The sequence below is a fragment of the Amphiura filiformis genome, chromosome 1 (assembly GCF_039555335.1).
Source record: "Amphiura filiformis chromosome 1, Afil_fr2py, whole genome shotgun sequence".
Taxonomy (NCBI): Eukaryota; Metazoa; Echinodermata; class Ophiuroidea; order Amphilepidida; family Amphiuridae; genus Amphiura; species Amphiura filiformis.
The window spans coordinates 5,444,126-5,516,214 of record NC_092628.1 but is presented as its reverse complement, the minus strand read 5'-3'; the positions used below and the strand labels follow the sequence as shown (position 1 = coordinate 5,516,214).

Sequence of the window (72,089 nt, the reverse complement as noted above, 5' to 3'; positions counted from 1 at the left end):
TTAGAATAACAATGATATACGAAAATGGAAACGAATACGGAAACAGAAACTGGAAAGATAAAAAAAAAAGACTCATAGCCTATATATTATACAAATATATACTGCCATGAGAGGTTCTGGTTAAAACTATGGGCCCGAGGTGAGATCAATAGTACTAATAGTATTAATTGATCTCAATGAGGGACCATAGTTTTAACCAGAACTTCGAATAAAGGCAGTATATATTTGTTTTATATACTTCATTAATATGTTCTTTGTTCATTGATTGGTTAAAAGAAAATTATTTAACGTTTTGACTCTCCAGCTTCTATCCTGAGTGAACAGCACGACCAATTTAAGTACAACCTATATTTTGCCCTTCAAAACAATCGAATAGGCTAAAATCAGGCTAACCAATTACAGCAGCGCGGAATCACGCTATGGTAGTTTCGCGTGCGTGAACTGTTCCGTCGCATCGAAAGCGCGCACGCGGAGGCATGGTCAAAAGTACTATTTACGGCTTGGAGGTACTATTTACGGCTCATCCGGGACATTGCAAATACTATTTACGGCTTAGAGGTACTATTTACGGATAGGAGTCCCGGATAGGAGTACTGGTGGTAGAACTATTTTTGGTCATGTGATCCACTTTTAACCAATCAATGAACAAGAATATATTAATGAAGTATATAAATATATATATGAAGTGTAGGTGACGGCGTATATCAATTAAAACGCCATCACATCAATCGCAAAGCAGTGCTATCTATATATTTGCAAAGATATTATATATACGTATGTATGTATCACAGAAATATATGTGGTGTAGAGAGTGGCATGATAGTATAACCTTCATGAGTAGTGCATTCCGGACCAGGGCGTTGACATTACTGTGATTGAATAAACCGTTTCAAGGTAAGAGTTATCAATTTCATTCGTTTTTCTTAGGGGGAACAAGTTGGTGTTGACGATTTGACCGGGATCGCATATATTGTTTTTACTGGAGAAAAAACGTTTTGAATGTTGCTTTAAATTTTTTTGTTACGAGGTAGAATTTCGTTACGAGGGGCCTCCTCTGATGTAGGGGTAGGGCATTTTAAGGAGTCAATATCAAGAATGTATAAACTTTACAAACAAAACAAAACAAGCAACGCACAAACAATTTATAACGGCTATCGTGCCTATTTGGACTCTGTAAACATGTACCGCAACCTTGTCTCCAAATTCATCTCATCTTATCTGGTGACGTTGCTTCTTTTTCTTCTACTGCGACTAGCTATACACGTGATGCATGATAATCTGAGAGTAATCTATGACAACAAGTATAAAGTGACCACATTTTTTTTTCAAAATCGTTAATGGTATAAATTTATGTTTGACGTCAAAACGAAATTTTCTGATATAAATACAAAAGCTCGCAAAATGTGCAATTTGACACTATACCAAAATCAAAGTGTGTTTCGCTTTTTTGCATATACAGTATAGTCTACTGGCAACAAGGAATATATCTTTTTCTTTATTCTTTGAGGAAATTACCCCCTGTCCCGGAGGCGTAATTTTTTTCTGCAACCATAACGAGACGCAAATTTTTTTTAAAATCCTAACCCTAAACCTAACCCTAACGGCCTAACACTTACCCTAACCCTAACCCTAACCCTAACCTAACCCTAACCCTTTCCTATGTGTTCCTATGAGTTGTAAAATTGTTGCGTCTCGTTATGGTTGCAGAACAAAATTAAGCGTCCCGGGGTCATGCACGCCACTGCGTCGGACCTCTAAATTATTCTCTCTTTTACCATCTCCTCGTTTCCCTTTATCTCATTTTAAATTAATTTCAAGTGTTGTTTGGAACAAAAGGTTTGATTAATTAAAATGTGTAGGGCCCCTTCTGCATCTGCATATGAGCACCTGCTTCATTAACCATGTGTTGACTTGCACAGGCAATCCTGTAGCCTTATGCATGGGTTGTAAGTAAATTGCATTAGGTATCGTTTTACATGAAGTCATTCAATTGTATGTATACAAAATATCAAATGTATGGAAACAATTTCAACATTTCCATGATGTCTTATCTTAGATTTACTCAGACTGACCCCCTCCCCCAGTTACCTTGGTAACGCAGGAAGTAGGCATAATTATAATCAGCTCAAACATGACTTCCATGACTCAAATGAACGTTAAACCAAGTGATGACATGACATGATATTTGTTATAATCTACTAAATCGGAAACCTAAACACGGAATTCATTGTACAGCATTTCACTTGTTATCCGGGCCCGGAGGTCTTACGCACCCTCTTCCCACTTTCTCCTTGTACATTTTTCTTTATTATTATTTCATGGCTTGTTACGCTACTGGATGTATTGCTAATCTGCCCCACCTGGTCAACATTCTAGTAAATAAATAGTTCATAGAAAAGCAAAGACGTAGTGCTTACAAGAGCTGGACTGATTTGATGTTCACACACTGAGAAATCTTGTTGTTAATTGCTGTTGTGGGATATATAAATGCATGCATTTATATTATAATACATTGAATCCGCATAACAACTTATAGCATAGGATCTACTAGCAAGGTCTTAAAGTTTTTGAAGGTTTAAAATTCTTGAAAAAGTTGTAAATAATGACAGTTCTTTCCGGGAGTTCTTTTTGACACTCAAAACATTTACACATATAAACACGAATCTAACTTAAAGGGGGTCTCCGGCAATCATAATAATTATTATGCCTTATATGTTAGAAAAATCATTATCAAGCACGAAACACATGGTTTTATTTAAAACAAACTGATATTGACCATAAAAATTAATAAAACAGTCGGCTCTCAACACGCGATATTCAAAATTCCCGCGACGAAATAGTCTAAGTGCAATGACGTAATGGCTGTTTGTGCTCAATTGTCGTCAGCCTTCATTGTATTACTGGGACGTCATTGCACTCGACAATTCCTTTTTATGGTCATTTTGAGTTTGTGATTCAATAAAACCACGGGATTTGTGCTTGATAATTATTTTGCTTACATATATAAGTAGGCATGTCCACTAAAAATTGAAGTACTTTTAAATTTATTCAGACCTAACTTATTGGCTGGCACTTGATGAAAGAAACATTTTGGCATTTAAATAATCTTAATCGGACTTTCTATTCCAGAGATATGGCTTTTCGAGTGTCACGGTTTTATATGGCTGCTACAACATGTTAAAAAGTTAAAGTCCAACAAGGAATAATAACAGAAAGTGCAACTTTAAGATATTTTTTCTTTTAAGAAAATGTATTTATTAACTAGAGTTATCTGGAACATTATATTTGCTTGTAACAGCATGAAATAAGATCATTCTGAAACTTTAAGCGATTTTGTTGACATATACAACTAAAAATGCAACACCTCAAAACCTATGGTTTGTTTGGTGGAACCTCATACATGATCCTAGATGGCTGCAATGGAAAATATCTCCATAGAAGAGCTGAACAATAAGTGCATTTATTTTATATCAGCACATTTTATCTTCAAAAATGATTATATTTCATCATGACATAAGTTTGGTAACATTAATCACTACCCATTTTTAGAAATTTGCTAAAACTTAAAGGTTATGTTTACTACACTGAGCAATAGACTGTGTGTGCATGGAAGCCAGGATGGGTAGCATATCTGAAATGCACATGGTGGTCAGAAGTGCATAATTTGAGATGGGTTTTGGTTTAAACAGTCTTCAATTTTTTAACATCTGCACATTTTGCCTTCAAAAATAGTTCTCCATGAAGGCGCTAAATCTGACAATAGCAACAATAGCGCAAAGGAGCACAAGTGCCATAAGAGCACAGAATAGCCAGAATAGCATAATATAACGCGAATATGATAAGTAGTAGGTAAATAGCAATAGTAGCACAAAGGAGCATAAGTTAATGTGAAAGTGTGATTCTTCTGACAATAGCAACAATAGCACAAAGTAGCAAAAGTTAATGTGAAAGCGTGATTCTTACAATAAGAGCACCAAATAGCCAGAATAGCAAATAATGTAACGCGAATATGATGAGTAGTAGGCAAATAGCAATATTAGCACAAAGGAGCATAACTTAATGTGAAAGAGTGATTCTTCTGATAGCAATAATAGCACAAAGTAGCACAAGTTTATGTGAAAGCATGATTCTTACCATAAAGAGCACAGAATAACCAGAACAGCATAATGTAACGCGAATATGATCTACCTCAAGCCTGCTATGCGCGATTTTGCGTTTTTGTACATCACCTACCGTACCTCAAGCTTGTGCTATTACCGCGATTTTGCGTTTTTTTGTACATCACCTACCGTAGCTCAAGCCTGTGCTATTCACGCGATTTTGCATTTTTTCTAAAACCTCCCCAAACCAGATTTAGTTTTAAACCCCACAATTTAATTATATGAAACAGGAAATGAGTATCTATTGGCTCCTTCTTATCCACGAACACCTCTCCTAAACATTATCGTCTTTTTTTTCTGCAAACCGCCCACCCCAAAACCGTCCACACCAGATTTTAAATTTCTCTTTGCCGAGAACCGCTGTGTCTAAAGTCGCCATCCTCTGAAAGAGTTGTCAGGACGAGGATGTTTAGATATGTACATGTAGTACTCGCCACAAAATAAAAAAATTGTAAAGAGAAGTGTGAAAGCTGGGATAATTTCATTTCAACAACTGATACACAGAATGTTGTCCCTTCAACCTGTTGTAGTTCTTATCTCATTGATTTTGTCTTTGAAAAAGTTGATCCCTTGATAAAGGAAGGTTAGCTCTATTTACTGAACAATCAGGAAAGAGTTTCGCTAGTGTTTTCTGGTGGAATAAGGAATTTCTTGAAACACCCTGTTTTAGGCATAAATTTGACAACAACCTGTAACTGTGCGCCATTTATCAGCTATGGGAGGGGGGGTGCACGTGGGTGTGTTTGCATTAACAATTGCTCACACAAAATAAGTGGAAAACTGCAGACTTGTACCCGAGTCCAGCTTGTCCGAGTCCGAGCCGAGCCGAGTCCATTTGTATCCGAGTCCGAGCCAAGTCCGAGTCCAAAAAAAATAAGATTCGAGTCTGGACTCGACTCGAATCCGGCTCGAGTCCGGACTCGGTCAAAGTCCATGGCCATGCCTGTGTGTGTGTATGGGGGGGGTCATTCAACTTATGATGTGACAGGTATCTGCCTATAGTAGGTGCCTATTTGTATAAAAATGGGTCATTTGGGAACAAAATGAAAAAGGGATAATTGGGTAAGGGGTCATTTGGTATAACATTTTGAAAAAATGGGTCATTATTTCCCAAAAATTTGAAAATTTACAATACAAATTTGCTGAAATAAGAAAATTGCAAAGTTTTTGATGCTAAAATGGTAGAAAAAGAAGCTCATTGGCCACAAGTCACTCACTATACTACACACCGGTCTCCCTACACCCACCCTACTACACAGTTAACATCTAAAAGACTCAACCCAACTCAACCAACCAACTGTACACACACCCCTTCAAAGTCCCATACCCATGAACAGGTAACTCCTGATGGTAAAAACTACTACATGTATCAGACCACCTGTACTAAACAGCACTCGCAGCAGTCATGTGGGGCTATCTGTGTGTGTGTGGCACACTACATGTAAACGCACAGTGAACTTGCACCCAGGGACTAGAGTAGTGTCACTAGGCTGCATGCATCATACATGTAAATGAATTGCAATGTATTCAAATATATTATAGAAAAATAACATCATCATCATCATCGTTATCATTCTCTTTATCATCATCATTATCATCATCGTCATAATAATAATAATAACAGAAATTCACCTTTAATTCTAAATATCTTTTCAAAATCGTCCCACACAAATGGCACCCTTCAGCCATAATACAATTTACTGAGCTGAGATGTATGGTCCAGTGTGCATGTTTATCTCTTTCAAGGTTGGATTGGAAAGTTCCATGAAAGAACTCTTAGATATTTTTATGTAGTCCAAATATTTAATAAAGTTTGCATTTATTTAATTATCAATTATTTCATTAATGATAACAATAATATGATTATACTAAGTGACAGATAAATCTAAATAATTTGGTGGATATGTAGGATATATGACAGATCACAGATTTGACAGCCCCAATTAATTTGTAAAATGGCCAAATAAGTAAAGTCAACAAATTTGAGATCTACTTTGACATTTTAGATAATCATTTCACATTTTACATGGATTTAATTGGACTGGACTCGGACCGGACTCGGCTTCGAGTCCGAGTCCTTTGTGTCCGAGTCCGAGCCGAGCCGAGTCTTTTGGTGTCCGAGTCCGAGCCAAGTCCGAGTCCAACAAAAGTGGACTCGAGTCGGACTCGAGTCCGAGTCCGGACTCGAACGATACATCACTGGAAAACTGTTCTAGCAGCAAATGTGTTGACAGTGGACATCCCTGATATAAGGCATAATGTTGTAATTGCCGGATACTCCCTTTAATACACGTCACATCCATGGCTGTCTGTACAAATCCGCATTATCTCCATTTTTCATTTAGTAGAAAATTTAGAAAATCATCTACTTGCATGAGCTTACATCATCTTTACTTCACTTCCAATGATTTTACCAATAACCAATTTTCTATTCACGGTAGACAAAAATATAATGAATTTATTAAGAAAAAATGAAATATTAATAAGATTTTACGAGAATAAAACCTTTATTTTCGAGCATGTTATTCAAGACCTTCAACGGTTTATCAGTTATATTCTATTGTTAAGGTTATAATAGCAACTATTTTCAATTGTTGCGATTTGATCGTTCACAGCATCCTGCGAGTGCTAGTGAGCTTTAGCAAAAATAGCATTAATCATTTCACAGCGAGTGTGTGTAGAAGGATTCAAATATCACAGATATACTATTGTAGACCATGTGTTTCTTGAGTTATATTGTAAAGAGGACTAAAACCACACCACCTTCGTAAAACGTACATAAATCATTAACAACAATAAATCAAGTTTTCAAAGTAAATGATTTGTAGACTGAACTTCTGCATAACATCAGGGTGCTATTTTTCAATAATATTCACTGTAGAAGTTACGTAATAATCGAATTAACTACTATATCAATAGATGAATACAATCCCCTGGGTATGGACATTAAATCCTGATATGTACAGGACTATGATTTTTGTATTAAAGTATATCCCAAAAGTTATTTAAACTGTGTTTGGTCCCAAATACCATAAATTTAGTTTTCTTAGTATTTAAAGTTAATTGATTTGATTCAAACCAGTGAGCTTTATAGTTTTAACATGTTACAGTGCATTTGAGATGTTAGGTCATTTGGATCTGTAGAACTGAAAAGAAGTCATCAACATACATTACACATTTACAATTTACAATACAATAAAGTATAAGTATTTACGTAGATAATAAACAATGGGGGTCTTAAGATTTATCCTTGTGGAACCCCGATGAACCCCGATGTAAATAGCATTGCAGTATGCAGACTTTTTATTATACGTAAAATATTATATGTAACATATCTACGTTATTTAATCTATTGCCATTCTATTTCCAGTAAAAGTTCTAACGAAAGTTTGATGACGTAAAATCGATAATATATTTCTGCTAGATATTATACAGGCAACTTCTAAGTTCCCCCCTAATACTTTTTAAAATGAGCCGAAAAATATTTTACGAAATATAAAAGTTTAAACTGATATATATAGCCCTATTTGTTTTACCCCTGTGGACCAATTTATAGCGTCACACATCATTGCGTTTAGTCACAATGGTTAATTATGTAAGAAAACAGGCCATTTTAAAAGTTGCACCTGAGCACAAGTTCTAAGTTCCCCCTAAATACTTTTTAAAATAAATCGAAAAATATTTTACGAAATGCACACTTGTAAAAAGATATGTGTAGCCTTATTTGTTTTACACCTATTGAACAAATTATAGCGTCACACGACATTGCGTTCAGTCACAATGGTTAATTATGTAAAAAGAGACCGTTTTAAACTGTGTTAAAAGTTGCATCTGAGTCCATAGGAGTCAACTCTCAAACAATTCAGCAGACCAGGCCTATTCATGTGTTTGTTCAACAACTTATCCTGTACCTTTGTACAGACGCCAATCGTTCTTAATCCGTGATGAATCTACAATTTGTTCGTATACGCGAACGCAAGTTAATGGAAAGTTAATGGAAGCGCGTATACGCGATACGCGTCAGAAGTTTGCCATACCTCGAACTTGTGTGCGCTACATGTTGTTTTCATTATTTTGGAGGAAGCGGCTAAATATTGCTCTTTTACTCTGTAGTTCTTTTGCTGCTATCAACAGGAAAGCATCGATCTTCTTGTGTTTAGTGGCAATGACTAAACTGGTCATTCCTCATGAAATAATCGTGTCAATTAGACGATCTTGCTTTCGTTGTTGAAAGGGATTCGATCATGTTTCGCCGTTGTTCATCATCGATTAACAACGATGCGTCTGCGTCGTCTGCGTGATTTACTTCGAGGGCAGCTAAACCTAAAGCCAAAGCTGCCCATGCGAAGTTAACCACGCAGACGACGCAGACGCATCGTTGTTAATCAGTGATGAATAACGGTGAAACATGATTGAATCCCTAATTACAGAAAACCTGACTGCTATGGGCTCAGGTGCAACTTTTAAAACGGCCTCTTTCCTTACATAATTAACCATTGTGACTGAACGCACTGATGTGTGACGCTATAAATTGGCCCACAGGGGTAAAACAAACAAGGCTATACATACCTTTTTACATTTTTACATTTCGTAAAATATTTGTCGACTTATTTAAAAAAGTATTAGGGGGAACTTAGAAGTTGTGTTACCTGTATGTAACATATTATCGATTTTTCGTCATCAAACATTCGTTAGAACTTAAACATTACTGGAAATAGAATGGCAATAGATTAAATAACGTAGATATGTTACATACAATATTATACGTCTGATACTCGGAGTCTGCATACGACTTTACAGTTTGAATTCTATATACCATTACTAGTAATGCCATACCTTTTAAGTTTTGTAGAAGAGACGTAAAAATCGGATTAACTAATACCATAGCAATAACTTCGCATAGTCGTGCTGAAAGTCGATCAATATACTTAGTATGCTAAAAAAAACCACAATTATGAGATATGGAAAGGTTTCTATACAAAAACGATTCTCTTATAAACCATCATGCGCAGTTTCCACCTCGATACACCTGGGCACACATCACACATTTTCGTCCCAAGAGCTTCCAAGCAGAGAACAACAAGCAGTGAATGTCTCCACCACAGTCTATGATTACACTACACGGTTGAGTGCATAGCAATGTAGGAGCTGTGAAGCTTCTAGCTAAAAAATGGGCCTCTTTGATTGGTTTTTGTCGAAACCTCAAGTGTTCCCTTCATCCAATCAGATTTTTGTTTTATATCCAACAAAAGCTAACACTTCCCCCTAAAAACACTTTTCGTCACTAGGTCAACAGATAACACAATTCAATGTTTATTTATTTATTTTAATCATATTTATTCAGGGGTAGACCAATTCAGCCAAATAGCTGGTTTAACATGGGGGCACTGCTACACATAATACAATATTTAAAAAGCAACAAATATCAACATAAAATTTATATAGTATAAACAACTATTAGATAAATACAAAAATACGTGTAAACATTAACAGAGATTTGAAATACATTGCACGATTCGGAAGTGATTCCCATCCTAATATAGGAAACATTATATCAGAAGACGTAAGGTAATTGGTACGTAATATTATTCTTGCACATCGCTTCTGTAAAACATTTAATTACGCATATTATATCTTCATTGAAGCGACCAAATCACACTACACTACAATAGTCGAACTGTGGTTGAATAAGAGCTTTGTATAAAACATTAAGAGTGCGTACGTCAAGAAATGTTTATAAGAGTCCTTTTTTGCACAAATGCTTCTGTATAACAGGGTTGACATGATTGTCCCAGAGTAATTTAGAATCAATCTTTACACCTAGACCAAGGCATTATGAACTCTTTCAATGGTAACTGAAAAAGCAGAACATTTATCATTACGTATTACTTAGGCTCACTACCAATGAACATAACCTTTGACTTTTCAGTATTAAAAAACAACTTGTTAACATTTAACCATGCCTTAATTGCAGAAAGATCTTCAGTGAGCTTTTTAGAAATAATATCAGTATCAGTACCATATCATTGATAAAAATGAGAAATAATAATGGGCCCAATATACTGCCTTGGGGAACACCAATTTTTATTTCTAGTGAATCAGAGACAATACCCTTAAAAGTAACTCTTTGCTTTCTACATGACAAAATACGAAGCAAACCATTTAAATATTATAGCAAGGCGAATGTGAAAAATATGTTGAAAACTACCTATCCAAGCACATTTTTTGACCAAAATGTAGGTTTAAAAGTCAAAACCCCAAGTGTTCCTTACAATATTTTTCAAATTTATGTCATTAAGTGGAATGAAAAAGCACACTTATATTGTCCATATACTAGAGTCATTAGAATGAGCAAAATGGTCAATTCTCTTTACATTGCAAATCTTGTGCAAAAAGTTACCATTTTCGCCCGTTTTGTCATACGGCTTTAAATTCAATGAATATGACTTTTAAAAAAGAGCGCTTACAAATTGATATGGATTGTGCTATGAAATTAATTTTCTCAGTCAAATAAAAACAATATTTTTTTCAGCAATGGTCGGATAAAGCCATCGTGCTTGGATATATTTTTAATAAAAAATAGGCAAAACATTGTCTTTTAGCCCTAGAACTACGAAAAGTCTGAATCTGGTTTTATCCGTCATAAAAAAAACCGCACGCGTTTACGCCCAAACGACCCAAGCTAATCGTAGATCCATCCTGGCGTTCATTTTAGTGATAAAATGTTTACTCCAGCACCTTACCCAGAGGTAGGACCGGCCGTAAAAGAAGACCATCGAGGGAGGGGGGTGCCCACAATTGGTTTGTACAGTAAGATCAATTATTTTATTTCGCTCTTGCAAAATGATTCCAAGAGCTACTGACTTTTTACTTGTTAGTTCGGTTGAAAATTCATTTTGTTTTATACTGAGGAGAAAATTCGGTGTAGTTGAATTTTTAGCGGAAAATAAATTTGCCTATACTTTGGTAAATAGCCAGAATTTACCAAATCTACATAGGGGGCCCCTCACATTATGACGACATAGCGACATTTTAGTTTCACTGGATAGAGGAGACCCATAGTAATTCAGTTCTAAGCTTACTGTAAGAATCTTGACTTTTACAAAAATGAACTTCGCCGGTGAGCTTTTTTTTTTTTTTTTGGCGTTTCAAATTCATAAAAGGTTGGTCCCAAAAAAAAGCTCACGGGCGAAGTTTAGGCTTGTCAACATTGGAAGACTAAATTTCACACCTTAGTTAAACACCAGGATTTAAAATAAAAATACTGTATCAAGCATTATAGTTTTCGTCTGATATTTATGAAAATTATTGCTTTTTATTTGGCCGAGAAACTTTATTTTAAAGTAAAAAAGTGTAGCTCACAATTTGGCTCATTTCAACGCCGAATTCAATCGGTACAGTGCCTAATTATATGACTGAGTGAGCCTGGTATAACAATAAGCCAGCGAGCGGGTAACGTTCTGAGTGATATGATCCCGGGATATGATCCGACCGTTGTATTGTCCTTTTTGATCATGGTAATGGAGTTATTATACAGCTTGGCAAGTTGTAAGACACAAATATTGAATCCATCAATCTCTAATTAATTTGAATAAAGTTGCTGCAAGCTTTTACTTAAGGGAAGGGGTATGAACGTTTGGACAGTATTTATTGTGGGACATTAGAGCACAGCAGACATATCGAATTGCATTCTGAATACGAAGAATGTCCTTCTGATATCAAACAGTACTTGAAGTAAACTTTATAAATCTGATGATTTATACTTAAAGTGTATGTAGGTGGGATGAAAGGCCGACGATCAATTGAAAATTTTGACCTTTCGAATTGAAGATATTGATTTTTCCCAAAACACCAAAAAAAGGTCTTTTAGGGGAAAAAATCCATATCTTCAATATAAAAGGTCAACATTTTCAATTGATCGTCGGCTTTTCCTCCCAGCTACATACACTTTAAGAATATATCATTAGATTTATAAAGTTTATTTCGAGCACTGTTATGTATCAAACATTTGAAAAATATCAAATTTTAATAACTTGTCATAAAATTTGTATTATATCGTGAATTTCAAAAATGAAAATTATTTGATATCAGAAAGACATGCTTCGTATTCAGAATGCAATTCGATACGTCTGAGGTGCTCTCATGTCCCACAAAAAATACTGTCGAAACGCCATAAACGCTCATTCCAGATCCCTTAATATAATGCTGAACGCTTCTAAAATACTGCATATGTTTTACTATTGTGGAATGTCACTATGTTTTGAGGGGAAATTCAAGAATGAGTTCCGGAGAGTTTTTGATTTGATTTGTTCGGGTTTTGACAACCCTGGATAACCCAAGAAAGCCTCTATTGAAGCTTATTTCCATTGGGGTCCATTTGAACACCGGGACGGGTTGGGAACAGTCAGGGGTTAACACCCTACTCTTTTCGAAACTGGCTGCGAGATACATGTACAGGTATGGCTCTCTGTACACGGGACCGACGGCTTAACGTCCCCTCCGAAGGACGGAGTACTTTCATGATTCATTTACCCAATTCTAAATGAACCATGGGAGAACGGAAGTCTGAATTTAATCTACAGAAGTTGCCAATTAATTTCAGACTTTTTTTTCCAAGTCAATATCCCAGCAAATCACCACCGCCGGGAATCGAACCCGGGACCTCATGCACTAAAGGCAAGTACCCTAACCATTGCGCCACGCTCTCCTTAGAGTGTTGTTGTTATATCGGTACATGAAGAGTGATGTTTGTATTATAATTTTTTTTAATTGTGTGAAGAGCCTTGAAGTTGTAGAAAATTTGTTTGGTGTGGGAAAGGTTTCTTTTTCTGTAAGTTGAAATATTTGTCCAATTTGGTAGACTTTAATTTTGTATTCACTCTCTATTGTCATCTTATATAAATGTCACATTTCAAGACTTTATAGGTCCCCCAGTTTTATAAACGGTTTGAAACTAATTATCATATATGATATTGTAAAATTGAATTAACGGTGATAGAAATGACCTTAAGAAATGTATTGTTACTGTAGAAGATGGGAGAACAATATAATTTAGACACATCAACACAAAAAGAAAGTCCTCATTTCCCGTCATCCTTTAAAAATGCCACATATTCCTTTACTAACTTGCCACATATTTTATATACTGCTGTCAATTTGAAGCTTTTGGTAGAAAATTGGGTATGACATTAGAACTAAGGAGATGCTGCACACGACCGTATCAATCTAAATTGAATGAGGTTTAGATTTATAATAGGTTACATAGGTGAGGACTTTCTTTTTATGTTGTGTTTCTTTCAAGAAACTACAAATTCAATATGCAATAATTATTGCGCCACTGCAATAACAAAAAACATCTGGAATCAAATTTATTAACTATACTGCCCTAAAATATTCACAGATAATTATTTCCATAGAAATAAACGTGAATCATATTTACGTAACTTGTGTGATGATTTCATTAACATTGCGTGAACCAATATAGTGAATATTCTCAGTCATTCGTGGTTAACGCAAAGTTTTGAATTACGTAGCAAGCTGTCAAAGTAAGCTCCCGTAAAATATTTAGATTAAAAACTTTGTGATTGTGTGAATGATCAGTGTTAAAGACCTATTCAATGGGTTGTTCATTCGAAAACTGGTAAATACCATCATTTTTCACCTTTGTTAGAAGCACAGATGTGCTAAAATAGCCTGTAGTGGTTTTAACCATAAGGTATGTATTACAGATAAAATAGAACATTTTGCATGAAACTGTATAGTTCAGAAGCGAAATTAACAATTTCACAGTTTACAATTCGCTGTCACTGAATAGAATCAGCAAGAAAGTGTTGATTTTTAGATACGAACCCAAGTGTATTCTCTGACTTAAGGGAAGGGGTATGAACGTTTGGACAGTATTTATTGTGGGACATTAGAGCACATCAGACATATCGAATTGCATTCTGAATACGAAGAATGTCCTTCTGATATCAAATAATTTTGATTTTTTGAAATTCGCAATGTAATACACATTTTATGGCAAATCATTAAAAATTGATATTTTGATATTTAACAGTACCAAAACACCAAAAAATAGGTCTTTGTTGGAAAAAAATCCATATCTTCAATATAAAAGGTCAAAATTTTCAATTGATCGTCGGCTTTTCCTCCCAGCTACATACACTTTAAGAATATGTCATTAGATTTATAAAATTTATTTCGAGGACTGTTATATATCAACAATTTGAAAAATATCAAATTTTAATAATTTGTCATAAAATTTGTATTATATCAGAAAGACATGCTTCGTATTCAGAATGCAATTCGATACGTCTGAGGTGCTCTCATGTCCCACAAAAAATAATGTCGAAACGCCATAAACGCTCATTCTAGATCCCTTAAACCATCTATTATAAATTACTGAAACTGGCGAATTGGTGAGGCTAAAAACTTTTACGGTTTACATTATTTCGGAAAACGGACTTTTGCGATGCGAAGAACAAGGTCGTGCACACTTCAATAAAACGTCGAATTTTGTTTTTGTTTACGTTAAGGGGGTCAAATTAAGTTAATTGTTTCAAAAGCACTGAAAAGGCCTTTCGGACTAATCACCTCCAATAAGGTTGCAGTATTTGGACTTGCGGGTCAATTTTTTGTCTGATATCCGGTCACTCATATCATTATACACAGGAGCTATAACTGGTAATCAGTGTTGTTTATTCAATATTATGGTTGGCCAACATGATCTTGAGCATAGTGGCTGTAATCTTATTTACATAATGATTACAAATATAGGTGTGTCGTGATTTAATGTTTACTCATAGACCCTATGAGGAGTCTTTTTGCGTTAACATTTAATTGTGATGTAGGAGCTTTTTCTCTTTTTAATACTGTGTTGTCCTACAAGTATGAGGATAAAAGTAGTCCAACAGGGCAACATTAATTTGTTTTACTGTGTACTCCTACCAGTGGAGGAGGAGGTCATTGTTACGGTCAATGTAGTCCGACAGTAGAATAGGCCTACTGTTAGTTCTACACTGGAGATTTTACAGTTGTCATATTTTAGTCGCTGTTCAATTGTACGGGGGACTTTAATTCTTAACTAATATCTTCAGCAATTTCATTTTCATGGCCACAACATGCAAAGATTTCAAGTAAACATACTAACAACTAAAGTCTAAATTCTGTGCATTTACGAACCGCGAAAGACGGGTGATCTGCTAGTTTATATAAATTTTCTAACAACTACTTTCTAAAACTGCGGATTCTTACATACAATCTGAGAATGTGAGAATTGATTTAAAAGATTTGTTACGCAATCTCAATAAACGTGGATTTGTAAACCCTTCAAGTGATTAGACAATCAATAGTTGTTTATACCCACTTAAGCACTCTTTATTTAGTAAATGATCAATGTCCATGCTCTTTTGTTTTTGTGCCTCTTTGCCTATACATTTTCATTACATCTGCGATGAAACGCAGTTGCTAGCAGCCAGCTTCCAGCAAAAAAATGTTTTAACTTTTTCCGTTTAAAACCAGAAAAAAACACATAAACGTTCTTCTCAGTTTAAAAAAATACAAGAAACGTAAAAGTGTACCTATCGTAAGTTGTTTAAGTGAAAGAGATTTTATTAATGATGCGTCGTTACGATTGATTTTGAAACTTACGAAGCTTAAAGTTTTTGATTTCTTTCTACAACCATAACTGGCCGCAATATATCACTAACCGCATAGTCCGAGGGTTAGGGCTAGGATTAGGGTTTAGGGTTAGGGTTAGCGTTAATTATATACGTATTCATTGGTAATTATACTAGTCATAGTATATTGTATGTATGTACTTTATTCCGCAATCAATAAGTATGATAAACAATCGCCTCTCTGGCAAAATGACTCGAACCCCGGTTAAACCCTAATAAGATTTTAATTCTAATAAATATATTTTTATTTTGTTAAGTAACAGGAAATGATAATGGCAATAAACCGTAATAAACCTGTGTTATATCTAGCCCCATATACTTAATGCATGTACTATGTTTCATCACATTGCGGCCCATTATATGGTTGCAAAAGAAATTACGCCAAACGGACCCATTTAAAAACATAATATGACACAGGCAAAATCAATATAATATGTCTTTCTTTCCCTTAATATTTCAGAAAACCAGCAGTCTTCGTTGGTAAAAGAAAATACACGCCTCAGAACCATAATGACAGAAACGTACCCAGATGCGACGATGGTCAGCGTCTCCACAGATCACCACAGTGTTGCTGAAGATGCAGAAGGCAATGGCGGGAAATTTGATGTTGAATATTTCACCATGTGCTTCAAATTAGCCGTTGGTCTTATCGGTTTAGTAGGCAACCTTTTGGTAGTTCTTGTGCTTACCCAGCTCCGATCGCATAGTTTTAAATTCCTGATCGGATCCCAGGCAGTAATCGACCTTCTCACATCCTCTGCGTTGACAATACACACTTTTACTCAGATCTATCCTGGCATTCCTTACCCTGTTCCCCCTCCAGGAAATAATTTCTTTGGTCATCTACACTGTATGTTTTGGTATAGTGGGATATTCATGTTCTGTCTGTTTGCTATGTCTACTTACAACCTGCTTGCAATAACTATAGAGAGGTATATGGCAGTTGTACATGCTATGTGGTATCGCACCACATTCTCATCAAAGAAAGCTATGCTCTTAGGTCTGGTTGCATGGTTACTCGCGCCACTTATTCAGCTCATTTACGGTCTACCCCAGTATGACTACAAGAATGGCCAGTGTCTTTACGTGGTACTGTCACCGACTCTGCTTGCTGTTTTAGGTGCGATGACTTTCTTCTGGGACTTCTTCATACCCTGCGTGATCATGGGGGTGTGCTTCACGCGGATTTGTTTGGTAATTTATAAGCAAGACAAAGATGCAAGATCGTTGCAGGGTCATGAAGCTAACACGATGTCATCTACTGTGAGCGGAAGTGTTGTGGAAAAGGAGATGGGTGATCAACCCAAGAAGAAGAAAGATTCTGCGGCAGATATGAGACGCAGCCGAAACGTTACAAAGACATTCCTGATCGTTTATTTGGCGTTCGTTTTGTGTTGGATAACCAACCAAGTCCTGTTTCTTCAGTTTAATCTGGGCGGATATGTGCACTTTGGACGACCTGAGAACCACTTCGCAAACAGCTTGGCAATTTTAAATTCTGCTTGTAATCCATTCATTTATGTATTGCATCTGAAGCAATATCGAGATAAATTGAAATCATTTTTCTGTGGTGACCGTTAAGATCGACTATAAAGATAATTTTGGACTCGACCATGTGTAACATTAAAGACTCTGTTATCATAGCTATATAATAACAGTCTCGGTCACAGAAAACTGCGCAAAAGTCAAGACGAACCATAGTCTTATTCTTATGAAGAAGCTTAGTTGACTCTGTTTAATCAGTCACCATAGGCTATTTAATTTAATTAAAGGCACTGAATTTAATGTCCACGTGACCCATGGGCGCCGCCATACCAAGACCGCCTAGTGATCAGTAGATGTGCTACAATGCTAAGAGATGGGAATTTTTCAGACAAATATCATCAAAATTGCTGAAAATGTATAAGGCAATTACACATTGGGGAATTCTGCTTTTTTAGTATGTTTTCAAGAACTAAATTTTGGAAGTTTTTACCGACGGAAAAAAGTTATCAACGGAAACTCTTACAATAATACTACAAAGTTGCAATAAAATAACAAATTTGCTAGAAAATCTGGACATGCATCCCGCGTTTCCAATTGAAATACACAAGAAGACCACCCGCTGTGCCAAAGGTCACTTTTCCAGACTTCCTGTCTAGACGCTGTAATGTCAGCGCCCATCTGGTCACGTGGGTATCAAATTAAGTGCCTTTATTTTAATGCCCTAAGACGACTGTTAATTAAAGAATTATTTTGTAGTTATTCTGTCGGTCGGACATCCGGGATTTTACTTCATCTGTATCACTCTTTATAATACTCCTCGGAACTGAGTAATCGGTTTGACACAATGGATTCCCATTTTGTTGAGCAGCAATTAAGTGAATATCAAACTGAACAATATTTGATAAGTGTGAATATTTTCATGAAAAGATTAGGCTCATGTTAAACATTCTTTTGAGCTTGTCCATTCACCAAAATAGCAATCTTTCACTCCAGTGTCAGATTGAGGTTGAGGAATAGCCACGGAATACTAGTATCTGGGTCCTATTTCATAAAACTTAGGATTCATCCTAAGTGGGACTTAGGATGAATTGATTCTTCCTAAGTCTTGAACTCTTCCTAACTTTAGGATTCATCCTATCTTCTATATTATAAAGCAACTTAGGAAGAATATCCTTCCTAAGTTTCTTCCTAACTTAGGAAGGGGTCAGGAGGTGTCCTAACTTTAGGGATTCTTCCTAGAGTCCCTATCTTAGCTAAAACGTCAAAAAACATGATTTTTGTGATTTTGATGAAAATCAAGGGGGAAAAGGGTTTAAATGAGTCTAACTCCGTTATTTTTTGAAACTTGGATCTGAAACTTTGCAGATATGTCAAGGTTGATATAAACTTCCATCTATAGTAAAATAAAGTGAATCTTATATGTCTCACTCTCTTCTGTTGTCATGCTAACATGTTTAAAATCCACAGATTTGGTAAAAATGAGTCTAACTCCGTTATTTTTAGGGACTCGAACCTGAAATTTTGCAGGTGTGTCAAGGTTGATAAAGGATAACCATATATAGTAAAATAAAGTGAAACAAAAATTTTTGCTATCTTCTGTTGCCATGGTAACATGTTACAAATCCACAGATTTGGTAAAAAAATTAGTCTAACTCCGTTATTTTTAGGAATTCAAATCTGAAACTTTACAGGTATGTCAAGGTTGATAATAGCTAACCATAAACAGTAGAGTAAATTGAAACATATGTTTTCGTTATCTTCTGTTGCCATGGTAACGTGTTTAAAATCCACAGATTTGGTAAAAAAATTAGTCTAACTCCGTTATTTTTAGGAACTCGAACCTGAAATTTTGCAGGGGTGTCAAGATTGATCAAACCTATACATATATAGTCAAAAAAAGTGAAACATATATTTTCGCTATCTTCTGTTGCCATGGTAACATGTTACTAATCCACAGATTTGGTAAAAAATTAGTCTAACTCTGTTATTTTCAGGAATTCAAATCTGAAACTTTACATGTATGTCAAGGTTGATACTAGCTAACCATAAACAGTAGAGTAAAGTGAAACATAAAGCTATACATATATTGTCAAAAGAGGGAAACATATATTTTCGCTATCTTCTGTTGCCATGGTAACATGTTTAAAATCCACAGATTTGGTCAAAATTAGTCTAACTCCGGTATTTTTATGAATTCGAACCTGAAAATTTACAGGTATGTCAAGGTTGATAAAGGATAACCATATATAGTAAAATAAAGTGAAACATACATTTTGCTATCTTCTGTTGCCATGGTAACATGTTACAAATCCACAGATTTGGTAAAAAATTAGTCTATCTCCGTTATTTTTAGGAATTCAAATCTGAAACTTCACAGGTATGTCAAGGTTGATAATAGCTAACCATAAACAGTAGAGTAAAGTGAAACATGTTTTCGTTATCTTCTGTTACCATGGTAACGTGTTTAAAATCCACAAATTAGGTCAAAAATGAGTCTAACTCCGTTATTTTCAGGAACTCGAACCTGAAATTTTGCAGGTGTGTCAAGGTTGATCAAAGCTATACATATATAGTCAAAAAAGTGAAACATATATTTTCGCTATCTTCTGTTGCCATTGTAACTTGTTTAAAATCCACAGATTTGGTAAAAATTAGTCTAACTCCGTTATTTTTAGGAATTCAAATCTGAAACTTTACAGGTATGTCAAGGTTGATAATAGCTAACCATAAACAGCAGAGTAAAGTGAAACATATGTTTTCATTATCTTCTGTTGCCATGGTAACGTTTAAAATCCACAGATTTGGTAAAAAATTAGTCTGACTCCGTTATTTTTAGAAACTCGAACATGAAACTTTGGTGTATCAAGGTTGATAAAAGCTAACCATATATATTAAAATAAAGTAAAACATATATTTTCGCTATCTTCTGTTGCCATGGTAACATGTATAAAATTCACATGTGGTCATGTTTTTTAAACTGGGACCCTAAAAAAGGTGGTGCTGTCACATTTTGCTAAATCATTTTGTCTCCTTTTCCTATATTTTTGCTAAAAGTCATCATGAACAAATGGTTTTGGTCTTATTTTGAAGATAAATTATTAATCTAATGAATTAATAACAAATACAATTAAACAAATGCATTAATTAATTACAACAGCTTAATTAAGTTAATTAGTCAGGGGTGGTGCCGGAAGTGGAGGAGCCGGAAGCGGAGGAGCTCTGTGTAATTCCAATGGGAAGTTGGTGTTCATTAATAAAAATGTATGCACTTTGTTGCCTAGTCGAAGTGAAAATGCATTTGCATAATGTTAATCTTATTTTTTCACTTTCTATAACTATAATTGCCTAGTTAATCTTAATAAACTTAGTAATTAAGGATTTAATAAGCTTTTAATTAATGCAGTGGAATGTGGGTCATGCAATAAAATGGGCTTTAAATTTTGCATATGAAATAAATTTCAATATTGTTTTATATTTGAAATATAAAATAAATCTTCTCAAAGGAGATTATTACAGTGAAAGGATTTAATCTGATGACATATTGATCTCTGGTTATTATTAAAAGTTTATTGATGTAGGTTATTTGTGCATGTATATGCCTACATGTACATGTACCTAAAGTTGTTACTAATTATTCACTGTATATTGATTTTTGGAACACCCTATATAGGAATTGGATATTTAAATTTGATATTATAGCAATTCTTTAAACTATATTGAATATATTTTCCAAATTTAATGGCACTTAGGGAAATTTTACGTAAATTAAAAAATTTAAAATACAACTTTTTTCACACCCTGTATAACACAATGGGCTTAACAAATAAAGTGCAAACTATATATTTAATGAAAGGACTATCTGTGTACATTGCAAATATCAAGTTCATTTTCCAATTTAATATACTATGTAGAAATATTGAAGTGGTAAAGACATTTAATTTTTTCAGTATTTTTCAATGGAATCACCCTGTATATCTTTTGGTACACCCTGTATATCCACTCAAACTTTACAGATTTGCAATCATGACAATATATGCTTTCTAAAAATTTATACTTTTACTAGTTTGGGTGAAAACTTTTTGAAATATAATCAGAAATACAAAAAAAGGAGTTAATTTTTGACAAATTGCAAGATGTGACACAATTGGGTCCCACCTCAAAAAACATGACCATGTGTAATCTCCACCATACCCTTAAGCCTAACCTCATCCCTTCTACTTAACCATGTACCCAATATGCGGCGGAATTAGCAGGGGGACATGTCCGGTCCCCAGTCCGCTAAATGTTTGCAAGGGGGAGCGACGGGGCGTCCCCTAAAAATCATATTAGAAGAAAAAATTAAGCAATTATTGCCCTGTGCATCTCCTTTTAGCACAAAAAACAAAGTTCCAAGTAGAAATTCTGCTACTTAAAAAATCCTAGCAATGCATACTAATTAAATGTGTCCCTGGCCCTATAGAAGCAAAAGTTATTAAATATACAACTTTATCCAGCTTTGATTTTTTTAGTATAACAAGTATTTTTTTCTTCTTTTTTGGGGGGACCTGGATGCCCGCTCGAAAATTCAATCCGGTACCCAAGTACATAATTAGCCGTTAGGTGAGAGCCTTACTTTGTGTATAAGGTTTTTTGGTGTTAACAGATTTGGTTATGATGAGAAAACAGGCATTTTGATGAGAAACAGCCAAAATGAAAAGAATTTTTGGATGAAAAAAAAATGCTGTTTGTGGAGATATAAAATTTTCTCATCGTAGAGAACATAATTGACATGGAGGAACTTGAACACAAAAAGTGGGATGGCTTCTTTAATAGGCCAATCAAATTAAGGAAAATCAGGGTTTAACCCACCACTAACTGCAACAGAAACCATTTAATCACCATCACCATTCATTTCAGAAAAGTATAGGCCTATTATTATTAAAGAAAATATCAAAAGTCCAAGTAGTGGAACAGTGCCTAATTTGCATAAATCCAAAATGGCCGCTTATGCAGGGGTGAAATTTCAAAGTTGGTCAAATCAAATCTTGTTAGAAACCATACCAATGTTTTGCTCTCATCATAAGGATACAGACAAAGTATAGTTTTTCCAGTCTCTGACATAAAGTTCTTGAGTTATAGGCAAACAGGTCAAAGGTCACATTTTGGGTCCACTGTCGTTTACAATGGAAATATGCTCCAATTTTAATCCAACTGGTCGAGAGGAATACATTGTGGTTTTTAGCAAGATTTGACCAAATTTGAAATTTCACCCCCCCCCTGCATAAACGGCCATTTTGGATTTATGCAAATTAGGCAGTGTTCCACTACTTGGATTTTTGGGGACTTTTGATATGCTTTTGTGTTAGCTTTTGGGAGATGGATGCAATGCATGCAAAATGGATTCTGTTGCAATTAGTGGTGGGTGATTTGGTCTATAACCTTAAGTAGTTTTTATACCAATTATCAAAAACACTAAAACACACAAAACATAATGCAACTTCAAATCATAAGTACATTTTGGAAATCATTTTATTTATTGCATAAACGTTCACTACAAACTTGCTTCACATTTTGATTGTTATGATAACCTTTAAGAGGAAGCCCCACCAGAGCAGTTCTGGGGTGAACCAAATCTGCAATGTTATCAAATTAATCAGTGACAAGGTTATCTCTGAATTTGACAAGGGCAAATTGATGTTTTAATGTTATTGGCAATTGCATCAATTAGCACCTATCAAATTCAGAGATGACCTTGTCACTGATTAATTTTATAACCAGGCAGGTTTGGTTCACCCAGAAGAACTGCTCTGGCGGGGTTCCTCTTTAAAGAAGTCTCCGGCAATCACAACATTATGCCTTATATATAAGAAAAATAATTATCAAGCATGAATCACATGGTTTTATTTAAAACAAACTCATAGTGACCATAAAAACGTCGAGTGCAATGACGTCTCAGTAATACAATGAAGGCGGACGACAATGGAGCACAAGTAACCATTACGTCATTGCACTTAGATAATTTTGGTGTGGGAATTTTGAATATCGCGTGTTGAGAGCCGACTGTTTTTATTCGTTTTTATGGTCAATATGAGTTTGTTTCAAATAAAACCATGTGATTCATGCTTGATAATTATTTCTCTAACAAGGCATAATGTTATGATTGCCATGAGACCCCGTTTAATAGACATGGACCTTCATGTAGTAATTCTGTGCGAGGATTGGAGGAAGACATACTAATATTCTAATCTTAGTGTTGGATCGGGGACCTCCTACACCAGTGTCAAAGACCAATGGACCCCCCTCTCAATTGACTAAGAATGAGAATAAACTATATGAATTTCTGTTTTTACTATCATCAACTGTGTGTAGGAATGTCCAATATTTTGCCTTAATGGATAGGCCTACCACAAATGTGCCAGCATGATTCAGCATCCACAACTCAAAATATTGAACCTGCCTTACCTCTATCACACCGTTCACACGGCTAGTAAAAACAACAATTCCTCCATCAAAAAGCTATTCAATTTTCAAAATAATACTGAGTGCCATTCTTTTACTCAGAGAAAAGATAGGAGTGAAAATAAAATAGAAATCATGGTGTTGCTGTATAAAGTGGACAAATTTGCATATTTAAGTGTTTCCATTACTGTTTTTAGGGGCTGTGCAATAATTATGAGCCTTGGTGGGTCAGGTGGGAGGGGGCAACACATTTTTGGCCAGCTGAAAGGGAGGGTGCGTGCAAATTTTGACAAGCCGAGTGGGGGGTAGCGATTTTGGCATACATTCATGGGGCACCAAAAAAGGAAATGGTTCGGAAATGCTTAAATATGCAAATTTTCCTGCTCGGTGTGCGCGCAACAGGTATCTAGGCCAATGAGGGTTTGAACAGGGGGGGAGGGGGCAAGGATTTTTTGGCAGGCTGGGAGGGGCAAGCGATTTTTGGCAGGCCGTGAGGGGGCAAGTGATTTTTGTAGAGCCGTTCGGAAATTTCATTGCACATGCACAGCCCCCATGAATGTTAAAATCCCCCCTTGGCTTGCCAGAAATTTCTACCCCCTGGCTCGCCAAAAATATCTCCCCCCCCCCAAAAAAAAATTATTCTCCCACCAGAGCTCATAATTATTGCACAGCCCCTAATTGCTCTGCCACTTGAGAGAATATCACAACAATTTTTTCATGTAACCATGGACATGAACAGTGTTATTGCACTTACCTGTAGGTGCATTTTGCAATTGTAAATTATGTAACATTTGTAACTTTAAGTTCTAGTCCATCTTAAAGATAGTCAGGTAATATGTATTGCCATTTACTTCCAATTTTAGAGATAAATTTATCCAATCCTTATACTAATATTTATAGTGTCATTTAAAAATTTACTTTGTACCAGTCATGTAGCGGGACATGTAGATTGCATAATCATCAAGAATATGATCAGTCTCTTGAGTCACAAATTGTGTTGTTTCTCCTGCAATCATGGCAGCTGTAAGGTTGATTTTTAAATCATGCCCCTGTAAAATAAGACAAAAATAGTAAGAACATATTAAAAAGTGTGAATTAAATGGAAAACATTTTGACATGTTTCTAAATAGGTTTAATAGGTCTCTGGGTCTCAGCTAGCTAGCTATTATGCAATTTGCAATGAATTCTGCCAACGTGAATTTCAATTTATCGAATGAAATTAGTTAATTACCATCTAAAATTATTTTCCAACGCCTAATCTGTGAAACGTACTGCTTAAAATATAACCGACCAACTTTCTAAGTCATGACACAGACACATGTATTATTACATAATTTGTACTGAAGTCTGTTTACCTTTAAAAGATCCCAATTAATTTTATTTTGAATTTCTTTAAATTTTAAAAATAATTTTGATTTAAATCATGGACCTGATACTGAAAAGAAATACAAGGTAAATTTTTACAAGAGATTTTACCCCAATTCTCCAACATCCTTCATATTGTGGATTTCATCATTACATGTAAATAAAGAGTTCTAAATTCTCTGTTATCTTTTATCTGCATGGGTTTGCTGTTTGCATTCATTATTCTACTTACCATTGACAGATCCACTGACCACTGCGTCTTCACAGACTCTTCATAGAAATCAAACCAATCCACTTAACACATTGATAACCAGCATCAACTGCAAATCAAACACACAATTAAGCATTATGATCAGTAAATTTAAAAAAGAAATCAAACTTTATAAGGGGCAGCTTCAAAACTCGACTGCCAGTTGCCCACTGGGTCATTGGGCTCAGCTTCTAATCGCTAGTGTTCACTCATGTGCTGATGTCCACACAAGCACATTTAAAATCAACGGCACATTGAAATCAAGGATTTTTCAAGATTTTAGGCCTAGTAAAGCTTTACGAGGCCTAACATCTCGATAAAATTCTTGATTTCAATATGCCGTAGCTTTTATGGGAACAGTAAAATCAAGAATTTTATCAAGATTTTAGTCATCGTAAAGCTTTGCGTAAAAGCTACGGAACATTGGAATCAATTAAAATTCTCAATTTCAATTTTATTGAGATTTTAGGCCTAATAAAGCTTTACGGAGGCCTAAAATCTCAATAAAATTCTTGATTTTACTGATTTTATCAAGATTTTAGGCCTTGTAAACGTTTGCGTAAAAGCTACGGAACATTGGAATCAATTAAAATTCTCAATTTCAATTTTATCAAGATTTTAGGCCTAATAAAGATTTATGAGGCCTAAAATCTCGATACAATTCTTGATTTTACTGTTCGGAAAAGCTACTTTTGCACATTGAAATCAAGGATTTTATCGAGATTTTAGGCCTCCTAAAGCTTTGCATAAAAGCTACATAACATTGGAATCAATTAAAACTCTCAATTTCAATTTTATCGAGATTTTAGATCTAATAAACCTTTACGAGGCCTAACATCTCGATAAAATCCTTGATTTTACTTTTCCATAAAAGCTACGGCACATTGAAATCAAGGAATTTAGCAAGATTTTAGGCCTCGTAAAGTTTTGTGCAAAAGCTACGGAACATTGAAATCAATTAAAATTCTTAATTTCAATTTTATCAAGATTTTAGGCCTCATAAAGGTTTACGAGTTTAAAATTCTTGATTCTACTGTTGAAAAAATTTAAGTTTAAGAGGCCTAAAATCTTGATAAAATCCTTGATTTCAATGTGCCGTAGCTTTTAATTTATGGAACATTGAAATATAAAATCTTATCAAGATTTTTAGGCCTCTTAAACTTAAAGCTTTACACCCGTTAGCATTGGGTGTTTTTGACAGCATGAAATAAACCAAACAATTATTATTGCAAAATTTCTCCAAATCTATGCTAAGGCTACGCATGAAATAGAACCGAGAACAATATTGATCACGGGATGAGTACGAAGTAGGAAACCAAATTTATTCCTGTGATTTATTTATCATTCCACTGGATCGGGAGAAAATAATAAGAACCTCTTGGCCTTTATTCAATTTCGCTGACCTTTGTGTGCTAAAACACCCTATTTTTCCAATTTCACAGACAATTTTGTCCATGGACAAGCCCCAAAAATGACCCCTTTTTCCTCGATTTTGGTAACGATCCGACGGTCAGCATTGCAAGTTGAGTAACCACACCTGGGCTTTACAAAGCCTAAACTAAAACTCTCAATAAAATTGAAGTTGACAATTTTAATTGATTTCAATGTTCTGTTGCTTTTACTCAAAGCTAATTACGAGGCCTAAAATCTCGATAACAGTTCTCATTGTACGTGTGAACGCTGTCGGTGGAACAATAGTCGGGACATGGCAGTACATGCATGATTGAAAAAGGAATCGGGACATGGCAGTACATGCATGATTGAAACAACTTACAAGTACAAAATTATGCATTGCGTGCCTAGCCTATTCTGTCGGTCCGTGTCACGTCACTTCCGGTTGATGATGTTCGAGTGAAAACAAGTCCGTGATTCGATTTTTGTTGATGATTTCTGTCATTGGTGTTATGTAAATTTCGACCGCAAATAGTCAGTGGAATCACACAACCGTTTCTAAGTCTTCAGAGTGGAAGAAACTTACTTGATTTACCGTTTATATACTGACAAATTTAAAATTAAATTCCATGGTCGAGTGTTGTTTTTTCCAAAATTGAATGCCACTCCAGCAACATCGCTATGTAGCCTCCTTCACAGCCGGTTTCTGTTGTTCATAACAAACCGTGAGCCACATGCAGTTTGGGCCCGAGACTAGAGATAGCCCGGATGTCCGACCGACAGAATAAAATAAATAATATTTTAAATTACTCCCCCCTATTCCCTATCGCAATTTACTGCCTGAAAACTTCACAATTCCTGACCGTGATGTGTATGGTAAACTGCCTAAGCAAAAATAAAGGCCTATTCAATAAATACGAGTCTGCCGTGAAGACATTAAAAAGCTGAAGTTTACCCCTATACATTTGCATAGGGTTTCGTGTGCCTCCACAGAAGCTCACAGACGCCGATTTACTTCCTTTAAAATTTCACGTTTTCTGACATTTTTATGGCCAGACAAAAGCACATAGGTAAAATAATGTCATTTACTAGCAGAAAAATGAAGAAAAATCCTCAAATCATACATATAAGCCATGATTTGAGGCAATTTACTCACCATTTTCACTTTTGTGTGCACATTGAAAAAGCGGCCATCTTGGTTTCTTCTCTAGAGGAGCAAACTCATGAATATGCAAATTAGCTTCTTCCACAAATACATGGCATACTGTTGAACTATTTAGGAAGAATCAAAATAGGATTCTTCCTATCCTAGGATCAATCATAAGTCCTGACTTAGGATGAATTGTATTGGAACTCTTCCTAAATAAGTTAGGAAGAGTTACTTAGGATGAATCCTAAGTTGAGCTTTATGAAATAGGACCCTGGTGTGCTCTCATGTCCCACAAAAATACTGTGCAAACGTTGTTACCAGAGCTTACCAGAGCCCTTAAGACAATACTCCGACCGATAGAATAGGACTGATTGTTACTGGACCAACTAGATTCTTATTTTATTCTTTATTCTTTATTCAAACCCTTCAATACTGTGTCTGTTTTTTGACGTGTGGAAAACATTCATCCCTGCGATAATTTAGCACTAGCAATAATTTGTTTTTTCACTCTTCTAGAACAAATAATAATCATTTCATCATTTTGTAAACTATCATGTCTAGACCAGTGTCTTGACAATTTCCTGTGTATAATAGCTGGTGAGATTAACAAAAACACTTAAGGATTAAATGAAACCCTAAAGATATCACAAACCAAGAACTTGTGAGAAATAAATTGCCGCTTTGATGACATTGTGGTGTATCACGAAAATGGCCATTTTGAAATAATCGCTTTAATTTTGAAGTATTTGCAATTTTTACCCATCTTTGCTGAACCCTGAATAGAACCAACAAGAACCCTGCTCAGCCAATATTAGTCTAACTTATTTGTTCACTCGCTTTTTGTCTTCAAAGACCAAGTAGGTACAACAGCCCGGATTGAGTCAAATGAAAGAAAAAAAAAGTTAATAATAAACTCCTGAATGAATAGCTACTTCCCATTTAAAACTAGTACTATAAATAGTGACGTGCGGTATGTTCAAAAATTGTTTTCACCTATTCGCTGTCGAAGTGACGTAATAATCGGATTAACTACCATAACAATAGGGTAAAACTATTTTTGAATGTATCGCGCTGCACTACAAGCAGGTTGTACTCATCACCTGTGTATGTCTGCAATCATAGATTGAATACAATACCGCTCCTTTCAAATATACTAATCTTACAGGTGCGAGCGATCAGCTTGATATGGTTCTATGCAGAGGTACCACGTGAATGTACCAGTTCAGCGCGGTATTTCAAAATGGTTTTACCCCATTGCTATGGTAGTTAATCCGATTTATTACGTCACTTCGATGGCAATTGCTATGGTAGTTAATTGTTTTTTTCAGTGTGGCTGATTTGGTGCCCCCTAGTGGTAACACATAACAGCACTAAGCAGCCATTCCATGACATCAATGCCTTTATTCGTTACGTAATTAAAACGCCCAGTCAGATGTATTTCTCACCTGCCAAACACAAGTCACCCAATTTCGAAAACTGGACTTGAATGTACAGTCTCATGAATATTGATTGGCAACATTTTAGTCAGCGCTCTAATCGGAAACAATAGAACAATAAACCCTGAATAAGAAGAGACGTAATAATCGGATTTGCTACCATAGCAATAGATGAAAACAATTTTTGAATAGATCGCCCTGCACTACAAGCAGATTGCACTTATCACATGTGTATGCCTGCAAACATAGATTGAACACAATACCGCTCTTTTCAAAGATACTAATCTTACAGGTGCGATTGGACAGCTTTTTTTTGACATCTATGGTTCAATGCATAGATACCGCGTGAACGATGTAGTGCTGGGCGATCTATTCAAAGTTGTATTCATCTATTGCTATGGTAGTTAATCCTCTTATTTACGTCACTTCTACGGCGAATAGGGCCTATTTCACTACGGGTTTTTTGAAAAATATCTGTATGTCGAATTCATATCAGCATTAGCCACACAACCTAGCCCCGATATATCGAAGCACAAAAGAATCCATTTAATAACCATTCATTTCAGAAAAGCATACTTAATAACACATCAAAAGTCCCCATCGTGTAACAGTGTCTAATTTGCATAAATCCAAAATGGCCCGCTTATGCAGCGGGTAAACTTTCATATAGTTGGTCTAGTCTTAACAAAAACCATACCAGTGCATTTATCTAGTCATAAGGATTCAGAAAAAGTATAGTTTGGCCTATATATCCGATGTACAGTTTTTGAATTATAGGGGGAAAGGTCTAATGTCAAAATGTGGATTCCCCAGGGGACGAATTATCTGATTTTGATTTTTTTAGTGGTCTCAAATTGCTTCACTTGCAAGAACATTTAAAAAAGAATAGTTTGCCATATCTAAGATGGTTTGTTACCTTGATAACTCAGCAAAAAAGATAAAAATCCATTGAGCCCTATTGACCTTGACCTATTTTGTGAGACGTTATATATATAACAAAACATCCAAAACAATGACACTTTTCTCAATTTGATTATTGTATGTACATTCATTTTAAGTCGCTGGTAAGCACTATTTCAAAAACGGGTGTAGCTTATGATTGACGTAGTGGGACTCAATTTTATTCAATATCTATGCTGACTAACAGATCGTTCTACGGTTTCACGATTAAAATTACAATTTGGCCCGAGAAGGCATTGAGACAAATAGTATGCATGTGAAATGCTCCAAATGTTAACAATATTAGCGATCGAGAATGAAAAGTACAGATTAACTTTATTATGTTTGTCTCGCTATGCATAAGTGCGTATATTTATGGCCTTATATTTTCTTGATTGGGTGTCAGGTAGGCCTTTATATTAAAATCAAAAATACTATTAAATGAAATCCTAGTACAAATAAATCGTCTTCATTCAATCGTCTATAGTATACCGTGTGCATATTTGTGTTCTCTTTAAAGCAAGTAGAAATAGCTTGTCAACTTTCAACATAGGAACACGTTATGAAGTATCTATAATTAGTAGCTCAGCAGCCAACAAAAAGTAATTGTCTTAGTAGGCCCCATACGACAAACAAGATTTTCTCTCTGAATTGGCCATATTTTTACGTGTACGAAAATCAATCGCATTATCGTGTTCACTCTAGCGTATGTTTGGGCCCTATTTGACTCATTGGAACGTTCTAAAGGAGCCTAAAGGAACCCCCGCGGCCCCGCGACTCAAGTGTCAAGGTAAAATGAATATCCTATAAATAATTGTTGTCTGATGAACAATTTGAGACCAGTTGGATTACAATTGGAGCATTTGTCAACTGTAGACATCTATGAACACAAAACAATTGACCTTCGACCTTTGTGCCTATAACTTCGAGAAATGTATATCGGAGACACGTCAAACTGTACTTTTTCTGAATCCTTATGATGAGAGCAATATATTGGTTAGTCTCGGTCCCAATCGGTTTGTGGTCCTCCGTCACTAAACAAACCGTGAATTTTATTACACAAAATTCCAAAGCGTTCTTTACAAGGCTTAAGAAGGTGGCTGTGTACTCTCAGACATGCATGTAGTAAAAGTGCAATAACTTTGTAATTATTCGCGCAAAACATATAAAAGTATACATTTTTATGAAGGCAAGACATCAATGAATCTTAATATAAATACAGATTTGGGGTAAAAACAACAATTTTGAAGAAAATCACAAAAAGTGAGTTTTTGGCAATATTTGTTAGGTACATCATAACAAAAACACTCTTTCCAAAATATTTTATTTTGTTTTTAGCTCAATCTTGAGGCTCCATTCCAAAAACGGTTTTTTTATTTTTTTGATATTGGCCTTATTTTTTTGAGATATTGACCATATAAGGCATCAAAATGAACTTTTTAAAACTCAAAAACGCCTATTTGCACAAAATGATGCCCAAAATCGGAAATAGACCAAAATATAAAAAAATGAGAAAACCGTTTCTTGAGTCGATCATGCTTTTTAAGATGATCATATTTGCTTACCTATAGATGCTGTATTTATTGAGTTATCGTGTACCTAAATCGTCATTTTACCGAGAAAATGAACATTGAAATAATGGCCGTTGAAGTTTAAACTGGTCACATTTTGCACTTTCATCGAATCTCACAGGAGAATGCGACAGTTTTCGTTTGTGTAACTTATATTACGTGAACATCGGGTAAATCCACAGCCCCTTGAGAAGTTTGAGCGAAATCCATTCATAACTTGATATTTAAATCGGGGGAAAGAACTTGAAGAAACCCACATTTTATCAGCTAAAACGGAGCCATTTGACCACTAGGTTTTTGTGAAATCAGTGCTTCCGTGGTGTTTCCATAAGATGCGCCGCGCATGCAGATAAGCGTCGCGTATGCGTCGTGTATTTGTGCGTTAACAAATTGCGCGATACGCAACGCGATGAGTTGTTGCGCGCGTGTACCTTGCTGGTACAAAAAAGATTTTCTTTCCTTTTCAATTTCAAACACGAGTGCAATAGTGAAATAAAATCCTTAAAATATTGCAGTTGGAGTTTACAAATCTGGATTTTCATTCCTTGTATTTATACAGGGTGTCCCAGAATGATCTATACCGGGAAAGATATAATTTTTTAGGTATGAAGGGCATGTTAAATGGTCATATTGTTTTGCATTTTAAGGTCTACATATATTTAGCTTTCTCAGATTTTTTAGATTTTAAAAATTGGACGTTTCTAGTAGAAGTTATAGGAGATTGCGTAAAAATGGTGAATTCTAAGTTTTGACAACGCAACCTATTTTGAAAATCTGTAACATTACTAACCGTTCAGCACTAAGTTATTTGGAAAAAGTTATACAGGTATTTTAATTGTGCCCTGTTCATATTTTCACTAAATAGCCGATATCTATCTATTATTTATGATGTTACGAAGCAATCATTATATGGAATTAAGGATTTGTGGCCTAATCCCATTCTCTCTTTGGCGGTAGTTTTAAATATAGTTATTGTGGTGTCAGGTCCATGTCACTTGAAATGCTTGCAGAGATCGAACTGGTTGTGGTACAGAAAAGACGGCTCCTCAATTTACTGTACAGCAGCGTGGATTTCTTTCAAAAACTTACTGGCAAACCGGCGGCTATGTTGAAACGCAAAGAAGATTCATTAGACTAGTGTATAACGTAAAGAAGTTTGACAAGCACGGAACTGTCAGGAATCGGCAGAGTGAAGCTTCAGGTGCTCGTAAGACTGTAAGAACTAGAGCGAACATTGCAACTGTCCGGCAAGCTTTAAGGCGCAACCCCAACAGTAGTTGTCGTCGAAATGCTGTGTCAAACTTCCCACGTTCTTCATTTAATCGTATCGTGCCATTTTTGAAAGGTATGCGAGTCGTTTTTCATCGATTTTACATTATTGCATGCCACGCCACAACAAATAAAGGTAGCGTGCTGAAATTAACAGAATAAGTAGGAGACATGTCCAACATTATAATGCTGGTATCAAAAATAGATACACTGCCCGTCTTCTATTTTTAGTTATTTTTGCAAACACGGTACAAATCATTCTGGGACACCCTGTAAAAAACATAACAAGGTACAAACATATCATAAAAACTCAATTTTGCGAAAGAAACAATGTGTAGAGTACACAGCTGCCTTAATTAAGAACCTTGAATTAACACTCGGTTGTTTCAAATTGGTTTTGGTTTTGGTCACGTGGTTTCCTATTATCCTGCCTAAGCTCTTGACTGACGTTGTTAGCGATACCTTTGTCTGTACTCATTGTTAGAAACTTAAAACTTGTAGAAAGTAGTTTCGGTTTTCATTTTAGTTTGTTACATAATCGTGTGGCCGCAAAATCAATTGGTTTTGAAGTTACCTTGATCAAAATATACAAAAGAAGAGTTTTAATTAAACTTGTTGATTAAATTTGTTTTTTACTTTTTGCTAAAATCATGTTCTGCATGCATGAACTCGGAAATAGTCAATGTGCCAGAAGTATGTGTATGTCCAAATTGAATGGTCGAATCGGTGTTTTTCAGGAAGAGTCAAACAATTTTGATTCTATATATAAAGCCCTCGATGTGCAATTATTCAAAGTCATTGCCATGAGATTATTTTTTTTTCTAAAGCACTTGACATTTCCGAGTATTTATTTTTAGTTCAAGAGAATTCCGAATTCCTTTGGAGTGGATCTCTACTTCTGCATGACTGCCCAATTAGATGTTCTTGTCCTTGGGAATATATGCGAAGAATTAGTTATGCAATTAATGTAAATAGCAATAATATGTCGTGTGGGATATATTGTTGATGATTTACTATATAGCAATGTATGCCTATGACTGGTTCTACTGAGCAGTAATGGGTTGTTGTTCTTATAAACAAATAACGTTTCTTGCTGGGTTTCAATATAATAGCAAAACCAGCGATGCGACATGCATAGCCTACTATTACTATATGTTATTGTTTGTGTTTTTTTATTTCCACTAATTTTCAGGCATAAGTCTTTATTATAAACATTAAGAAAACCACATGCTTAAATCATTAAGAAACGTTTTCAGAACACAACGACTACTGCATTACATTTCAAGTACAATGAAATTAATCAGTGATAAGTTTAACACATTGCGAATTTTAAGTTCATTGTCAAACAAAAAGAGAGGATTTGAAGGTTACCATAAATAATCTATTGAACTTGCTAATACAACAAAGCTTGTCCATTTTAATATTATAGTTGACAAAGAAGTTATCTTTGCTATGTGAACCATGTTTGCCAAACATGACATTTTTAACATTGAGAGAAATATTTTGTTGCATATTCAAAGGTATCGCTGTTTTGACACTCTGACTCTCCCAGATGGGATTTTTTAAGGGGCATATCTATTGCAAAAACAATTTAAGTTTAACTCCATTTGAAGAGAATAATCTTTACATTACAAGTAAGTTGACACTCGTTGCAGTTTTTTTATTCGTATTTCTCCTGAAAAAAGAGAAATTGTGTTGGTAAAATGCTGCCTCTCGCGGTCCTTCCGGGGACCTTCCCCCTTCGAAGCGAAATTGATTTCCAATGCAGGAGACTGATGACATCACAGTAAATGAAGAGTCAAAAAATGTTCACAAAGAGTTACCACACATGATTCCTCGATATGAGCATGATGCAGTCATGTCTACAGTAGAATTCATCACGACCTTTCACCGCCATTAAAAGCTATTAAACCAAGATAACACTCATTGAAAACAGCTCAACTGTTTAAATCAGATCTTCTCTGGTTAAATCTACACGACACATGTTTCTGTTTTACCTGTGCAATGAGCAATGAGCTGGTATTATAGTTTCAGTTGGGTGAACGATTATAAAGCGAACGCAAGGTAACAATATTGTGTGAACTTTTGTTCACGAAATGAGACAATAGTGTGCTTATTGTTAACCAACGTTCTTGAAAATGAGAAGCATAATGGTTTGCAGACTTAACACGGTTTGGAATAATTTCTTCATATTTTTTGGCGTTATCTGTCGTTTACATTATCCTTCCTAAAACACAAAAGTGCGAATATTTCCAAACACATAAATTATATCTAAAAAATTTAGGACATGTTACAAAACTATATTTTCTAGAATTTCAGAGAATACCGGTTATTTTTCACACAGTGACGTTAACTAGGCAATATCCTATTACCTATAACATACACTAAACACCAAAGTGCGAATCTTTTCAAACACCTAAATTAGCTAAAATTTTAGGACATGTTACAATATTTTCTAGAATTCAGAGAATACCTTAAATATTGGCCGGTTATTTTTCACACAGTGGCGTTAACTAGGCAATTGCCTATACTTCTAACATACATGTACACTTCTGACTTGTAGAGGTCACGCGTGAATTGTGAGTATTGTGTATAGGAAAACAGACAGTAACTGCAGTATGGCTCTTTTGATATTACGGTCATGCGTATAATGCGCGACCTTGTACCACAGGAAATCGCAAAGGTTCAACAAAAGATTCAATCTTCTCCAATTCGTGCCCGTGCCCCCACCCCCACCCCCTCAGAGGGGCTTTCAGAGTTATGGCTAACATCGCCAAATAACGGCTGATTTTAGGCCTATAATTTTTTTTTAAAGTGTGGGGGCTTCAACCCCCAAACCACCCACCCCTCCCTCCGGACACGCCACTCAGCGCACCTCACGGCCCCACTTTTGGTTCATACGGGAGATCGAGGAACCTACCGAGACGGTTATGCGAAAATTTGGTTGAAAACGGTTAAAAATTGGCCTCAAAATCAGTGAAAATGTGGTCCGTTGATAGCCCGGTTGATAGTCACAAATATATTTTGCGGTAGAACGTCATAGTCCCGTTCACATCCAAACTAGCCTCCTACACAGCCAGTTTGTGTCGGTCCTAACGCTCGTCGTTCCTAGTGTGTTCGTGATAGCCGCATAGAGTCTGACCCATGCAACATGTTCTGTAGACGCGAACATGTCTGCTTGTTTGCGTCCTTGTCAAAATCGTTGCTAAGCAGTGTTGACTTCACTACGCGAACCAAAGTTATAGGTCTAGGTACTTGTTTGTCTGGGGTCTGACCCAAGACTACGTGTAAACGCAATTGCAATCATGATGGCGCTATGCTGAGACAAATAATCTAAAGGTAATAGGAAGCACCCATTGATTCACCTTGGGTGCATCGAACCAGAGAAGATTATCTTCTTTCATCGAACTACTTTCCTCGGTATTGATATGCAAATACGACTGGCTGTATCTATAATGCTCTAAGCATTCAGTCCAGATTAGCGATATTTGAGTTTTGCGGGCTATTGGAAAATGAGTATAGGCCTATGTTCACACGTGTATGCTATTTGTCTGAATAATCTAAACAGAGTTTGGTGTTGGATGCCTAGGAAGTCTTGGTGTATATTATTCGAATAACAAGAAACAAACTCCATTATCATATAAATAATACACTGTTTACTTTCTAAAGCAAATAGATAATCTAATATGCCTAGTTACTACCCAGCAAACACAAATATATTACAGAAAACGTTAAATGTCGGGTTAAAGGTTATGTGAGGGTCAAGGGCATTAAAAGTTTTAATAACATTCAAAAAACCCTTTGTTCTAAACTTGCTGATAAACGTTCTAACACAATAGACACTTAAATATGTTTGCCAAATGATATTTTACTATAGCATTTCGAATTTTAGCTTGAAATGTTGTTGTATTATTTTTTCAGTATAACACGAGTTTTCATGATTTTTATATAAACATACATCGATATGTTATCAAAACGTTTTAACTAAAACCAAAAACACATGCATTATCATGTTTTAAAAACATTTTGGAGCTTGCTGAATAGTATCCATAAGCAAAACACTTTGACAGCTGTTTAATGCACAACGGAAAAGCAAGGCGAAACATAGCGTTGCACGAACTTCTGTTCCCCGTCCCAAACAGACAATTATACCGCATTTATGCCGTAACACGACACAATCTTGCCTAAAACGCCTCTTCGCAAGCTGATTTTTGGACGGCATTTTCCACACACAAATGAATAGGCAATCTACCCGTTCGAATTCGCGTCGAAAAAATCGATATTTGTTCACTTCTTCTTGTCTATACGAGATCAAATTTTAACCCCAAAATGGATTTTATACATGTCGGACTCTACTTGTTCTATTAGGATACTTTGATTCGTTTCATAACATGATAAACATAACATTTTTCTGCATTTTATAATGCGTTTTTTTGTAATTTTGGAACGTCATTTTTTGCTACCGTTAACCGCAACGTAATCGCCTTACGGTAATTCCACGATTGACCAATTCACAATAGATTTCACCCTCTAGAGAGCATAATAACCGATTTTCGACTAATGTAGCTTGCCGTTCGCGTTCCCGTGTCACGTTTCACGTAAATTTCGCAATCTCTCTATTGTCAAAAAGTTGACAGCCCTGTGCCAGGAAGCTCCAGGATAACCCATAAGTCTAGCTGCAAATGTGTAAACTTATTTCCAATGGGGTTTTGATGGAGTTGGGCCCTCTGGGGTATTCAATTTATAAACAATGTAATTTGTTTTTTTACACTTGAGCTTATAATTTCATCGAGCGATAATACTACGATTTTAAAAACATCACAGCATCGTAAATCGCGCTACGATGTGGTGTCTAAATCGGATTTATTTCCTAAAAACACCGTATAATATATTCCGGCATTTAAAGAAACTAGTGGTGGTGTGTGTATGAATGGCGCTAGTGGTGTGGCGAGTGTGCCAGACTAACCTCATCAAACAAGTAAAGTTCAATGGATTTGATTAACCGCATCGAACTAATGCCATCAATTGCACAAAATGGAGACGAGAATAATTGTGCCTCAATGCAAACTTCTTTATATTCGATTGATAATGCATCAAAGTCGAATACCTTTTTCTTTTAGATCAGTAACAAATAGTTAAATTGACAACCTAGAAAAACAAAATATATGCAAGTACTGTAAATTTGTATTTTGAAGATACATATTTTAATTTCTTATACAAGTAAAATATCAGGATACATTAAATGAATGCAAACAAATTAACAATACTGCTTCTGCTATGCACGCCAAATTAATTTGTTGGTCTTCGTAGACGTACAGACGAAAATCACTTAAAATTCCATATTTTCGGTAAGTGTTACAATATGTTTGGTTATATTGTTGCATTCTTTTTGCTATTTGTAATATGTGTATGCCATCGTTGTTCAGATCAATGGAGGATTCAGCAAGTATATGTCTGTTTAGCATTTTTAAACATTAAATTAAAATTTTTAAGTTAAGCTTACCGACGCGACGTGACTGGTGTCGGTGCACGAGTGTCCGGCAGCAGGACTGTAAGTATTTCCTGTCAAGCTAGGTCTGATTTCCCTCGTTCCAGTATATCTTTTTATTTCATGATCTTGATGTTGATACTGCCCAACACTCCATGCGGAGTCACTCCGATCGGACATAGACATGTATTCATTCATTCATATTTATTTGGCAAAATCGACAGGAACAATAATATAATCAATCACAAATTATCACAAATTTAGCATATATGGTCATTTTCACGGTAAAGGGTGTAACTTTGGATTTTTAACATTTTGATCCGTAGTGTTCTAATAAAGCCACAGAATTCCATGATTTTTGGCCACATAAGTCATCTAGTTAGCAGCTACCTTGGGTAGCATAGTCATCTTTGGGAGTTACTGCGTTCAGTTTTAGCAGGCTTAAATGTACTTAATATTGCCATTTTGAAAAACTATAAAAACAGTAACATTTTGTAAAACCCTGTGTTTTCTTCAGTTAGTTCATGGATAATTTTTCTTATCCTGAAAGTATGGTCATATGTTCAGTAAACACTGCCACATTAGATTTAATTGTGAACAGCCCTGTATTTTTGAGAACCGGACTTGATATTTGTCGTTTCGAGGCTTCATTTTCCGTTAACAATTGTTAACAAACTTTGTGGGTATAGCTTTGGTTCATAATTCTTGGTTATTTCTTCACTTCTTCTTGATTCATAACAGTTGATATCTTAACTTGAAATGGGTAACAAAAATTAGTTGATTTGCAAGCTTTAAAGATTTTTTATAAAATCTTGACTTCAAAGAGCCCTTTTTTTTTTAATTTTTTTGAAGCCTCCGAAACAAACTGTTCAGCAAGCTTGGGCAAATATAAATAAAAGAGCTCATCCAATCTATTTATCAAAATGTAGCAAAGTAGATCCTCAAGTCACTTGTTTTTAAATCGTGGAGAAATATATCACCGTTTGAAAATGGGACCCAATACAAACTTTCCGTTAACAATTGAAGCCTCCGAAACAAATGAAGCCTCCGAAACAACAATAAGATTAATTATCATCTATGCATATCTAAATTGGTGTTTCATACTGATATCTGTATTGTAATTGTTACTTGATATGTGCAGAATGTCATAAATTTAAAAAAATTTTGATATTATGGTTAATGTTTGAAAAATATACTGATACCCAAAAAGCCTGTTTCGGAGGCTTCACATGCAAAAAACACCATACTTAACAAATGGGTAAAAAAGTTAACATGTTATAAATCTACAATATCTGCCGCACAGAATGATCTACTCAATACACACAAGAAAATAACAGCTTAGATGATCCCAACAGTGTTGTTTTCAAAAAAATTACTTGTGCAATGTTTAACCATTGTTAACATGAAGCCTCCTAAACAAAAAAAAATGACTTGCTGTGATAATTTAATTTTGTCACAACTGAAATTCAATACTTAGAAGCAAAGCATGAAAATTGGTAATTGTGATATTTTTACCTATTTTTTCATGTCAACTTGCAGTAGTTAGCCAAATATTTTACTTTTATGATCACCTGTGTTGTTAACTGAAGCCTCCGAAACACAAATCGCTTGAATTGCCAATTCTAAAAAATAACTCCAATTTCTGTTAAACTTGGCTGGGAGGTTCCTTTTATCAAGTAGTATTTGTACATGAAGTTAGACATTCAAATTATTTTAGGAATCCAATTAAAACTTAAAAAATATGTTTAAGGTTGGGAAATTTCCATTGTAAATGACACTTTATGTAAAAAAATTTCAAAACTGCAATTATAAACATAGCAAAACATGGTATAAAATGTAACTTATATCTGTTGACTTACTTTGGAATGGGATATCACATGTATTCCAGCTTTCATGTCATAATTTTCTGAGCTTAAGTAAAATACATTTTTCTTAGATTTTAACCAAAATGTTATGGAAATGTCAAATTTTTTATTAGAAATCAAAAGGTTTAAGCCTTGAAACATTATTTTACTGGAATTTAAGTTGCTTCTATGCATGATTTCAGTAAACAGAAACATATTTAAGTGGTTTGAAATTTTGACCCAAAAAATCAAAAGTTACACCCTTTACTGTGAAAATGACCATATATGAAATACATGGATACATGCAAAGACACCAAAAAGCCGAAATGCCAGGATAACCCATAAAGTCTAGCTGCAAATGTGTAAACTTAGTTATTTCCAATCATGCAATGGGGTACAACATGTAATGTAGGTTGATATGCGCATGCATTGATGCATGCCCCGGGCCCAGCCCCCAAACTTGACACAAAAGTTGGCAACCATGAGAGTTACCAAATCTTTCAAAGACCCCCTTTGCAATGATTTTTCATCAAATTTACCCCCTTTATCATGCAAAATCAAGGACAAAACTTGGCCAAAAACAACCCCTTTTTTGTGGTTTTCAATATTGATGACTAGAATTTCAAACGTACCCCTTTTCAATATCATATTGAATGATTAGAATTTCAAACACCCCTTTTCAATGACACTAAATATTGACATAAAATTACCGGATTTTCTCAAGTACCGGTACCCCTTTTATCCAAATTTCGCGGACACTGCAGTGCAAATTCAATTCCCCCTATTTTACTGATTTCATGGTCAAATTTCGCGGACAGTCTAAAATAATTAAATACCCCTATATTGCCACTTTCACGGTTCTTGCTACTGGTAAAAAATTTCCCCTTTTCCGCGCTATTTGGTAACTCTCATGGTTGCCAATTTTGGGTTGAGTTGGGGGGCTGGGGTGCGTGCGGTTCATGTGAATTAGTTTCTATTTGCTTTATTGATTTCTTGCAGAAGTTTGGTTACGTTGGTTTTAAATTGAGTGGGATCTAGAATGTCCACCAAATGATTTGGTAGATCGTTCCACTCTATAACAGTTCTGGATAGGAAGGCGTATAATTTGTAGACGTCTTTGTTGGCATGGATTTGTTGATAAGCTAAAAAATTTAACATCATTTAAACCTAAACTGTACTAGACAACACAAACCACAGCAAAGTTCACATACAATACACCCATCGAATGAACCCTCTGAGTGTTTTAGTTAGTCAGCAAGGCGGAATACCGCAAGTTGCTAACGTAACTCTAGCTAGAACCTTCTCTTTTCGACTACTGCTCTTTTTAGACCTGCTGTAGCTGTTAATACTCTTTTACAGAGTCCTGTCTTCTTGATATACTACAATTTCGCTTTTGAACAAATGACAGGTAATTGGGTAAAGTTGTTGAATGATTGAATTACTGGTGTACCAATAACCTAGTTTTATGTGATATTTACAGGTACATTCTTTAGAGACAGTGATGGAGGACCCAACCATGGTTTCTGATGAAAACTGGGATGGCTTCCCAGCTGTAGAAAACCCAGTAAGTAGACCCATATGACCAAAAATCATTGAACATGTTAGGCCAAATAAGAAAATAAGCATGTTTCACGTCCCCTCCTGCTTCCTTTTTTGAGGTTTCTTCAATTTTATTTTTATTGTTTGAAATTCAGTTAACTTAAAACTTTAAAAAAAATATGTCTAGGAAGTAGAGATGCTTTCTATAGCCTTGGTAATATACAGGAAACACTTTTATAAGGTTTTGGGATAGTTAGAGGGGGCCTATCTCTCAGAACAACAAATATTTGGTACCGTATATTGCATCGTCAATAAAATGTCTTTTTGAACAAAAAATTGTATTTAAACATTTTTTTAACAATTTTTTAATTTTCTTTCATGGATTTGGAGAATCCTTGGACCTAGATCCACTTGCAAGGATCATTTCTGGTTGAGGGAAAAAAAATCCAAATTAGCAAAGTTAGAATTTGTATCTAGTTCATACGTATTCTATCAAACATAAGAAATGCATACAAAACCAATGTATTTTGTGGAAATATGAAGTGCTGCAAATAAATAAAACAAGAAAGAGCATCCATTACATGTAGATATTGGGTTTTTTTTAAAGCTCAGTGATTTATAGTGCGCTACGCACAGGCACAACGCGTGGATGTTGATCCACAAGCCTCAGCACACTTTACAAGTTGTCGCTGACCACTACGGCCCCACATCATTCCATAAACCATTTAACACCAATTCCGGGACTTTGCTTGCAAGAGCGCACACCCTAGACATTCCACAAATAACCTTCGCAACCAGGTTCAGCTCCCGAGTTTCATACGGGTTACAACGAGACAATTAGCAGTAAGTTCCTTGTCCAGGGGAATTTCAAGCTAATTCAATTTTAGTCTTGAAACAAATTCATCAGGTTTGGTAATGAAACAAAATAAGAGTTTTTCTTTTGTCAAAACCAATATGAAGAAAACTTACGGTACTAGTTTTTCTTGCTGACAGTTTTGTCAGTGAGCCACTGACTTGATCAAAGCTTGGTGTTGTTGTGATGATCCAACAGCTGATGACTGATGAGGTTATGTCACTTCTGGTAGCGATGTTAGTCTTGCTAGCAGTCATCAACTATTGGGTCATCACAACAACACCAAGCTTTGATGAAGTCAGTGGCTCACTGACTAAACTGTCAGCAAGAAAAACTAGTTTGTTTTCTTCAAGTTGGAAATTTGGCAAAAGAAAACTCTCTTTATAAAAAATACCAAGTGTTCAAGTTTGACTATCCTTCTGAAACACCTATACTATGATCAGCTCTTAATATGCGACAATTATTTGGTTTTTTGTTACTGCGCGAGTCAACTTACGCCAGCTTAAATTCACAAAAGCTTGTGTCAGTCATGCAAATCGTTGGAGTTTGCGTAGGAGCTGCGCCCAGCTGTGTGTATGACATTCTATATCAATCCACAATGTTATAAGTCCGGCCGATTATGAGATGATCAGAGTATACTATAACACACTATATTTGTAGTAAATTATGTGATTTACACTTACTTCTGTATACCATTGTGCTTTATTTCCTTTCTTCTTCAGACATTGCCATATGTTGGGCCTATCCCTGGTGGATTGAAACCAGGCAAATCTATTCACCTACAGGGTCAAGTGGCTAACAATGCTACCCAGTAAGTAACTTTGCCATCATTGAATCAAAAGCTTGGACTTCCTCAAAAAAGTCACGTCACTGTGTGCTCCAGCACACATACTATTTAATCGTGCATGTTGCCTTGAAGAACTAGCTTATTAGCTTATTTACACGTACGACCAAAGACGGTACATCTGTACACGCATGAAGTAACTCCAGCAAAATACTGATGTCACTCTCTTGAGGAAGCCAAATGGATTAAAACAGTAATTGCTAAGAATGCTGCATGCGTAGGCCTAAAAGAGTGTTGTATTGTTGTAACCATACCACGGAATGTGGGAATGTTGCCTGTGGGAGTCAGGTATGCGTGAGTGAACTCAAAATAGCGCAATTGTACATAAAAAAGACTTCATGTAAGATGAGCGATGTCGCTGGGTCTGAACGCTGTACCGGCGTCAGCAGAATTGAAGTACCGTTATGCTTAGATAGCACAGGCATGGAATATTCCAATCTATGTTTTATTAATCTATGGTTGTAACATACCGTTACAAAAACAATCAGGAAGACAGGGATATTTTTTAATACTTTTTTTTCTTTCTCAAAGACGATAATTATATACATCTTGGAATGGCCCTGATTTTCTATGAGATACTGCTGCACATTGAAAATAATGTTATCACTGCATTTTCAGAGAATTGACACTGAAAATGATTGATGAGGAAAAAAACCATTCCAGTACCAACAATGCTATATCACTATCAGGCTTATTTTGTCAGTTTTAGCTGATCACTGTATGCATAAAACAAAAATCACATTTTTTTCTTTCAATAACAGTTTCAGCTTTAATCTTCAAAGTGGTGAGAACTCAATACCATATGCAGATGCAGCGTTTCACCTGAATCCAAGATTTAAGGGTATGGTGGTGTGCAACACACGAGTGGGAGGAGAATGGGGTGAAGAGGAAAGACATCTCAATCCAATACCATTTGGCAAAGGAGAACCCTTTGAAGTGGTTATACAGTGTCAGTCGGAAATGTTCAAGGTATGAGGTCATCATCAACCATTCATAGCCTGCGTATTAATATGATCCAATAAGATTTTTGTTTTCGATAATTTACGCACACTCTGATGCCGGTGATTGTGAGACAATGATGTCCTCCAATTGCATACAATTCCCATACCTCAATTATCGCATATTCCAATTAACACACGTCATTAACCTGTGTATATTTTTCCTTATGTGATTCTTGTGCACAGTGTGTATTGCACATACAACTGGTTAGGAATGAAATCAAAACTTGACCGCCAGTTCCAGGCGGTTCCGTCTGGTTGAAACCGGTTTCTATTCTAAACAATGGAACATAGTTCACCCACCAGTAACCGCCTGTCAAGCGGCAGTCAAGCTTTAATTTCATCCCAAGAATGAATTTATCTTGGTTATAATAATGATCATGTGGATGTACATAGATTGTAATTCGTAAAAAAAAGTAGATCACTTGATATCATATTCTTTCTCTACTGATTTCCTCTTACTTGAGTCCTCCTCCTCATCATCATCGCCATTGCGCACCCTACTACTGCCCTCCAGGCTTTTCTGTAATTTTGTCTGTATCATTTTTCTGTCATTTGTCGGTGTCAGAGTCCTACTGTAACTAATTACTATGTGGCTGTGTTTTCTTTCAGGTTTATGTAAATGGCAAACACTACATTGATTACAAGCATAGATTACCATTAGAGAATGTAGACTGTGTGTCCTTCAAAGCAGACGTGGAGGTCAAGGAAGTCCGCTTTGGGACAGGACGTTTAGAAGATTTCCTCAAACCAGTGGTAAGCAAGATGAGAAGTAAATTTGACAGAGCTAGCAATTTCAAAATAGTGATGGCTACCTGAATAAAATAGTAACAACTACCCCAACCATAATCCTAATCCCAAGTTTGTTTTGTGAGACCACACAGCGCCATTGTTTGCTAATTATAACGTTTTAAAAAGTTGAAGATTAGGAATTACATGTAGGTACATTCATGTACAGGCACTCTATAAATGAGCTGCCCTGTTCATTTGATAATTATTGTACCAAACGTTCTGACATAACTACAAGACACGATGTATGCAAATGACCTAAATCTAACCAAAAATAAGAAAGTCTTTTCTGATCATGTCATACATACTAGAGGTCCCATTCTTTGGAATTCTTTAGATAAAAATCTGAAAGCTTCAAAATCTGTTAAACATTTCCGCAATCAATTCAAAACAAAACTTATCTCTAAATATAATTAATCTTTTCCGTGAGCACTCCCCCTTCCCATGTCTTTTGGTTATGTTAAGTGATGTTGATTTGTTTTGTTAATTTCATTAGATTTTAGGTAAAGGCTAACTTTCAGACCTTTTTGGTCTTCCAGCCTTGTGTTTGTATATTATTTTTTATGCAATGTCTTTGATTTTGATGGAAAATAAATATGAACGAATGAATGAATGAATGGGTTTTGGTAGATATCTGAGATGTTTGCTTTGTGTGTGGTGAGGGGTAGTATAGAGTGGGGTAATGTGTGGGTATGAGAAAACAACTTTTTAGTGTGTTGATCGTGTGTATGAGTCATGTGAATAGTAATAACACCCTGTTGCTCGTAGTGAGCGTAAACAGGGAAGTGAGGTTCTGATTGGCTGATTCAATCGGATGACAACCGTCACAATCATAACAAGAGACTGTTAATCTGATTGGCGGATTGACAAGTCACTGCTGCATTCGGTGCTGATTGCAAATCGTCGGCCTACTACGATAATTGCCCAAGTCATTTTTTGTAATTTTGAGAACAAAGTACAAGTCAAGCATGCATCAATTACATAAGTACCCTAATTATTTTAGATTATTCCCTTCAATTGTCTCATTATCATTTGTTCTTGTTCAAAGATTGGTGAATAAATATGTTTCAATGCATGCCAGAACCAAATTTTGTACTTTGTTCTCAAAATGACAAAAAATGACTTCGGCAGTTAGCATACTAGGCTAACAAATTGTTGCTCATTAACAGGGCACTCATGTGATCAGAGCAAGATGAATAGGTGTTAAAGTTTTCTTTTCTTCATATCATGCATAATTATTGTTCCATATGAATTCAATTAACAGATTATCTTGTGTTTTGTAATTTCCAGGGGAACGGCACAGTGGAAAACAACCATGTAGAAACACAAGTAAGTTTGTTTTTATTAATTCAGAGAAATTTGTATAAACAATAATATGACATGATCTCGTCCACTCAGACCAAAGTACATTTTCTTGTATTTTTATTGGTTTTTGCACCTTATTTTGTACTATAATGTATGCATATTTTTACCATACACAGAATGTTCCCTTCTCACAACCAGTTCCAGAAAAATTAATTGATGGCAGCTTGATATACGTCAGTGGTTATGTGCCCACATCAGCTGCTGGGTAAGTCATCACCAACTTATTTTCTTAAAAAGATCTATTTCTGCACCTGTTTAACAGACAAGGTGGGGAATTTTCAAGACCTATGATCCTAAGCTGTGGAATTTCAGGACCTGTGCCTAAGCTCGGAATATCCTTGGGATATTCCTCGGTTCAGATTTCAAATGCTCTCCAAACAACAGATGCGATTAATCAGAATTAATGCTAATTTTATATTGGTCAATTTCAATATTTATTTATTCGTTATTTATTCAGGAAATTCCATCAATACAAATGTACTGGTCTCCCTGGAAGACCTGATTATATACATAAACATGATAATAAGATAATAAAAAATATATATTTAACAAAATGAAGGATTTAATCATTATACAAAAAAAAAATGCAAAAATGTATAACTCAGATTATTATACAAAACTTACAGATCAATAGCATTTTTAAATTCACCCAAACTCATTGAATTGAAATTGACACGAAGATTGGGAGGAAGCTTGTTCCAAGCAACTGAAGATCTGTAAAGGAAAGTTTTCTATTTATTTATTTTTTATTTCTTTCCAGAAGAGGTTTTCCATATTGGAACCACCAAACTGTTTTGAGCTTGGCCCCTTGTACATTTTGAATGAGTAGAATGAGTGAAAATAAAATTTGAAGAAAGATACTCAGGAGCAATGTGTGTGAGACATTTAAAAGTTAAAATAAGTAATTGATGCTCCCATCTACAGCCAAGTTTAACCCAGTCCAGGTCTTTCATCATATTGTCCACTGAAGTTCTGATATCTGCAGAGAGCAAAACACGGGCCAGCCTATTGTGCAAAATCTGGAGCTCATTATTGTGACAGGCACTGAAATTGGACCAAACAGAACTGCAGTAGTCAAAATGAGGAAAGACGAGGGCTTTGCTAAAGCATTTTGACAGTATTCCATGGAAGGTATTGCTTTACTCTCTGAATGACTCCTATGCGTTTAGATATGTTAGAAGATAAATAATTAACATGTTCATTCCATGATAGATTGGAATCAAAGGTAACTCCTAAATATTTAAACCTTTCAACTCTTTCAATTTGTTCATTTCCATAGATAAGAGAAACATTGTTAAACTTATGAAGAGCTTGCCTTGTTCCAAACAGCATTAGTTTAGTTTTCTTTATGTTTAGAGTTAAATTGTTGGCCTGGAACCAATCGGCAATGTTATTTAGGTTAGCATTAAGATCATTTTGCAGAATATTGGGATCAGATGAACTAAGTAATACAGGCAGATTCATATGTTATCACAATTAGCAATAGTCAATTATATTTGCAAAAAACTAGTTAAAATATCGCTCAAGGATTATCTTCCAGGTTGGAATTTTCAACATCTCACACAACGTTTCAGGAAGGGAAAGGTAGGGAGGAGGTCAGCGTCCTAATGAAGGTGCTTTTGTTTTTAATGCTGGTTTCATACTTTCTGCCACTTGCCGCTGAGCGGCGTGACGCTTCATCATGCCGCTTGTATTTTTCTGCATGCGGAGCAGCACACCGCTGAGCGGCAGCAGCATGACTCTGAAAGCCGATGTTGCCACCACTCCAAAATCATATTTTGTTCTCATACTTCAGAGCGGCACTGCTCCAAATTGACATGAATTCAACTCCTAGCGATGCTGCCATTTCAGCAAAGCGGTGGAGTGATTGATATATCCGCTAAAATTGCCGCTGGTCACCACTAGTGTTTCTGGTGCGACTGCACATCTTAAACATAATCATTGTCTGAGTGGCAAAGTGGCAAGCAGCAGGAAAGTATGAAATGAGCTTTAGACATCATCAAACTTCTGGTTTGTTCCCTTAGTGAAATGATCATTGCATCTTTTGTCTGTAGATTCAGCATCAATTTACAGCAGGGTAATGGTGATGGCATCCCAGGCATGAATTGTGCTCTCCATCTCAGTCCTCGTTTTGAATCCAAAGTGGTGTGTAATACCATGATAGATGAGATGTGGGGGAAACAAGAAATCACCAATGAATTTCCTTTCATTAGAGGAGGAGAATTTCATCTCAAAGTTCAATGCACAGAAACTGGCTACAAGGTATGTGTTAATTCTTATAACTTTATGTAAGTGGGAATGACATTTTAACAAATGTGCATCTATTATAGAGACCGGTATTGTTATAGTTCTACAATTTGATTTCTGTTTAAAATTGGTGCTAAACAGATACAATGTGATATGATATGGAACAATGAAATCAAATAGAAAGGAAAGTTTGACAAGGGCTAAAGTTGAATTTATACTCGATCGCCGAGAGATAGCAATGTATCACTTTTGGAAAGCGATGGGCAATCGCCGAATTTCGTGATGCATCGCTCTTCGCTTTTGCATCTATACATAGCAATTAAAATATTCTTAATATACACCCACTGCTGTCAATAAATATTATTCATCACCAAATGTTTTATCGAGATATTAATTAGCAAAATAATTGATCCAGTTGATGATTGGTTGATGCATTCACGTGTCAAGCGATATCGCTCGAAAGTTTAGATTTCTTCAACTCGCAAAATCATTTTTTCTTGATGATTTGTATCGATTGATTGGCTTGACACTCTTAAAACGGAAGTAAACATTGAGCATGCATGAGAATCGCTTTTCTTCAAAAGCGATCAAGTATAAATTCAGCTTTAAAGTTGATTGAATAGTTCCATGGGGACTTTGAGATGCTCGGTATGGTAAAGTTTTAGAAGTTTGAAGGAGAGCACCTTGATCAAGTTGCCCAAGTTATTAAAAAATCACTCTTCACTGGGGTTTGAAGCTTGGTCTCTGGGTTGCCAGACTGAGCTTAGGAAACATCAAACTGGGAAATATCACTATTCTATACAGTCTAAAGGATTCTAACAGAAAACACTTCTCCAGTAGAAAACAATTTTTGGTTATTTTGATATGTGGTAAAAGTATGGTAGGCCTATGCAAAGGGCACAAAGTTTTGATTTTAAAGAGAAGGCAACCACACTATCACTATATAGAATTGGGAAAAGAACACATCCTGCTTTAAATGAATGGTACTGCTCTCTATTTTGCTGTCATTTTGATTGGCGTTAACTTTGTCTATTCTGTTCTGTTTTTTACTTGTATCAGGTGTGGGTCAATGATAAATTTCTTTTAGAGTACAATCATCGCATTGAAGACCTTGACAGAATCAATTGCCTGGCTGTAGAAGGCAATGTTGAAGTCAGTAGCATCAATTTTATCCAGAATGAAGAGGAAGAGGATGAATCAATGGATGAAGAGGTAACAATAAACAATACCATTAAATTGCATACAGATTAGGGTGTATCATTTGTCAACCAAGTGGAGGACTAATAAGACGAACTCAGAATGAATTCAAATTTTGGGAATCTTTATTATTTCATCATTTGGCACATTTTAAGACTAACTATATTAAATTGGTTGACATAAGGGGAAAGGGGGGGGGCATGATGCACCCTAATGCATATCTTTGGTTTACACTAAACCCTTGGCCAGTGTTGTAGCTAGCCCATTTTGAGTGCTGGCTAATTTTACTATCCAATTCATGCATTAAGAGCACAGGCTCAGGGCACTATCTTGAATGTGAGGTATCGGTGAAAAGGCTACGGGTGTATCACATTCATAAAAAATGTGATTTTTGTTTTGTTGCTCTTTTTATGATGAAAAAATCATTTGTTGCCAAAAATTCAATTTTTTTGTGCCGGTTGGCCAGCGCCGGAACTCATCCAGTGTGCTGTGTCCTTGAGCAAGATAGCTTATTTCCCAATTGCTTCACTCCACCCAGGTGTAAAATGGTGAGCTGGGGGTAATTACAATGTATGTCGCTGAGAGTACCTGCGCATCAGTTGCGGACATGGTTCTGATGTATTCTAATGGCATCGGAATAATTGTTGAAGTGTGCTGATGCTAAAAAACAACCAACATTTATTTATTTATTTATTTACCACACTCTTTGAATTAAATCATGCATAATTTTTTCATATATGTTTTTACCACAAATAGTGCTCTAACCATTTTTTGATTTAAGAAATATGTTGTTGAATTGCGATTCCACTTTCCTTCTGGTTAAATAAATTAGTAGGGAACAGGAACATTTGGGCATTTTGTTTCAGGTTTGAACACAGCTGACATCCATTTTGATACTGAACTCCTTTGTTAAAATAATATTACAGAAGCATCAACCATCTGATTAAAGTACCATATTTCGTCGAATAGTGGCCCCCCTCAAATAAACGCCCCCACCACTTTTTTTCAACCAAGATGTTTCAAAATTCCGATATTTCCATGCTATCTTGTGTAGTAAGCTTACCAAGTTCCCCACATGGTCAATAATAAGCGTCAATAATTGGCGAAAATCTGCATCGAACACCGTAAGTGAACCAAAAGTCAGTGTCAAAAGTTCATAGTTCGTCATTTTAGCGTGACTTTTAAGCTTACCTAATGATTTTAACAGGAATTGTCGTGCTACAAATGACCTCTAATAAACGCCCCCACTTGGGAAAATGTAACTCCCCCGGGGGCGTTTATTCGACGAAATACGGTAACCATATTTCTTAATTCTTTCAATCTTACAGGCAGCTGAAGACCAAACTACAACTCAGAATATAGAGCAAGAATCCATTTCAGTCAATAGCGCTGAAGAACAATCCATCGACAGTACAAAACAGTCCGAGGAAGCAGCTGATGCATCACCTCAAGAAGCTGTTCTTGAGCAGGAGGGTGGGGATAGTGCAGACAACTCATCTGAAAAGGAACCAACAGATGAGTTGGAGGGTTCAGAACAAAAGAAAGACACAGAAAGCACGCCCGGCGATGCAGCGGCTGCTGCTGCAACTCCATCAAATGACAAAGATGGAGAAGGAGAACCTGAGAAGAAGAAAATGAAACTTGATGAGGAGGAGGAGATGGAGGGAGATGAGTCTGGTGCGGAATCAGATGATTCTGAGAAGAAGGAAGATGATTTTGATGTGGAGAGGATTCTGACAAGAAGGAAAGGACCAGATGGGGTAAGTCTCGTAGACTGAATCCTTTCATTGTCATCCAAACTGTGCATGTATATTGTGAAATGCTCATTATTAAAAACAAATTATCCTCAGTGCAACCTGTGCAAAGTTAGTACAAAAAGCAAGTAAAATGTACTATTTTAAGTCATTTTTGTGTTGAATGAGTTTTGTTTTAATTAGATTTAGGTGACTGACTTTGCACATTATGAAGGAATACTTGGGGTTGTATATTTTGGCAATATGGACTTCTTCCCATACTGTAGAAACTGCTATCCAATTATGGAAACTTTCCCGAAACTGCTCATTTTATCCTATGCAAAAGTATATTTAAGGATATTTTAGGCATTTTGACAACATCAAGTGACATCTACTACAAAAATTAATGTATTGATTCTAATGAGGGGTACTGTGTTCTTTTGTAGGAATCATCTTGCACTATTGGCACACCAGGTTTATCGCTAGGTTTTGAATTCAATCAAATACTGGAACTTACATTTTTTCCAACTTGCTATGTTCCGTCTGAAACCATCAGACTTCATCAGGCAACTGACCCGCTGGGTTGGTCATGCGACCAGTATTTAATTTAATTCAAGACCTTGTGAATCTAATGACTGGATGACTGAGAATATTCACTATTTTACACCAGATTTATCATTGCATTAATCATTCTGTGCATGCTGTCATGTTTTAATTTCCTTCAGGATGAGTACCTGCTGAAGTGGGGAGGATGGAGTTTATATGACTGCACATGGGAGCCTGAAGCCAACGTATCTAAGGGAGTCAGAAGAGCTTTCAGCAAGCCCATTATGACCAAAGACAGATTAATAAGCAGCTCGGATATCTTTTATGAGAATGTACAAGCACATCTCACTGGATCAAGGAGGTAGGACGGAGTCTTTTTATTATCCTCCTGGCTAGCCAGAAAAGGGGGATGTTGTGATGTATATTCCTTGTGTGTATAATGTGTGGTGGATTTGGTTATCCTTTCCTGCTCGTATTACCTTAGACCAATTTACCATAGAGGGATAGGAAATATGCACTATTTTACCTGTCATCTGTGCCATAGCTTCAGTTTAATAAATAAAAGACTACTGTATTTCAAATAAGGCTGGCATTTTCGGTCGGGTAAACGGGTACCCGCCGAGATTACATTACCGGGTAGGAAATACCCTCCCGGGTACCAATTCAAAAAAAAAAAAAAAAAAAAATTCAAGATATTTTGTTATTTTAATATGAAAATTGATAATTTGTATTCATGTCATAGTCTATTAATGATTTCAAAATGCATTCAAATTCAATACATTTTGAAATCATTAATAGACTATGACATGAATACAAATGATCAATTTTCATATAAAAAATAACAAAATATCTTGAAATTTTTTTTTTTTTAGGTCAACCATGAATGATCCTAGCATTTAGGTCTAGGTCCAGAGACACTACAAAACCAAAAAAAAAAAAAAAAAAAAAAAAAAATAAAAAAATATTTTATTTTTTTTCAATTTCAGTACCGGTTACCCGCCTGAAAATTGCGGCGGTACCGGTACAAAATTACCGAAAATGCCAGGCCTAATTTCAAACAAACTACATTAAAAATGGCAAATTCTATGCTGACATTGCACCAGGAATTTGTCAAAGGGTAAAATAATTTGTTGATTGAGTGCTGTCGTCAATTTTGTGGGACTAGTTTGAGGACAAAGGCATGTGTACAGGTTGCCGATGTCTGCAACCTTCCAGTAATTTTTTATTGTGGCATATCACCTAGCATTTTATTTTTCTGATTTATAGGCTTTCATATTAAAATCTTAACAATTGGTAATACTGCAAGATGACCATTTTGAGCAATACATATACATCTATATATCATTGCTTGCTTGCTTGGTAATAATGTGATTTGAGCACAAAGTGTTCATTACCTGGCTGCAGGACACATGAACGGACATGCTTAAGATAAGCTGAACAGGGAGCTTGGTATCCCTCTATGTTATATTTGACTCAATTATTACTATTACTGTGGAAAAGACCATGCTGCATTTGGCTACCAGAAAAATACACAGTGGACAAATTATGATTTCTTTACAATGGCATATATAATAGCAACAATTTGGTATATAATTCAACCATTTGCAAACTTGAAAAGAAAATGTGTTCTAAGAATGCAATGTATAAAAAAGAATTAAACAAAGGAAATCAATTTAAAATTTGCACTGTCAAATCACCAGTTTTTTATCCTTCCAGTATACATGTCACATACAGCCAAAATGGATTTAATGTATGACTCCAAGCTTACTAATTCTGACCTCTCTTATTTAAATGTTTTTATCCACTCAGTGAGCAAATGAAACTACGCATCGAGCATGACATCCTCCGCAACATCCTTGGCGACTCGGGCCGTCCAGCTGACAAAAACGATCCCAGCGGCTGGAGATTTTACAACAAGTCTGATTTACAGGAATGGGGCCTACCTGAAAACTGGTGGTACAGACTGGACAAAAAAGGACACGGCAAGCAAGTGTCATTCCCACTGAAAATGAAGGTACAGTTGGACTGGACGCCACTGTCCTTTGTGTTGGATAAACACAGAAAACTAATACCAGCCAGACGAAAACCATTGGAGCTTTTGCTTGTGCAGATGAAGAAAAGAGACTATTCCGTGTAAAATATGACATGTACTTGAAGTGAAAGGATCCAATGCTGTCTGAAATGCCATTTGAATGGAAGACATCGAAATGCTATTCCAGCTGAAATCCATACACCCCCTATGGAAGTCATGACCTTAATCTTCTACCCAGGGAGTGTGAATTTCAGCTGGAATAGTCCAGTGTGACACCATCTGATCCAACCAGGCCAAAGATATCAATTTGTACAATTAAGTTCCTCTCATTCATCATCCACTTGCGTAGTAACAAGTGTGCTATTGCAGGGCCTAGATTTCGACGAGAATCACAGAATCAATACTTGTAAGATTAGGTTGCGAGAATCAACTTCTCTCATTGTATCATACAGTAAGTGCAGCGACTATGATGGATTTTGATTCTCGCAAACCAAGCCGAAATCAAAGCCCTGTATTGCTGAAATGCGTAGGGTCCTAGCATAATATTTGGATGCAAAGTTTTGTTTTACAATGCCACTTTTCTTACTTACTTATTACCTGCATCAATTTCACATGTCATTGCTTCCTTTATTGTGGTTGGATCAGGTCACATGACAATTGATTACGTATAACCATAATAGATAATCATATGACTTTTTAATATGAGTTTGAATAGGCTATTCCATTTGAAACCCATACACCTGCTGGAAGATGTGACCTTAATCTTCCACACAGGGAGTGTGAATTTCAGTGGGAGTACCTGAATGGTTGGCTCCATTTGAAATCTTGGCCCCCTGTGTGGGAGAATAAGGTCGTGTTTTCCATAGGGGGTGTAGAAATCAACTGGAATATCCCATTATTTGATGTGAGGTATCAATCAACATCCAGTGATCATCATCATGCTGACTGTAATTTATACTTGCAATTTTTCTTTATGATAAAGGCAACATTTCTATAATAGAACATTGCATCTTGCCACTTTACTGCATGATTTTCTGCTCTATACTAGATACTGAGGTCAAAGTCATTGACGAATACAGCAGCAAAAATCATTTGTCACAACAGGAGCAGTTTAAAGGCCGGCTTTAATGAAGTGCTGTAAATTGTAACAGTCATTCTGATGGTTCCATTAGGAAGAGTAAAATGTGACATGCCATTGAATACCATCACCAACTTGTGCAGTAGGCAAGCATATTATTGCGGACATTTCCCTACCATACTTGGTTGCACGGTTGTGACCTTGCAAATATTCATACATTTTTAAAAAAATTTTTGTTCCTATTTTTGCCTGCATCTTAATTCCACAGTTCGGGCCATTGGCTTGGCTACTGGTTAGGTTAGATTGTGTCCAAAAATTTTCGAATGGAGATTTAACATGAGAAGAGTTCAGATCAAAAGCCAATAAATGCAATATTCCAACCAACTGTTTGCTTTCAGGCCACCAACATCTGCCCTATAATGCTAGCTATTAATTGACGTCCTACTTTAACAAATCTAATATATATTTCTGAAACTATGAACAAAAAATAGCACATATTTTATTACTATGTTCTTTATATTTGCCTATATATGTGATATGATCAAGCGGAATGAGTCACTTGTCGACCCTGGTCAAAAATGAGATTTACATATGATACTAAAGAGGACATTTAGTGCTTTCAGAAACTGAAAACCACATGTTGATACGACTTTTCTTTGCTAAGTTACATCAATTTTTCAATCGCTGAAAACAATATAAAACAAAAGAATTTTAACACTTTCTTTGCCAATATCTCAAAATCAATATTAGCGACATCCGACTCATTCCTCTTGATCGTGTCACATATATGCTGATATCTAAAGATTGGTTTTTGCATCTGAACTCTTAATGTAAATCATGGTATTTTGACTGTAGAATATGGGTCCACGCGTGTGTAACTCAGTATTGCCTGTTATTTGTGATGGAATGTGTCAAGGACAAAACGTCTGTGGGTAGGAAAAAACTCCTATGTGTCTTTGGCCCCTGAACATGTTTAAAGCAAAACCTCTTATGTAAATTATTTGCAGTTTTGTTTTAAACATGTCCAAGGGCCAAATCCAGGTTTTTCCTGCCCATGGACGAAAAGCAAGATCAATTTATGGGTCTGAAACAAAATGTTAACTTCATCAGAAGCCAATAATTTCAGGAGCTGTGATTGTTCCATATTACCTCCCACATAATGTGTGCAGAACTTGTCACCATTTACAAAATAACAAGCATTACTGAACCTGATATGATGTCATTGTACTCTTTTTTTAAACAAACAAAGAGATCAACATGTCTGTTTGTTGATTGTACAGTGTTGTAAAGTTATATGTATCCTTTAAGTGCTGTTATTAAAGTAGGACTTGGTCAGATACCTTTACAGCTGACTAGGGAGTGCCGCATCAAGGCTAGGGCAGATCTGGAAACCAAATTATGCAAACATAATGTCAGTAAGTGATGTTGGGACACATAATTATGTCTGTCAGTTTGCATAGGTTACTTTCTTGCCTTGGGTCTTGTTTGTATAACAATAAGGGTTTAATTTGTTGACAAAGTGTTTCATGGATTCAATACACTATCTGTTTCTTTTCATGAACACTAAACTATATCTACACTGATCCACTCAGACCAAAGCAGGAAATTTTGAATATTATAGTTTTTCATTTACTCAGTACCCTCTAATTTTGAATTACCTAGAAAAGTCTACAAACTTGTACCTAAGCCCTCTTTAATTTTAGAAATCCATATGTCCCTGGCAATGGCATACAAGGTTGCAAGTTTATGAACTTGATGTCAATTTTTGTATGTTTTTTACTGTTTTGTTACTCCTTATTTTTACTTTCATTCATTATTGCTGACGTTGGTCTCATTGGATCAAATTATGTCACAGGGTAAGATTCAATCAGATCAAATTTGGCAATAATGAAATTGAGATACAGGCAAAAAGAAGGAACAAAAAACAATAGAATGGGCATAGAAAAGGCTCGTAACTTTGCAAAGCACAGAACTTGGGGATTTCAACATCATTAAGCTTAGGTACTGAGCAATAATCAGGGACTGCCTTTTGGAATTTGCTGGAGAGCATTAAATAGCTATTCTCGAGCCTTCAAGGGGAGCTGTTTAGAGCCTTTATGATAGAATGTAAGGAGAGAATGGACAACTAAGGAGAGCTAAAATCACTCTCCTATATCAGTTTTAAGGAGAGCAGTAGAGAGCAATTGCTCTCGCTCTCCTCAAAAAGCAGTCCCTGAATAATGATAATAACTAAATTTTCTGGCTTTGGTCAGAGTTAATCAGAATGTATCACATAATACAGTTCAGATCCCACCGCAGCTGTTACTGAACAACAAATCTTCTGAAACAAGGGGGAAAAAGAGAGATAACATTTTCATCAAGAACAATGCCAAATTGCTTCAAAACATAAGTAAGTGATTTGGTTATGTATGTGTTGATGTTCGTATCTACATGTATATTTTTCTCCAATTGTCAACAAAATAAATTAATCATGACCGATTTCCAAATAGGCAACTATATTTGAAACAGCTTCCCAGCAAACACAAAATGTTTTGCAGAAATGTTTCAATGTCGGGTTACATGATTAAGGTTATAAAACATGTTAATAACATTCATAAACATTGTAAAAATGTTTGCCAAAAATATTTTACAATATCAACAATAAGACAACAGTTTTTAAAATAGTGTTGTGGTGTTTTTTTAATTTAACATTTTATAAATGTTAGCCCGACATTGATGTTATTGACACATTTTAACCAAAACATGTTTAAAATGTTTTTCCTTGCTGGGTAGCCGGTAGGTACATTTCTAATGTGAGAAATGCCAAGATAATGATTTTTAAAGGGTGCATTTTCAACCAGACAGTCAGCCTCATTCTTCAAAAAACTAGTAGTCTCCCCAGTGTTTTATGAACGATAGAGCTAAAACAAAACCTTGATTCTCAAATTCACTGAAGAAATGGCATTTTATTCTGGAATTGGGTATTGTTTATTTTTTAATGTTTTACTGCACAGTATTTTGCCCTCTGTATAGTGTCCTGCATGAGAATGTTTTGCGAAAGTGTTTTATGTACAGTTTATGTTAAGTACTAAGACAAGTAGACACTGAATCATTTCTATGCTACATGTTTGTAAGAAGTGATTTTATTTTTTTCCTTCTGTTATAATTGTGATATAAGGTATGAAGAAAGATGAATTGTGTGGCAGGGTGCATTTAGGTGTTATGATTAATTTTGTCATGTTTCATTTTTGTATTTGCGAACTTGCCAAAAAAGAAATTTGTGCACAAAATATGCTCTTTGCATACAAGCGAGGTAAATCTAATAAATATTAATGATTGAAAAACATTACATCATACATCCTGATCCTGACACACTCATCCCCGGGTCACATACACACTACACCCATACACTAATTACACAGACAAGGTTTAAGTTAAAATCCATATACCCCCTATGGAAGACATGACATTAATTGTTTACAAAGGGAGTGTGAATTTCAAAGGAGCTTGCCTGAATTGGTGACTCCATTTGTAATCTACACCCCATGTGTGAGAGATTACGGTCATGTGTTCCATAGGGGTGTCTGGATTCAACTGGAATAGCCTATGGTTATTCCTACTGGTTTGTTTTCTATCAATACAGGAAACACAAATTAAGCCTAAAAGTGTGAATTTTGATTTATATGAGGCACTGGCTTAGCAAGTAAATCCTTTGTATTTTAATTATCGTAACCAAGACATTTGTGACGTGTCATGTCAAAAGGAGACACTTTTGGGCAGGATCGTAAATGGAGAAATAGCCAAAAATCTGCCGGTGGGTGATTTTTTTACAATTTGCGTTTGTTGCGAATTTGTGATGTTATTAATGTTAAAAATATTGTCTGATAGTTTCAGATTGGAATATAACGGGCATCTTGTATTTTTTGAGACATTTTTCAAGTTAATTCCTACTCTCAACATTGTCAATAATATTTTTAAAGGCTGATATCTCAATTTCCAATTTTATAACTGCATAACTTACGAACTCAATATCTTCGCTTAGGAATGTCAGATTTCATTGGGGAAAATGGCGTTGTAGAGCAAAATATCTCAATATTTAAGATATGTAAAAACCTCAAAATTTATAACGTTCCCAAAAGTGTCTCCTTTTGACATGACACGTCACATTTTGGCTTAAATATGCATGGTGCTAAACATAGGAATTGAGGAATAAAGTGCCTATATTATACCGTAAACATGGTGTAATACTAACATTGTTCAACATATTGAACTTAACTGGATGTATGGTATCAGAAAACAATATTCCTTTTTCCGTTAATGTCTCACAATATTGTATCACTTTAGAAGGTTCCGTGCAACATTAAATTGAATGAATTCGATTACGCCATCATTATGGTATAGCAGGCCTGTTTGATTGATAAATTAATTGAAATACAAAGGAAGAACTACAGTCATTAATTTTGACACCAAAAGTGAGACCAACTTACCAATATTTTGAATAAAATATGTGACACGATCTGGTCCATGGGGGCCAAAGGAGGCATTTTATGAAAATTGAGTTACTATAATTATTACATTATACATACAATAGGCTATCATTTACTGAAAACACCAAAGGTCTAGCATACTTGGTTCTAAAGTTATGAAGTTTTTTGATGTCTATTTTCTTATGTATTTTATTGTTTTTTACTCCATATTTTTACCTTTATCTCAGTTTCAAATTTGCCGCCTTTGGCCCCCATGGACCAGATCGTGTCACATATGAAAGTTGTGATTTACAAAACCTGACCTTGGTACTGAATATGTTCCTCATGTAACAAAGCACCATGTAACGTATAGCACCCTCAAGTAGCACGTGTACCATTTATTCCATCAGCGTTTAGTATATAGGGCAGCAATCATACACAGGCAATTCTTTCTTTTTTTCCCTTCATCTTTTTTGTTGTTGCTATTGTTCACCTTTTTTCTTGAATTGAACTTATAAAACATTTGGTGTGAACAGGTGTAAGGTTTGGTTTTCATTTAAAGATGACGCCCCACTTTTGGTCTAAGTTCCTTAGGGAATTAGTCAAGGTTAAAATGTATCCATGCAAATTCTGTTCTGTCTGTCATCAAAGTAACAGGTGTAAGTCAGTTCTTCTGTGGAGAACTGGCCAAGTGGGGCTTCCTGTTTAAGGATGTCATAAGTAGAGAATAAAGGTATTGGTTTTAGCCCCTGGAGTGCATCTTCGCCTCATTGTTTTACTTAAAATAATGATGTCGCCCGTGTTATATGAGACGATAGATACACGACAGCGGCTAAAAACAATACCTTTTATTCTCATTCTTAAACACTTCAATTCAAATAGAAATATCATAAGTATTACAAATTTTAATCAAATTAAATCCTACATTTTATAAGGAACTACCTAGGGCTTAAAATCGAGCAGTCCCGTTGTTGCTATGTGCCTCCAATTGGTTCAAATAGCGAGCATGCGTATCGCATTGATGCACAAGCGCTGACCCATGTGATATTGTGTCATATCACACGGGTAAGCAGTGTCCGAAATAAGAAAAATATGGAGGTTGTCCCGAGGACAACTTTAGCATAAATTCTGCTTGTCCTCAAAACATTTTGGTTGTCCCCAAAATGTGTCATATTTTTGGAGGTAAAATATAGTGGTTGTCCAGGGGATAAGTACATAGCTCAATTTGGTTGTCCCCAGTGATTTTTGGACAAGAGGATAAGTGCTTATTTCGAACACTGCGGGTAAGAACCAATGAGATTGCAGGAACGTTCTCGAGTGTTTAAGAATTTGCTGACAAAATGACAGTAATCCCTGTAACTAGATATGTCTTTTATTTGGAAATGAAATGTTTTACCTGTTATAAGATTTTCTTGATTCTCAGTTACAGTTTTACACAAAGGACTATACCATATGAAATCAGTTTACCTCCTATGGAAGGTGTGACCTTAATCTTGCATACAGGGAGTGAAGATTTTGAATGGAGTGGGTCATTCAGGTAACCCCATTTGAAATTCACACTCCCTGTATGGAAGATTAACGTCATGTCTTCCATAGGGGTGTGCATAGAATTCAACTGGAATAGCCCAAATCAGATGTGAAAAGTGATATATCTTGCACTCATTTCAATGTGTCTTGTGGCTCATATTAAAGATGCATGCAGTCTTCAGGAGTCAATCCAAACCAAAAAGAATTTTTTTTTCATTTCTAAGATGCTTGGATTTGTTCTGAAACTGCAAGACTTACTTTTAGAGTGGGCTATTCCAGAAATTATCATTAATATTATAACTAGAAATGGGCTATTCCAGAAATTATTGTGAAAAAAACGAACAACTCCAACATGAAGAGGGTATACCTGATGAAATTGCTGTTGAAATGGAAAAATCTAACTGAATAAAATATAAATGAATAATGGAAATTCCAGGTACCTACCACCTTGTCTGCATCTAGAAACTAGTTTTATGTAAAGAAGACAACTCAAGGTAAACTCTCTCCATGCAGGTGTTTTCTACTGCAGATGACAAGTATCAATTTGTTTTTATTCAACAATTTCAGAAATGTAAACTTTCATGACCATATTTGGAATCAGCATACAAATTTCATTAAAATGTGTACAAACAAGCCTGGTATTGGTTCAGTGGTTCGTAAGATAGGTCTTGATTATTTTGAGAAAATATCTCAAAATTTTTTATGTTGAAGCCTATATTGCTATCACGCAGAGCATTAAAGGGGCCAATAACTTGTGGAATAGCCCAATCTCTGCTTATTATCTTCTATTACATATTTGTCATCAATTTCCAATATTTTTTAATGTAATAATAATGTATCAATGTGATGTGAAGACTGGGTTCATTCTTGTCCCAGGTTAAGGTTAGCGATGAACTTAATGAAATGAATGTGCTTTGTAAGCACAAACCTCTATCATGTGAATGAGATTGACACATCTGTCATAAATGCCTTGCCTGATATAATTATGTTATCAAATTATAACATGTGTAGATCATGAATTCTTATGAACTAAGACTAGGGCCCAGAGAATCCCTGTTTTGCATCCGCAAATTTTGCAATTTTAGCATCTTTCCATTGTTTGGAAAAAAAATAAAATGCTTTCCACATTTTTAAGCTGAAATGACAGATTTTGCTCAAATGAACCTATTGTGCATCTATAGTATGCAACGTAATGTCATACAGTTCATTTTGATCCCCTTTCTCATACCTGACGACTTCATTGATACACATTGTATTGGTTGTCTATGATTTTTAATGATATTACATTATACTACCAAGTAAAATAAAAATCCATACATCCACAGAAATGTAGATTTCTTGCATTTGTGATATTTCTGTGTGAAAAGCTAAATTATGCGAATATCATCATTTGTTGCAAGCACAGATTCCTCTGGGCCCTAGCTGTGACCACTGACCAGTGCAGTACACCTGCGATTACATATTATCCTGAATTTTGTTATAAAAATATCAATGAAATTCACTTTACTCCCCAGCAAATACAAATCGTTTTACAGACAACATTTAAACGTCAGGTTATGTAAAGGGTATAAAAACGTTTGAACATTTAGAAAACATTTGTGAAAACTTGATGTTAACTATTCTAACATAATGTTATTAAGTGTTGACAAACAATGTCTGAACACAAATGATTGAAAATATATTTTACAACATCGTGTTGACATTTTTAAAATGTTGTTGTAGTGTTTTTCATACGACAGCGTTCAAGCTTTGACTTGCGTTTGGCGGACAGAATGGTGGAAACTTAAAGTGAAAGATATCCTACTTAAAGGAACATTTTCTAGGGTGAAATTTTGTGTAGAAACTGAATCTGACATAAAAAATGCATAATCATCAACTTGAAAATTTTCCCCATAGCACTGTACAGGCATATTTCTGCCCAAAACCCTCAAATTTGAACGAAAATTTTTGCTAAAAAAATAAGTCCTTCAAAATGGAAATACTTAGGCCTAAACAAAAAACATGTTGCTCTGGAGAAAGGTATTGGTAAGAGCAACATGTTCTTTGTTTGGCCTTATACCTCCCAGTTTTGAAGGACTTATTTTTTAACAAAATCCATTACTTTTTTTCACGCCTCAAAATTCTTAGGGGTAGGGGTAGCATATTGCAAGTTATTTTCTTTTCTGTAAATCTAGCTTACTTATTTGTTATATCACCATTTAGCTATTGAAATACTGAGCAAAAAGACACTTAAAACATCCCTAAAGCTCATACCATTGTGGAGATATGGCCTTTTCAATTTGAAAATGAGGCGAATATTATATTTTTTCCAAATCAATTGTCACCCGGACCTTTGAATTTCTACCCCTGCTACAAAAATAAAGAAATATATGGATCCCATTCAATGCTTTTAATATCACAATTGTACCCTTGTTACACACTTAGCATAGAAAATTAGGCACTATTTGGTAGTTTTCATGTTCATACACTCACAGGAAATTAGCAAGTCAAAATTTTTGTCACCCCAAAACGGCCATTTTCGGCCAAAATTGGACCCAAAAGTGAATTTTTCTCAAAATCAGTGAAAAATAAGGGGTTTTAAGTGCCAAAATCTGAAAATATGTGACATTTTACCCCTAGAAACATTTAAGTAATCAAGAATTTTGACTGTTTTCACCCCTAAATACTTTTTTCACACTTTGTCCGCCAAACGTAAGTCAAAGCTTGAATGCTGTCATACAGAATGTTTTAATGACCTTTATAGATTCCTCTGGGCCCTAGCTGTGACCACTGACCAGTGCAGTACACCTACACAGTGCACTCTAGTCTCCTGCGATTACATATTATCCTGAATTTTGTTATAAAAATATCAATGAAATTCACTTTACTCCCCAGCAAATACAAATCGTTTTACAGACAACATTTAAACGTCAGGTTATGTAAAGGGTATAAAAACGTTTGAACATTTAGAAAACATTTGTGAAAACTTGAGGTTAACTATTCTAACATAATGTTATTAAGTGTTGACAAACAATGTCTGAACACAAATGATTGAAAATATATTTTACAACATCGTGTTGACATTTTAAAAATGTTGTTGTAGTGTTTTTCATACAGAATGTTTTAATGACCTTTATAACTGACATTTAAATGTTATTAAAACGTTTTTGACTAGTGTATAACACATTATTATAATGTTATAAAGACATTTTTACTGGTTAACAAAGTTCTTAGTATCTGATCCAGAATGTTGACTTACTTGTGTACATTTCAACAACACCTGTTGTCTTTATCAACACTTGATGGGTAGTGACTGCTATTGGCAACCGACGCTAGAAGTAGTTCAAGGGAGTTTCTGAAACAGGGATAAAAAAAAATCCCTTGGAGGAAAACCAACTGGTAACTCCAAGATCAACGCTGGAACTACTTCTAGCATCGGTTGCCAATAGCAGTCACTACCCATCAAGTGTTGATAAAGACAACAGGTGTTGTTGAAATGTACACAAGTAAGTGAACATTCTGGATCTGACACTAAGAACTTTGTTAACCAGTTTACTATACCAGTCCCAATGAATCTGTTCAATCAAGACATTTTTGCATTTGCTGGGTCACCAGGTGGACTATGTATGAGTCATTCTGTAGGGAAATCATCTCCCAATGGAAAAGGTGATACAATTATTACACAAGTATCACACCCACTGGGATAAGCAGGGTCAGAAGTTTGTGGAGAGCTGCAAGAATCCATTTACATTCTTGCAACAGACTTCTGCGAGAATCTACAGATTCTCCTGCATTTGATTGTGTAGAAACTGAACTGGAAATGTTTCCGAGAATCTACCTGGATTCTTGCAGTTTTGTTTAGGAGAATTTTTGAAAGAATGGATTCTCGGATTCTCGCCAAACTTCTGACCCTGGATAAGGTATTTTATTGTTGTAATGAATCTTAATGAATCAATTATTTTGCCAGTTATGTATTAACCTATCATGGATGAATTATGAGACATTTGATACAGTACATTATCTGAAAACACAATATGGAAATAAAATGATGAACATTTTGTATATTAATGTATTAAAGTGTGATGAATTTTGTGTGTCATTATGACCATCATCCTCTGTGTCGGGTGGCACTATGATGTGGTTATAATTGCACATCGTCTTTTTCAATCCTATGTCTATTATGTTGCATCATTCCCTGGTCATAAATCAACTTCATTTTATCAGTCCAAGATGTTGATGGACACTGCATCCCCTTGCAAAGTAGTTCATTTTACAATTTAACCCTCTGTTCTCCATTTTTCATGACAGTATTTTAACTTTCTCTTCATTATGCCGTTTCTGATGGTGTGCCTCCTGTAACACCATGGGTCCATTTCACTAAACTTTACGAAGCTTTGTAAGTCTCGAAATCGTTCGTTCGGAGTCGTAAGTTCCAGTTCACTAAATTTACGAACTGTACCCTTCGTTAAGTATCGGGTATTCTAACTTTACGAATGGTTACTTGACATATGAAGGGTTAAAGGTTTAGTGAAATGGACCCCATATCTCAGAAGTATCGACTTTTTTGTGTCATTCTTGAAATCTTGTTTTTTAAAAACTCGTATACAATTAGTTATTAAAGTGATAAAATGGATCAATAACGACCTGTACAGCATGCACCTTGATCACATTGATTAGATAAAGATGAACCTGCAATGTTTCTACTTCTACGCTGATACTGGAACAGGACCTGAGAAGGTATACTTGTCCAGGGTGGAAAGTTAACATCACATGAATTGTGTTCACATCGAGACAATCGTGCAGACAATATTTACAGTGCAAGTAAAAATCCAACAGCTGGAGAAGCTTGTAGATCACAATGGGCTGTTTCTAGCAGTTCTTCACGTTAATCCTGGATTTTTGTAGCCAAATGCTGCCCTGTATGTAGCATTACTAACATTGTACAAAATCGGATTGAGGCCTATACCTGAATTTAACATCATCGTCATCCGGGCTGTTCTTTGAACAGGGTTGCAGACAGCACATACCCTAGAGGAGGTTGTGCTGTAAGGCCCTGTATCCATAGGCTGTTCCCTTGTGGCGTGTGCCCTTGTTCCTTGTTCCCATGTGACCTGCCACACAGACAACGAACCTTTGTTTTGCTTAGTGGCCGCTAAGCAAAACAAAGGTTCGTTGTCTGTGTGGCAGGTCACATGGGAACAAGTGAACACGGAACAAGGGCACACGCCACAAGGGAACAGCCTATGGATACATGGCCTTAGATTGCGTTGATCAATTAAGTACGAAGGCAGATAATATATAATCCTTTTCAGAAGTCTTTGATAATTGATATTACATTCACGTGAAGATTTAGTTAATATTTTAGCTAAAACCAAAGTTACGAAATTCCGACTCTATTCGAAGAAAATTGCATGGATATCCTGGAGTAATTCATTCCTGACTGCCGGAGTTGTAACGAGTTGATTCATTTTATGGTGGTCACTTCTAGTAATTTCTCGAGTTTAGTCGAGTCAACTTCAATTCACCCCGTAAAGGGATTATTTGAAAATCTGAGTTTGTTTGTTTAAAAACGGTCGCTCCGGTCCGTGTTGATTCGTTTAATGTTGGAAAAGTAGAGTCTTGAATCATGTCAGACTCGTTTACAAGTCTGACATTTAATTTTACGCGCTTTATATTATTATCATGCTTATGTCATCAGTTCATATTTTGCACATTTTTAAAATCGTTAAGAAAGGAAGTAGAAAGATCTCAGCTCACTTCCCAGTGGCATAATTTGACCTTACAGATGAAACGTTAACTTATGGGTCTTGTAAGAATAGCGTATAATTAAACAGTCGATTCGACTTGTCCTGTACCTTGTTCAGCTAATTCAGATGAACCAGCAATGTTTCTATCAGTCCTTCGCGTAAATCCTGAAGTAGACTTCTTCTTTTTTGCGACCAAATGCTTCAGCAAATGCTGCCCTGTATGTAGCATTACTAACATTGTACAAAATCGGATTTATAGATGAATTTATCAGCATCGTCACTCGTCCCAACCACAGAATGCCTGGCAGAATTTTGGGATTTATCAAGATGTTATTTGTCAGTGACAAGAAGATGCGGTTAACGTGTGTCAGCTGAAATGGCACGAGACATAAAAAGAACACAGTTCCATTCAGTATCAACATTCTTGCGATTTGGTTTCTTACAGTTGACGTCTCAGCTATATTAGGATTAGATCTTGTACTTAGCGTGTAAGTTATTCTGATGAACATATATGTACACGTCACGACGGCTAGGGTAAATTGGCCTAATTCTAAGAATTGCCAGGTTAGTAAAATAGAATCTCCCAACTTGGCAAAACCACAACGAGGGAAACTTGATGACAAAGTACGATACTGGCTTTCATCTGGCCAATCTACGCAGATGTGAACAACTTCTTTGTATGGATAAGCAAGAATTGACATTAAAGAAGAAATGATCCATATTGCAACTATCATCGTTACAGTCCGCCGTTTTCCTTTAATCACCAAATGTTTCATTGGATGACAGATAGCTAAATATCGGTCATATGTGACCAACCATATGATGAAAACCGAGGCATAATAGAATAAACGGATCGCCATTTCGGATACTAGGCAGCTTCGTGGAGTAGCAAAAGATATTTGCAGACTTATAATTCGCTACTTGCACGGTTCCGCCATTATGCACTATGTGCGGGGAGAGCCTCGAACTGGCAGCATACATGAAAGGAAGAATTATGTAACCTTACACAGAACGTTATGACTAGTTCAATTCCCATTCATGTATGCTGCCAGTTCGAGGCTCTCCCGCACATAGTGCATAATGGCGGAACCGTGCAAGTAGCGAATAGGTGCATTTAAGTAGGTCGCGAGATACTGTACCCCACCGGTAACAAGCAGTGCGGCATCACTCACAGCTAAGTTGGATAAGTAAAAGTTTGTAGTGTTACGCATACTTTTGACGCGATAGACAACAAATAGCAAGGCCAGATTCCAGAATAAACCAAACGTAAAGATAAGAGGCACAAAACCCAGAAACATCATCTTGTGATAAATATTGTATAATTTCGGTATTGCTGCTTCGCTTGACAACCGGATGTCACAATCCACATCTTCGATTTTTTCGTCAGTGAAATTCATTTGTTTAGTGTCCAAAATTATGTAATTGAGGCTGAGCTGGAGGGAAGTTGACTACATCCACGGCATTCAATGAATTGGTCTGCTCGTGCAATTCAGAAGCTGTCGATCATCATTTCTTTTTTTTACACATGGTAGCTTCCAACTGTAATTTTCAATGGTGTGTTACAGCTATATAAATTAAATGATAGTGGAGACTCAAACTGAAATCAACCGCGTAATGCCCCTAGGTCTACTGTAGAAACTAAGTGTGTTCCAATATCTGTGGTTTTAGTACCTTGATCTCTTATTGTTCGTGAATTTTGTTATACTTCAGGTGGTCAATAACGACATTTTCCACGGTTTAAGTTTGTTCCATTGTGTTTATGTCATCCAGATTACGCTTTACAATCCAGGTTCAACTTTAAGAACACGTATTGCGTGATGCGAAACGAGATTGATGTCCCCACCAAACCGCTCCATAATGGTGAATTGGTTTGCATCGTGCACATCAATGTGCTTCGTATTTCTGCGGCCAAACGCAAACAAGCAATCGGCAGGGTCGACTTGATATATTAGATTTAATCATGTTAATGGGAATTTGTGCATAAACAACAGGTCCCATCAGGGTTGGATATTTCAATTTAATTACAAGACAAAGTAATTGTTCTACCTATTTGAACGGAGTTGCTGACAACACGTAAATCACATACCCTAGAAGTGGCTGGGCTGTGCCCGGGGTGCTGTGTTGCCGACATTGAGAGGCATAAGAAACCTTTTTCAGAAGTCATTGATAATTGATATTACGGGTCCTTTCATCTTTTCTGTTTCTGTTTCGGTTTTCGGTTTCGGATCTCATTGTTATTTTGAAGTGTTAGCATGGTACGTGTGAACAATCCTTTTATTCTAGTCTTTTGTTGACTACAGAAAAGTTGAACGAAGATAACTTCTGTTTCGATTTCGGGAGTTATGTTAATTTCTGACATGAAAAAAAGTGAGATGAGAGGGTTGATGCTAATCTAGACAAAAGAAGTGTCTAAATTTTACGGTCGTAAATTCGCGATAAATTGTACGGCTTCAATTGACTTGCGTTGGGTGTATAGGTACTCCAGCGTAAGCGGGAGTAGATTGTGAAAATAGCCCAGCGTAGAAATATACATTAACATGATTGATATAAATTAATCAATAATAATCAGTGTTGCCAAGAATTACGTATAGGCCTACTTGTTCGGCGTGCAATCGCGCAAAAATCGGTCATATTATGATTATGTAGCGATTAAACGGGGAATTATTTTCGTCCCAAATACACCTTAAAACTTAGTAATATGCAACACCAGAGAAGTGCGTTGAAGTGAAACTAATATGACCAATGAACCATCAACTTGATTAGAACACTCCCATAGACATGCAGGGAGCTCAACTGTGCACTGGAAAAATTGGAGATGTTAATGCCAATTATGTTTTGTAACGATCCTGCAAATTACAGCATCATAAACTTATTTGATTTTTCTGTAAGTGTGAGTCAAAATTGGTCCATCGCCACAGTGCGCTTAATTGCCAGTGGCCCAGTGCAGCACTGCTCAGAATGGCACAAAATATTCAGATGAAAAGATCAGGTGAACACCTTGACCTACTGAGCTGTAATTTGGCAGAGTTGTTGTTATTACCTCTATCATACCCTCTGTAAAAAGGAAAAAACGGACAAGTAGATCTCGAGTTAAAAATTAAATCACCAGCTTCCCTTTGGAATTTCCAAACACCTTTCGAATCATGTTAAATAGACACCTTTCTGAACATAAATGTGAAGTTTCATGTTCATTTGTTGTATTATTCACCTGATCTCAACCCTAAACATTTTCTTTTATTTATACCATCTGCACTGACTTGCTGCTATACACGCACAGGAGCTGTACTTTTAAAATACGCGCCTAATCAATAATGAGTCTTTCACTCCATTGTTAAAGTACTGTGCTCCCTGTAGCATATGGAGTGACCAGGCCCTGGATGTGATGGTTTTGTAGCACATGACAGTATTCATTCAAGCCTATCAAGGTCTGTTATTAGCCACTTGCTGAATGGCTGGGCATTATCAGCTATCAAAGAGATACCTTATGCTGCTGCCAATCACAATAGAGGTTAAACATTTTGTTAAAACCCCAGAAGTGATATCAGGACAAAGCTGTGCATGTTGGTACTTGATTGTTTGGATTCCTATGTTGAAAATCCCTTGTAGTACATTAGTATTTTTCTAAAGTGTAGTGTATATTGTTGTGGAAAAAAAGTTCACCTGGACTTTTGATTTTGTGCCACTTTGGCCATTATGGATGATTTTTGGCAAATGTTTTCTAAAAGCATGATTTCAGTGCCTCGGTTTGAAGAAATACTTAATGCTATTGACTAGTAAAGTGCCATTTCATAAGAAACCCCTTTGATACTTTCACAATATGCTTGTTTCATGTTTGCATATTATATTAAAATAAAGAAATATAAAAAGGTAAATATATGCTTATACCAATTTTGCTCACATTGCTATATTTAGACTTTGTCAATTTATTTCGTTCCAATGACCGGTCAGAATGGGAAACTTTGAAAATTCATAATTCGAAAAGGTTTTTGACCGATTTTGACCATTTAACCACCAAAATACTTCTGTTGATGAGTTCTTTCCAGAAAACAATCTTTTGTAGCAAAAGGGGCAACATGAAATTATGATGGTCATCCCTACTAATAGGATTTCTTTCATTGCAATTGGTAATCTGATAATTGCTTCAGGCAAAATTGCCAGACTCAAATCTATTTTAAATGTATAATATTTGAGAGAGTGGGGATGATCTGGTGGAGGAGAGGAGAGGAGAGGAGCTCGAGAGAAGGGAGGGGAGATGAGAGGAGAGGAGAGGAGAGGAGTGGAGAGGAGATCGGGAGAAGAGAGGGGACGAGCAGAGCAGGGAGGAGTTTATTCCGTTTATTTTGATTTTTCCACGTTGATCATAGGCCTACTGCTAAAACAGTGAGAGGGGGAGAAGGGTAAAGGAAATACAACATCCAATATAATTCAGATATCCACATAATTTAAAAGATGGCACAAGTGACAGTTGTGGAGGGGGAGAGACAGACAGACTAGGGGGAGAAGAAAGCGAGAGGAGAAGAGGCAGGGGTCCTTTTTTAAATGTCTTAGTAATATGGACCATAATTACACCAAATTTTCGTTCGGACCTGATGTAGGCCTATCAAATGACTGACATGAGTAAGATTGCCCACTTGAGACGCCAGTGTTGCATATAATTGACTTATCCAGCCTTTATTGACAGACATAAGTGTGATTGACAGCACCT

General features: G+C 35.9%; 3 protein-coding genes and 1 long non-coding RNA gene across 4 annotated transcripts; 2 read left to right on the top strand and 2 right to left on the bottom strand.

Annotated features, from left to right (window-relative positions):
* The first annotated feature begins 16,348 nt into the window (after positions 1 to 16,348).
* On the top strand, positions 16,349 to 17,657 carry LOC140154683 (alpha-1A adrenergic receptor-like). Its single transcript, XM_072177251.1, has one exon. The coding sequence runs from the start codon at positions 16,349 to 16,351 to the stop codon at positions 17,417 to 17,419; it is 1,071 nt and encodes a 356-aa protein (XP_072033352.1). The 3' UTR covers positions 17,420 to 17,657.
* A 6,718-nt stretch (positions 17,658 to 24,375) lies between these two features.
* On the bottom strand, positions 24,376 to 28,187 carry LOC140155809 (uncharacterized). Its single transcript, XR_011859454.1, has 3 exons — positions 27,925 to 28,187; positions 25,359 to 25,446; positions 24,376 to 24,810 (listed from the first exon to the last, which is right to left on the bottom strand). It is a non-coding gene; the product is annotated as an uncharacterized lncRNA (long non-coding RNA).
* Positions 28,188 to 38,401: 10,214 nt separating this feature from the next.
* Positions 38,402 to 55,657, top strand: LOC140154965 (uncharacterized). Its single transcript, XM_072178007.1, has 12 exons — positions 38,402 to 38,481; positions 41,946 to 42,029; positions 43,580 to 43,668; positions 44,463 to 44,670; positions 45,312 to 45,455; positions 46,779 to 46,817; positions 46,970 to 47,058; positions 48,908 to 49,115; positions 50,160 to 50,312; positions 51,626 to 52,057; positions 52,756 to 52,937; positions 54,386 to 55,657. The coding sequence occupies exons 2-12, from the start codon at positions 41,967 to 41,969 to the stop codon at positions 54,711 to 54,713; spliced, it is 1,935 nt and encodes a 644-aa protein (XP_072034108.1). The 5' UTR covers positions 38,402 to 38,481; positions 41,946 to 41,966; the 3' UTR covers positions 54,714 to 55,657.
* Positions 55,658 to 67,413: 11,756 nt separating this feature from the next.
* On the bottom strand, positions 67,414 to 68,685 carry LOC140154673 (neuromedin U receptor homolog nmur-2-like). The gene is made up of 2 exons (XM_072177243.1): positions 68,519 to 68,685; positions 67,414 to 68,260 (listed from the first exon to the last, which is right to left on the bottom strand). The coding sequence occupies exons 1-2, from the start codon at positions 68,683 to 68,685 to the stop codon at positions 67,531 to 67,533; spliced, it is 897 nt and encodes a 298-aa protein (XP_072033344.1). The 3' UTR covers positions 67,414 to 67,530.
* Between the last annotated feature and the right edge of the window lie 3,404 nt (positions 68,686 to 72,089).

What these genes read in the sequence shown, in the direction of transcription:
- LOC140154673 (XM_072177243.1), bottom strand. Translation starts at nt 68,685, where the DNA reads ATGATGTTTCTGGGTTTTGTGCCTCTTATCTTTACGTTTGGTTTATTC. An exon ending in CTTGTTACCGGTGGGGTACA is followed by an intron (nt 68,261 to 68,518) that starts GTATCTCGCGAC and finishes TACTCCACGAAG; the next exon opens with CTGCCTAGTATCCGAAATGG.
- LOC140154683 (XM_072177251.1), top strand. Translation starts at nt 16,349, where the DNA reads ATGACAGAAACGTACCCAGATGCGACGATGGTCAGCGTCTCCACAGAT.
- LOC140154965 (XM_072178007.1), top strand. Translation starts at nt 41,967, where the DNA reads ATGGAGGACCCAACCATGGTTTCTGATGAAAACTGGGATGGCTTCCCA. An exon ending in AAGATTTCCTCAAACCAGTG is followed by an intron (nt 45,456 to 46,778) that starts GTAAGCAAGATG and finishes TGTAATTTCCAG; the next exon opens with GGGAACGGCACAGTGGAAAA. An exon ending in CATCTCACTGGATCAAGGAG is followed by an intron (nt 52,938 to 54,385) that starts GTAGGACGGAGT and finishes TTATCCACTCAG; the next exon opens with TGAGCAAATGAAACTACGCA.